This window comes from Hordeum vulgare, chromosome 5H, assembly GCF_904849725.1.
Source record: "Hordeum vulgare subsp. vulgare chromosome 5H, MorexV3_pseudomolecules_assembly, whole genome shotgun sequence".
NCBI lineage: Eukaryota > Viridiplantae > Streptophyta > Magnoliopsida > Poales > Poaceae > Hordeum > Hordeum vulgare.
Window position 1 is genome coordinate 7,531,736 of NC_058522.1, and position 72,089 is coordinate 7,603,824.

Below are 72,089 nucleotides of genomic sequence, written 5' to 3' on the forward strand. Positions count from 1 at the left end.
GCGTAGCCCCGCGACTGGGGAGCGCCTCGACGTCGAGGGGCGCATCCTAAAGCCATGCTGAATCGTCGGCGATGAAGGAGAGTGCGCCGAAGAGGATATCATGACCCACGCACAGATCTCCGCCGGACGACATGATGAAAAGATGAAATCGCAAACTCGCCGGAAGTTGCTTAGACGCCTGCCCCACGGTGGGCGCCAACTGTCGTGGGTATAAGTCTGACAGTAGATGTATGGGGTACGAAAGGATGGGCAGAGGCTTAGCTACGGCGAGGATGTATGAGTTCAGGCCCCTCTACGGTGGAGGTAAAAGCCCTACGTCTCAGTGCTCTTGGGATCTTAGTGTCGAGTGGATTATAGGATTACAGTAAATGCCAACCCCTGCACCAGTGGGCAAGGGCGGCTTATATAGAGTGCGTTGCCCTTCATAATGGCCCGGTGGACAGGGGTGGAATAGTGGCGAATAAATGCCTACGTTACAGGTAACGTAAGCCTTAAATGTGAATAATGGTGTATGAAAACGTATGACCATTGCCCTCCTGGGAGGTTACGATGTACAGAGTGGAATCCAGTCGGTACGTTAAATATGCTCCGAGTGCTCGTCGCCGACTGGATGATGGGAGAGTCCTTAGTTCAGTCGGAACTGTCTAAGGGCCTTGTCCTCTATGAAGGGTAGTCCTTGGGTAGGACCTATAGGGCAGGCCTATGACCCTACCCTGGGACTATAACCCCATCAGGTCTCATCACAACACACAGATGACGACCATAACTTAGGCGAGAGCAATTCTGATAGGCAGGATCACTATGCTGCTAAAACGCAGTTTTTTGCTTGCACGCTGGTGGGCAGCGGCAGTCAAAATCGATCTACCTCCATGTCCCAGGATTCGAGGGGTGACGGTACCTTGGTCTCACTGCAGCAGACAAGAGAGGACCCTACCTCAGGTCAGAACAGCAGCGACAGTCCGGTTCATCATGATGTTGAAACGATTGTGTGCGGGGAGAGGAATTTGCAGGCTCATTCGCAGTCCTAGGTTTCGGGTGACATTGCACGAGGCACCAGGCAGGAGGCCCGCGTGACATTTCCTATGAACATATTACCCAAGGCTCATAATGCAGTGCCGGAAAGTGATGTAGCTACGGCAGGGTGTGCGACAGACGGTCGTAAACATTCACAGGTATCTACGGAGGAGGTGATCTCATTTGGAGGGATCCCAGATCCTTCATCTGGAGATAGACGCTTCAGCCAACGTATCCAGGAACAGCGAGATGTTGATGACATGTCGATAGGGCGTGCCATGAGAGCCGCTAAAATCCGAGATGTTGAAAAGACTTCAGGTATGCGTGTCGTTCCTGATGCATCAATTCTTCAATTTTCAGATTCAGATATTATTAATAATGCTAGCGACATAGGTATTTCTCTTGGATCCTCAGGCAAACAATTAGCAAAATCTATCAATGATATTTTAGACTTAGAAGCAGACAGAACCATTGATTTTATTCAGCATTTAGCAGCGCTAAAACCAATGAAAGATTCACATATTAATGACTTAGGAGGTGCACAACTGCAGAATCTATGTGAGAATTTATTACATTTAGAGGACGATGAGGAAGAGCTGGATGACATGGGATCGGAGGGGTATATGGCTCCTTCGATTGATGGTTGTCATCCAAATGTCATATTAGTAAAAAATAACTTAGATGATATTAAAGACAAACCCAAGAGACCTTGGAAAAGAAAGGTATTTCCTGAATCTACGATCAGGAGAAGTGCGAGAGTAAAACAAAAGAAAAAAAATTCATGATGAGATATGAAAGGAATTTTTTGGAATAGCAGAGGTCTAGCGGACTTGGCTAAAAGAAGGTTCCTTAGAGAAGCATCACTCGAACATAAACTTGACTTTATAGCATTACAAGAAACTGGTAGGGATAACTTCACACCGCAATTTCTTAATATCCTCTCGGGGGGGGGGGGTTGATTTTGATTGGCATTGTTTACCGCCAAGGGGAAGATCTGGTGAGATCTTACTTGGGGTAAAATGTGAAACATTAGAGGTGACGAATGTGATATATGGCGAGTTCACGGTTAAATTTTGACTGCGGTCAAAGATTGATGGGTTCAGGTGGGCTCTGGTGGCCATATATGGGGCGGCGCAACCAGAACTCAAACCTGATTTTCTTGCAGATTTGGTACGGATTTGTGGAGAAGAAAGACGTCCACTTATGGTGGGGGGAGATTTTAACATCATTAGAAGACAAGATGAAAAAAATAATGATAATTTTGATACACGGTGGTCCACTATGTTCAACATGGTCATTGAGAGTCTCAATTTGAGGGAGATTGACCTCACTGGTAGACAATTTACTTGGGGAAATTCTTTACCGGTACCAACATATGAGAAATTGGACCGGGTACTGGCCAGTGTTGAGTGGGAACAGAAATACCCACTGGTTACAGTACAGGCTTTGCAAAGAGCTATATCTGACCACACACCTCTCCTAGTGGACTCGGGAGAGGCAAATCATGTGGGAAATAGAAATATCTTTTCTTTTGAATTAAGTTGGTTTGAAAGAGAAGGTTTCATGGATCTCATAGCCGAAGAATGGGCAAGGGATTCGGGTGGGATAACGAATATCGAAATATGGCAAAACAAAATTCAAAATTTACGTCAGTTTTTAAGAGGATGGGCAAAAAATCAGAGTGATAAATATAGACTTGAAAGAGAATTACTCATTCGTCTGATTGATGAACTAGACATTAAAGCGGAGTCTGATCATCTCAATTTGACGGATAGGAATAAAAAGATTGACGCTGAGAGGAAGTTGCAAAAACTCCTAAGAGAAGAGGAGATGAAATGGGCAACTAGAGCCAAGGTGGCAAAGGTGGTTCATGGGGATATAACACACAATTCTTTCACATGATTGCAAATGGCAAACACAGGAAGAAAAAAATTACTCAACTTGAGCAAGATGAAGGAACAATTATAGGACACGAGAATTTAAAATTATATATCTCTGAATATTACAAAAATATATTTGCTAAACCAGAAGAGACGGGGGTCTCTCTCGATGAAAGCATCAATCATGATATACCACAACTAAATGCAGATGAGAATGAGGTGCTATCAGCTCCATTCACAGAGAAGGAAGTATATGACTCAATAACACAAATGAAATTAAATAAAGCACCGGGACCAGATGGGTTCCCTGCAGGGTTTTATAAGAAATGTTGGCATATCATTAAGGGTGACTTGATGCCTATGTTTCATGATTTATTTAATGGTCAGTTGCCAAAAAAGGTCGAAGCTATTCGAATTGAACAGTTTAGACCGATATGTCTGCTGAATGTGAGTTTCAAGATTTTTACAAAAGTTGGTACAAACAGATTAACAAAGATATCTAATTCTGTAGTCCAACCGACAGAGACTGCGTTCATGCCTGGGAGGCACATCTTGGAGGGTGTTGTTGTCCTGCATGAAACGTTGCATGAAATCCATACAAAGAAACTTGATGGGGTTATATTTAAAGTGGCTTTCGAGAAAGCATATGATAAAGTCAAATGGTCTTTTCTCCAACAGGCCTTACGTATGAAAGGATTCAATGATAGATGGAGAAATCAGGTTGATAATCTCATCCAAAAAGGGAGTGTAAGTGTTAAAGTTAATGATGACATAGGTCATTTTTTTCAAACACATAAGGGACTGAAGCAAGGTGATTCATTATCCCCCGTGTTGTTTAACATAGTTGCAGACATGTTAGCAATACTAATAGAAAGAGCCAAAGAAAAAGGCCAAGTTGGAGGCCTCATACCACATCTCGTAGAAGGGGGGGTGTCTATTTTACAATATGCGGATGATACACTTATTTTCATGGAGCACGATATGGCCAAAGCAAGGAACATGAAACTATTATTGTGTCTTTCTGAACAATTATCAGGACTAAAAATAAATTTCGACAAAAGCGAAGTTTTCTGCTTTGGAAAGGCAAAAGATGAACAAGACGCTTATAGACAACTTTTTGGATGTGAAATGGGATCACTACCATTTAGCTATCTTGGGATTCCTATTCATCATAGGCGACTGACGAATAAGGAATGGAAATGTATTGAACATAGATTTGAAAAAAAATTAAGTTGTTTGAAGGGCAAGCTTATGTCATATGGAGGACGGCTAGTATTAATAAATTCGGTGTTAACTAGCCTACCCAGGTTTCTCTTGTCTTTTTTGAAATACCAGTAGGGGTTCGGAAAAGACTAGATTTTTATAGGTCTCATTTTTCTGGCAAAGTGATGAGGTCAAGAAGAAATACAGACTGACACGTTGGGATATTATATGTAGACCTAAAGAACGGGGGGGGGGGGTATGGGTATTGAAAACTTAGAAGTGAAGAACATATGCCTTCTCAGCAAATGGCTTTTTAGGTTATCTACGGGAAACCGAAGGAATGTGGTTTCAAATACTCAAGAATAAATACTTACATTCAAAAACTTTAGCATAGGTTAAACTTAGACCAGAGGATTCCCCTTTGTGGAAAGGGCTAATGAAGATAAAGGTGACCTTTTTCTAGTGGGTAAGGTTTGTAGTTGGGGATGGTGCATCAACAAGGTTTTTGGAGGACACTTGGTTGGGAGACACTCCTTTAGCCCTTCAGTACCCAAAATTATATAACATTGCCCAACGTAAAGATGAATATGTTGCCACGGTACTTCAATCCATACCACTTAACATGCAATCTAGGAGAACTCTAGTTGGACCACGATGGAACACATGGTTACATCTGGTCAGAAGGCTAATGCAGATTCAGTTATCTCACCAGACATATACTATTCGTTGGACTTTGGTTGCCAACGGAGTATTCTCAGTTAAATCCATGTACATTGATCTCATTAACACTCGACCAATATCTAGATCATTACATATCTGGAAAATCAAGGTGCCCCTAAGGATTAAAATTTTCATGTGGTTCATACACAAGGGTGTGGTATTAACCAAAGTTAATTTAACAAAACGAAGATGGAGAGGCAGGGTGATTTGTTGTTTTTGTGAGCAAAACGAAACAATTAAACATCTTTTCTTAGACTGTCCTCTTGCAAAACTTCTATGGCGCACCTTACATATAGCTTTTAATATATCTCCACCCACATGTATGAATTCGTTATTCACAACGTGGCTCAATGTAGTGGACGGCAGAATAAACTTATTAGAATTGGAGTCTGTGCGTTTTTTTGGGCTATATGGAATACTAGGACTGACATGATTTTTAATGGCAAGAATTTCAACAACTTTTTGCAGGTTATTTTCAGAGCAACATCCTGGATCCGTATGTGGTCGTTACTCAGTCATGTGGAATCCAGGGATCTTATGGATATTGGGTGCAACCGATGGGAGACGGCCTCTCGGATTATCTTCAACCGATTTGGATGGTGTGCTAATAATAGGCTAGGTGTATAGGCATCGTAGTCTGTTATCAGTTAAGCCGGATGTGGAATTTATTTTTTTAATTTTTGTATTGAGATTCAGAGATTTGTGGACATAGACACATTTTCCATTTATTATTAATAATACGGCTGCATGCATCGATTGATGCAGAGGCAGGGGCTCGTTTCCTCCTTTTCAAAAAAAAACATGGAGGCCACCATTGTTGTGTTTGATGGATGTGGCACTACTTAGTTAGTGCCCCTGCTTGCTGTGCCGGTCGAGCTATTTGTAGATGACCGGGAAGAAGAGAAAGTGAGAAACTAGAGAGAAAAGTGGAAAATTTGCTTTGGAAATTTGCCGGCACGCCGAGAGCGACGGTTCCCAGCTAGTGATCTCGGGCTGGAAAAACAATGCATTTGACAGGGACGACCGAGTGAGTATAGTCAGAGCATCTCCAACAGCCGCGTTATACTAGCGCCGCGCCGCAAAAAAGGCAATTATAGCGCGCGCGCAATGCGGCGAACAGCTCCAGCGGGCGCGCAAAAATCGCGCGTGCGCTAAAATGAGTTGGACGCGCTGGCCATAGCCTCATCCCGTGCTGTATATTTCGGGCGTCCACTTCTGCGCGCGGCAGACTCGAGCGCGCGCGCGAACTCGCCATTTTCTTCCTCCTTTGCACCCGCGCGCGCTGGCGCCAGCGCCCCTGCCACCATGGACGCGCACACCGGCACCCCGCTGACCCCGCTGTACAGCCGCGACCCCCCCGCCGCCGCCGCCACCGAAAACCCTAGCGCGGCGAGCGTTGGCGTTGGCGCCGCCGCCGCCGCCAAAGCTCCGCCGACCGTCGGCCTCGCGCGCAGCCTCTTCTTGCCGCCGCGGATGACCACGCCGACGGGTGGCGTCGCGCCGGCGCCGTCCCGTGCCGCCGCCGCACCGTGAAAGCTCCCCAATGCGTCGGATCCGAAGAAAGGAAAAACATCCGCGAAGAAGAAGGCGACGGACGGCTCCGGCAGCTCGAAGGCGAAGAAGAAGCTTGCAGGGCGACGGAAGGCGAAGAAGAAGCTTGCAGGCACCTCCGGCCATGGGTGGAATGTCTTTCGATGTGCCTCACGCACATACCCATGAAAATGCCGTTGAAGATCTTGCCAAGACCGTCGGAGCTACACGTGATGCGGTGTGTGATGAGGTTAGGGAGGAAGATTCATCTTCGAAGGCGGAAGAATCGTCTTCGGAAGAAGAGGAAGAAGACGAGGAAGATGGTTGATGTGTTTATATGTCTTCAACTATGTTGGATGAACTTGTATTTTGAACTTGGTTTGCATTTTAAACTTGGTTGGATGAACTTGTGGACATGACTTTTATTCATCAACTTGTTTGTGTTAAATTTCACATGTTCATTGCATTTTGATGAATGTTTTAAACTATTTTTTGTCCAAATGCCATATATTTGGGTGTTGCTGGAGCGGCGCGCGCTGCATTTTTGCGCGCTGCTGGAGCGGAGCGCGCGCGCTGCATTTTAAAGCTGCTGCTGGAGCCAGCGCTGTGCGACACGCCAAACCAGGCGCTGGCAAACATGTTTTTTAGGCGCGGCGCGAAGCGCGGCTGTTGGAGATGCTTTTAGGAGCGGCCCCACGTTAGCCCAGCAGGTAGCCCATAACACCGGGTAAAAAACTGACTTACCTTATACATATAAAGCTCAGGAGGACGTGGACACCCCTAAAATTCGTAATGGGCACCTGTACAGATCAAAAGGCCACAACTAGCTAACTAATCCCTGTAGTACATTAGAATCGATCTGTACGTACACCTGCGCATCGATCGCCGCTCCGCCAGACGCCCAGACTAAGGTAGTACTAGTACATGAGAATCGTGAATCGATCTGTGGCCTGTAGGATTCATCTATACATTCATCTGTAGGATTCATCTGTACGTACTGTCTGCCTGCCTGTTCGTCTCTCTAGGGGCTTGCGTGTCTCGCTGCTCGGCCGCTGCAGCGCTGCACTTTGGCCTGTCGCCTCGCCGCCCTAGCCTGATAATCTAGTTCGTCAGATCGCCCCAATTCATTCAATATCAGTAAAGGTATGTTGCATTAGACCCAATTCGCAGTATGTCTGTCCCTATTTCAATTCGTAAATTCTGTTGTAGTTCTTATTTTGTCTCTCTAACCCTAGGGAATTGGGGCTACTGGATAAGACAACAAATTTTAACTGTATTAGCTATTGGACTATTTGTCTTTTGTAATGGTTAGTGGAGAATAATACTACAATACTTACGAGATTACAAATTACTACGGCCGGAAGCAGCGGCAAGGCAGCAACATGTCAAGTACGTTGTATTTTACTTGCAATCCCCTGAATAATTATACACATGATTCCTAGTTTTTCCCTTTTGTGAAGAAATAGATGATTATCTAAATAATTACAAATTGCAGGAGAAGCTCAGTTTATGGATAGGTTTCTAAAAAAAGGAAAACCATAGTGCAAGATGAAGGTCCATCACACGAACATAATCAGAATGATGCCTCGATCCCGCCACAGATTGACGTCCCAGCCCCGCCATCACCACCTGGACAAAATGATGCCTCAACACCTGAATCTAGTTCTACCAATAATACAAGGAATTCAATTCAAGTTGAAGAAGATATCAATTGGGGAAATGGTATACCAATATGTGAATCCAAAGAGGCCACGGGCAAAATCAGGTACCACTAATAGGCATCATTATGAAGTGAATTGTTTTAATGATGTTATTGATTGGCTGCTTCAAGAACTTGGTAACCGTTTCAATGTGAAAAATTCTGAACTACTTGTCTGCTCAGCGGCTTTGAGCCCAAATGAATCATTTTGTGATTTCAACTTAGAGCATTTGATGAGTCTAGCCAAACTTTATCCAAAAGATTTTGATGATGGAGAACTGAGGGACCTTAGACATCACATTCATCCTTACATTGCTGATGTCCGAGCAGATGATCGTTTCTCTGGTTTAAGTAATATTTGTGAGCTCTCTCAAAAAATGGTGGATACAAAGAAACATATTGTATATCCCTTGGTTTATCGCCTTTTGAAGCTAGCACTAGTATTGCCAGTTGCCACGGCTACAGTTAAAAGATCTTTTTCAGCTATGAGAATTGTGAAGACATATTTGTGCAGTCGTCTTGGTGACGCCGCATTGAAGTACAACCTTATTTGTTATGTGGAGAAAAGAGAAATAAGGAAGGCTACTAATGATGCAATGATTGGTCGGTTTGAGGACATGAAAGAATGTAGGAAACCATTTTAGCAAGGTAATGGTTTTATCTTCTTTATTACACAGCTGTAATTAATATGTTGCTAAGTGGCTTTTTTTATTTGTAGGCAATCAGGATCTATGATGCATTTTCTCGTCATCGGTTATACTTAATGTTGGGTAATGTAGCATAAATTCAAAAATTTCCTACGCATATTCAGATCTTCCTATGGAAAGACCATCAACGAGAGAGGGGTAAGAGCATCTTCATACCTTTGAAGATCGCTAAGCGGAAGCGTTGCTAGAACACGGTTGATGGAGTCGTACTCGTAGCGATTCAGATCGCGGTGTGATTCTGATCTAGTGTCGAACTACGGCACCTCCGCATTCAACACACGCGCAGCCCGGTGACGTCTCCCGCACCTTGATCCAGCAAGGAGGAGGGAGAGGTTGGGAAAGAACTCCAGCAGCACGACGGCGTGGTGTCGATGGAGAGACGAGGTCTCCCGGCAGGGCTTCGCCAAGCACCGGCAGAGAGGAGGAGAAAGAAGGGCAGGGCTGCGCCGAGGGAGAGCGTGAAGTCTGTCTCCCAAGGGCCAAAACCCCTCTCTATTTATAGGAGGAGGGGGAAGGGCTGCGCCACCCCTAGGGTTCCCTCCCTAGGGGTCGGCGGCCACAAGATGGGAGAGGGGGGCGGCGGCTAGGGTGGGAGGGGGTGGCGCACCACCTGGTGGGCGTAAGGCCCACCTACGCCTAGGGTTGCCCCCTCTGCCCACCACTTGCGCATTGGGCTGGGTGTGGGAGGTGCACCAGCCCACCTAGGGGCTGGTTCTCTCCCACACTTGGTCCATCTAGCTGTTGGGGAACGTCGCATGGGAAACAAAAAAATTTCCTACGCGCGCGAAGACCTATCATGGTGATGTCCATCTACGAGAGGGGATTTCCGATCTACGTACCCTTGTAGATCACACAGCAGAAGCGTTAGTGAACGCGGTTGATGTAGTGGAACGTCCTCACGTCCCTCGATCCGCCCCGCGAACTGTCCCACGAACCATCCCGCGATCCGTACCACGATCCGCTCCGATCTAGTGCCGAACGGACGGCACCTCCGCGTTCAGCACACGTACAGCTCGACGATGATCTCGGCCTTCTTGATCCAGCAAGAGAGATGGAGAGGTAGATGAGTTCTCCTGCAGCGTGACGGCGCTCCGGAGGTTGGTGGTGATCTAATCTCGGCAGGGCTCCGCCCGAGCTCCGCAGAAACGCGATCTAGAGGAAAAACCGTGGAGGTATGTGGTCGGGCTGCTGTGGCAAAAGTTGTCTCAAATCAGCCCTAATACCTCAGTATATATAGGAGGGAGGGGGAGGGAAGAGGCAGCCTCAAACCTATATATCAATCTTTACTAGGGGCTGGTTTATCTCTTCCCATAGCCCATGATACCCCCTTGGGGCGTGACACCCCTCCCGATGGTCCCCGACACCCCTCCCGGCACTCCCGGTACACTACCGATGAGCCCGAAACTTTTCCGACGACCAAAACAGGACTTCCTATATATCAATCTTTACCTCCGGACCATTCCGGAGCTCCTCGTGACGTCCTTGATCTCATCCGGGACTCCGAACAATATTCGGTAACCAACCATATAACTCAAATACGCATAAAACAACGTAGAACCTTAAGTGTGCAGACCCTGCGGGTTCGAGAACTATGTAGACATGACCCAAGAGACTCCTCGGTCAATATCCAATAGCGGGACCTGGATGCCCATATTGGATCCTACATATTCTACGAAGATCTTATCATTTGAACCTCAGTGCCAAGGATTCATATAATCCCGTATGTCATTCTCTTTGTCCTTCGGTATGTTACTTGCCCGAGATTCGATCGTCAGTATCCGCATACCTATTTCAATCTCGTTTATCGGCAAGTCTCTTTACTCGTTCCGTAATACAAGATCCCGCAACTTACACTAAGTCACATTGCTTGCAAGGCTTGTGTGTGCTGTTGTATTACCGAGTGGGCCCCGAGATACCTCTCCGTCACACGGAGTGACAAATCCCAGTCTCGATCCATACTAACTCAACTAACACCTTCGGAGATACCTGTAGAGCATCTTTATAGTCACCCAGTTACGTTGCGACGTTTGATACACACAAAGCATTCCTCCGGTGTCAGTGAGTTATATGATCTCATGGTCATAGGAACAAATACTTGACACGCAGAAAACAGTAGCAATAAAATGACACGATCAACATGCTACGTCTATTAGTTTGGGTCTAGTCCATCACATGATTCTCCTCATGATGTGATCTCGTTATCAAGTGACAACACTTGCCTATGGTCAGGAAACCTTGACCATCTTTGATCAACGAGCTAGTGAACTAGAGGCTTACTAGGGACAGTGTTTTGTCTATGTATCCACACATGCACTGTGTTTCCAATCAATACAATTATAGCATGGATAATAAACGATTATCATGAACAAAGAAATATAATAATAACTAATTTATTATTGCCTCTAGGGCATATTTCCAACAGTCTCCCACTTGCACTAGAGTCAATAATCTAGTTCACATCACCATGTGATTCCAACGAATCCAATACCCATATAGTTATGGGGTCTGATCACGTCTTGCTCGTGAGAGAGGTTTTAGTCAACGGTTCTCAAACTTTCAGATCCGTGTGTTCTTTACAAATCTTTATGTCATCTTATAGATGCTGCTACTATGTGCTATTCGGAAATACTCCAAATATCTACTCTACTATACGAATCCGTTTCACTACTCATAGTTATTCGGATTAGTGTCAAAGCTTGCATCGACGTAACCCTTTACGACGAACTCTTTAACCACCTCCATAATCGAGAAAAATTCCTTAGTCCATCAGTTACTAAGGATAAATTTTGACTGCTGCTAGTGATTCAATCATGGATCACTCTCTGTACCTCTCAATAGACTTTGAGTCAAGGCACTCATCAGGTGCGGTACCCAGCATGGCATACTTCATATTCTACGGCCAAGGCATAGAAGACGACCTTCGTCTATTCTCTTTATTCTACCGGGGTCGGGTTTTGAGTCTTACTCAAATTCACACCTCACAACGCAACCAAGAACTCCTTCTTTGCTGATCTATTTTGAACTCCTTCAAAAAATTGTCAAGGCATGCATCTTGTTGAAACTTCCATTAAGCGCTTTCGATCTATCTCCATAGATCTTTGATGCCCAACGTTCAAGTAGCTCAATCCAGGTATTCCTTTGAAAACTCCTTTCAAACAACCTTGTATGCTTTATAGAAATTCTACATTACTTCTGATCCACAATATGTCAACCACATATACTTATCAGAAATTCTATAGTGCTCCCACTCACTTCTTTGGAAATACAAGTTTCTCATAAACCTTGTACAAACCCAAAGTCCTTGATCATCTCATCAAAGTGTATATTCCAACTCCGAGATGCTTGCACTAGTCCATTTAAGGATCGCTGGAGCTTGCATACTTGCTAGTATCTTTAGGATCGACAAAACCTCATGGTTGTATCTCATACAATGTTTTCTCAAGGAAACCGTCGAGGAAACAATGTTTTGACATCCTACATGCAATACTTCATAAATAATGCAGCAACTACTAACATAATTCTAACAGACTATCAGCATCGCTACGAGTGAGAAAGTCTCATCATAGTCAACTGTTTGATCTTGTCGGAAACATCTTTGAGACAAGTCGAGCTTTTCTTAATAGTGACTTATCACCATCATCGTCTGTCTTCCTATTAAGGATCCATCTTTACTCAATAGTCTTACTACCATCAAGTAGTTCTTCCAAAGTCTACACTTTGTTTTCATACATGGATCCTCTCTCGGATTTCATGGCTTCCAGCCATTTGTCGGAATCCGGGCCCACCATTGCTTTCTTCATAACTCGTAGTTTCACTGTTGCTCAACAACATGACCTCCAAGACAGGGTTACCGTACCACTCTGCAGTAGTGTGCGACCTTGTCAACCTACGAGGTTTGTAGTAACTTGATCTGATGCTCGATGATCACCATCATTAGCTTTCACTTCAATTGGTGTAGGCGCCACAGGAACAACTTCCTGCGCCCTGCTACACACTGGTTGAAGTGATGGTTCAATAACCTCATCAAGTTCTACCACCCTCCCACTCAATTCTTTCGAGAGAAACCTTTCCTCGAGAAAGGATCCGTTTCTAGAAACAAACACTTTGCTTTCGGATCTGAGATAGGAGATGTACCCAACTGTTTTGGATATCCTATGAAGATGCTTTTATCCGCTTTGGGTTCGAGCTTATCAGATTGAAACCTTTTTCACATAAGTGTCGAAGCCCCAAACATTCAAGAAACGACAGTTTAGATTTCCCTAAACCTCAGTCTATACTGTGTCATCTCAATGGAAATACGCGGTGCCCTATTTAAAGTGAATGCGGTTGTCTCTAATGCATAACCCATAAACGATAGTGGTAATTCGATAAGAGACATCATAGCATGCACCATACCAAATAGTGCGTGGCTATGACGTTCAGACACATCATCACACTATGATGTTCCAGGTGGCATGAACTGCGAAACAATTTCCACATTGTCTTAACTGCGTACCAAAACTCGTAACTCAGATATTCATTTCTATGATCATATCGTAGACAGTTTATCCTCTTGTTACGACGAACTTCACTCTGAAACAGAATTGAACTTTTCAATATTTCAGACTTGTGATTCATTAAGTAAATACTCTTGTATCTACTTAAATCGTCATTGAAGTAAGAACATAATGATATCCATTGCGTGCCTCAGCACCCATTGGACTGCATACATCAAAATGTATCACTTCCAACAAGTTACTATTTTGTTTCATCTCAATGAAAACAAGGCCTTTCTCATGTGGTATGATTAGCATGTCACTAGTGATTCAAAATCAAGTGAATATAAAGATCCATCAATATGGAGCCTCTTCATGCAATTTATACTAACATGACTCAAGCGGCAGTGCCACAAGTAAGTGGTACTATCATCATTACCTCGTATCTTTTGGCACCAATATTGTGAACATGTGTAACACTACGATCGAGATTCAATAAACCATTGAAGGTGATTATTCAAGCAAATAGAGTAACCATTATTCTCTTTAAATGAATAATCGTATTGCAATAAACACGATTCAATCATGTTCATGCTTAACGCAAGCACCAAATAACAATTATTTCGGTTTAACACCAATCCCGATGGTAGAGGGAGCGTGTGACGTTTTGATCATATCAATCTTGGAAACACTTCCAACACGTATCGTCACCTCGCCTTTAGCTAGTCTCCATTTATGCCGTAGCTATCATTTCGTGTTACTAATCACTTAGCAACCGAACCGGTATCCAATACCCTCATGCTACTAGGAGTACTAGTAAAGTACACATCAACATCATGTATATCAAATATACTTCTTTCGACTTTTGCCAGCCTTCTTATCTACCAAGTATCTAGAGTTGCTCCGCCTCAGTGACTGTTCCCCTCATTACAGAAGCACTTAGTCTCAGGTTTGGTTTAATCTTGGATCTCTTCATTAGGGCTGCAACTGTTTTTCCGTTTCACGAAGTATCCCTTCTAGCCCTTGCCTTTCTTGAAACTTAGTGGTTTTACTAACCATCAACTATTGATGCTCCTTCTTGATTTCTACTTTCGCAGTGTCAAACATCACGAATCGCTCAAGGATCATTGTATCTATCCTTGACATGTTATAGTTCATCACGAAGCTCTCACAGCTTGGTGGCAGTGACTTTGGAGAACCATCACTATCTCATCTGGAAGATTAACTCCCACTTGATTCAAGCGATTGTCGTAGTCAGACAATCTGAGCACACGCTCAACGATTGAGCTTTTCTCCTTTACTTTGTGGACAAAGAATCTTGTTGGAGGTCTCGTACCTCTTAACAAGGGCACAAGCATGAAATCACAATTTCATCTCTTTAGAACATCACTTATGTTCCGTGACGTTTCAAAATGTTTTCGGCGCCTTGCTTCTAAGCCATTAAGTATTTTGCACTGAACTATCGTGTAGTCATCAGAAACGTGTATGTCGGATGTTCACAGCATCCACAGACGACGCTCGAGGTGCAGCACACCGAGTGGTGCATTAAGGACATAAGCCTTCTGCGCAGCAACGAGGACAATCCTCGGTTTTACAGACTTAGTCTGCAAAGTTTGCTACTATCAACTTTCAACTAAATTTTCTCTAGGAACATATAAAAAACAGTAGAGCTATAGCGCAAGCTACATCGTAATCCGTAAAGACCATTAGACTATGTTCATGACAATTAGTTCAATTAATCATATTACTTAAGAAATCCCACTCAAAAAGTACATCTCTCTAGTCATTTGAGTGGTACATGATCCAAATCCACTATCTCAAGTCCGATCATCATGTGAGTCGAGAATAGTTTCAGGGGTAAGCATCTCTATGCTAATCATATCAACTATACGATTCATGCTCGACCTTTCGGTCTCATGTGTTCCGAGGCCATGTCTGCACATGCTAGGCTCGTCAAGCTTAACCCGAGTGTTCCGCGTGTGCAACTGTTTTGCACCCGTTGTATGTGAACGTTGAGTCTATCACACCCGATCATCACGTGGTGTCTCGAAACGAAGAACTGTCGCAACGGTGCACAGTCGGGGAGAACACAATTTCGTCTTGAAATTTTAGTGAGAGATCACCTCATAATGCTACCGTCGTTCTAAGCAAGATAAGGTGCATAAAGGATTGACATCACATGCAATTCATAAGTGACATGATATGGCCATCATCATGTGCTTCTTGATCTCCATCACCAAAGCACCGGCGTCACACCATGATCTCCATCATCATGATCTCCATCAAAGCGTCGCCATCGGGGTTGTCGTGCTACTCATGCTATTACTACTAAAGCTACGTCCTAGCAATATAGTAAACGCATCTGCAAGCACAAACGTTAGTTTAAAGACAACCCTATGGCTCCTGCCGGTTGCCGTACCATCGACGTGCAAGTCGATATTAACTATTACAACATGATCATCTCATACATCCAATATATCACATCACATCGTTGGCCATATCACATCACAAGCATACCCTGCAAAAACCAGTTAGACGTCCTCTAATTGTTGTTGCATGTTTTACGTGGTGACCATGGGTATCTAGTAGGATCGCATCTTACTTACGCAAATACCACAACGGAGATATATGAATTGCTATTTAACCTCATCCAAGGACCTCCTCGGTCAATTCCGATTCAACTAAAGTTGGAGAAACCGACACCCGCCAGTCATCTTTGAGCAACGGAGTTACTCGTAGCGACGAAACCAGTCTCTCGTAAGCGTACGAGTAATGTCGGTCCGAGCCGCTTCGATCCAACAATACCGCAGAATCAAGAAAAGACTAAGGAGGGCAGCAAGACGCACATCACCGCCCACAAAAACTTTTGTGTTCTACTCGAGAAGACATCTACGCATGAACCTAGCTCATGATGCCACTTGGGGAACGTCGCATGGGAAACAAAAAAAATTCCTACGCGCACGAAGACCTATCATGGTGATGTCCATCTACGAGAGGGGATTTCCGATCTATGTACCCTTGTAGATCACACAGCAGAAGCGTTAGTGAACGCGGTTGATGTAGTGGAACGTCCTCACGTCCCTCGATCCGCCCCGCGAACTGTCCCACGAACCATCCCGCGATCCGTACCACGATCCGCTCCGATCTAGTGCCGAACGGACGGCACCTCCGCGTTCAGCACACGTACAGCTCGACGATGATCTCGGCCTTCTTGATCCAGCAAGAGAGATGGAGAGGTAGATGAATTCTCCTGCAGCGTGACGGTGCTCCGGAGGTTGGTGGTGATCTAATCTCGGCAGGGCTCTGCCCGAGCTCCGCAGAAACGCGATCTAGAGGAAAAACCGTGGAGGTATGTGGTCGGGCTGCTGTGGCAAAAGTTGTCTCAAATCAGCCCTAATACCTCAGTATATATAGGAGGGAGGGGGAGGGAAGAGGCAGCCTCAAACCCTCAAGGTTTGGCCGAAATTGGAGGTGGAGGAGTCCTACTCCAATCCTACTTGGAGTAGGATTCCACCTTCCCACTTGGAAACTCTTTCCACCTTGTGTTTTTTCCTTCTCAAACCTTATGGCCCTTAGTGGGAACTTATTCCAGTCCACTAGGGGCTGGTTTATCTCTTCCCATAGCCCATGATATCCCCTTGGGGCGTGACACCCCTCCCGATGGTCCCCGGCACCCCTCCCGGCACTCCCGGTACACTACCGATGAGCCCGAAACTTTTCCGATGACCAAAACAGGACTTCCTATATATCAATCTTTACCTCCGGACGATTCCGGAGCTCCTCGTGATGTCCTGGATCTCATCCGGGACTCCGAACAATATTCGGTAACCAACCATATAACTCAAATACGCATAAAACAACGTAGAACCTTAAGTGTGCAGACCCTGCGGGTTCGAGAACTATGTAGACATGACCCAAGAGACTCCTCGGTCAATATCCAATAGCGGGACCTGGATGCCCATATTGGATCCTACATATTCTACGAATATCTTATCGTTTGAACCTCAGTGCCAAGGATTCATATAATGCCGTATGTCATTCCCTTTGTCCTTCGGTATGTTACTTGCCCGAGATTCGATCGTCAGTATCCGCATACCTATTTCAATCTCGTTTATCGGCAAGTCTCTTTACTCGTTCCGTAATACAAGATCCCGCAACTTACACTAAGTCACATTGCTTGCAAGGCTTGTGTGTGATGTTGTATTACCGAGTGGGCCCCGAGATACCTCTCCGTCACACGGAGTGACAAATCCCAGTCTCGATCCATACTAACTCAACTAACACCTTCGGAGATACCTGTAGAGCATCTTTATAGTCACCCAGTTACGTTGCGACGTTTGATACACACAAAGCATTCATCCGGTGTCAGTGACTTATATGATCTCATGGTCATAGGAACAAATACTTGACACGCAGAAAACAGTAGCAACAAAATGACACGATCAACATTCTACGTCTATTAGTTTGGGTCTAGTCCATCAAATGATTCTCCTAATGATGTGATCTCGTTATCAAGTGACAACACTTGCCTATGGTCAGGAAACCTTGAGCATCTTTGATCAACGAGCTAGTCAACTAGAGGCTTACTAGGGACAGTGTTTTGTCTATGTATCCACACATGCACTGTGTTTCTAATCAATACAATTATAGCATGGATAATAAACGATTATCATGAACAAAGAAATATAATAATAACTAATTTATTATTGCCTCTAGGGCATATTTCCAACACTAGCCTCTTGGGATCGTTGCCCCCTTCGGTGGACCCCCGGGGCCACCTCCGGTGGTCCCGGTGGTCCCGGTAATTTACCGGTGACGCGCGAAACACTTCCGGCGTCCAAACCCATCCATCCTATATATAAATATTTACCTCCGGACCATTTCAGAGCTCCTCGTGACGTTCGGGATCTCATCCGGGACTCCAAACAACTTTCGGTAACCTGGTATATCAATTCCCTATAACCCTAGCGTCACCGAACCTTAAGTGTGTAGACCCTACGGGTTCGGGAGACAGACAGACATGACCGAGACACCTCTCCGGCCAATAACCATCAGCGGGGTCTGGATACCCATGGTGTCTCCCACTTGCTCCACAATGATCTCATTGGATGAACCACGATGTCAAGGATTCAATTAATCCCCTATACAATTCCCTTTGTCTGTCGGTATAGAACTTGCCCGAGATTCGATCGTCGGTATACCAATACCTTGTTCAATCTCGTTACCGGTAAGTCTCTTTACTCGTTCCGTAGCACGTCATTGTGTGACTAACTCCTTAGTCACATTGAGCTCATGATGATGTTCTACCGAGTGGGCCCAGAGATACCTCTCCGTCACACGGAGTGACAAATCCGGTCTCGATTCGTACCAACCCAACAGACACTTTCAGAGATGCCCGTAGTGCACCTTTATAGTCACCCAGTTACGTTGTGACGTTTGATACACCCAAAGCACTCCTGCGGTATCCGGGAGTTGCACAATCTCACGGTCAAAGGAAAAGACACTTGACATTAGAAAAGCTTTAGCATACGAACAATACGATCTAGTGCTATGCTTAGGATTGGGTCTTGTCCATCACATCATTCTCCCAATGATGTGATCCTATTATCAATGACATCCAATGCCCATGATCAGGAAACCATGATCATCTATTGACTAATGAGCTAGCCAACTAGAGGCTTGCTAGGGACATATTCTGATCTATTTATTCACACATGTATTACTGTTTCCTATTAATACAATTATAGCATGAAAAATAGACGATTATCATGAACAAGGAAATATGATAATAACCATTTTATTATTGCCTCTAGGGTATATTTCCAACAGTCTCCCACTTGCACTAGAGTCAATAATCTAGTTACATTGTGATGTATCGAACACCCATAGCATTATGGTGTTGATCATGTTTTGCTCGTGGAAGAGGTTTAGTCAACGAGTCTGCAATATTCAGATCCGTGTGTACTTTACAAATATCTATTATTCCACTCTGGACATGGTCCTGGATGGAGTTGTAGCGCCGTTTGATGTGCTTCGTCTTTCGGTGAAACCTGGGCTCCTTGGCTATGGCAATGGCCCCAGTGTTATCACAGAAGAGTGTCATTGGACCCGACGCTCTTGGAACCACTCCAAGGTCGGTGATGAGCTCCTTCATCAAAATTCCTTCATGAGCCGCTTCTGAAGCAGCTATGTACTCCGCTTCACATGTAGATGCTGCCACGACTTCTTGCTTGCTGCTCCACCAGCTCACCGCCCCACCATTCAACACATATACGTATCCGGTCTGTGACTTAGAGTCATCCGGATCTGTGTCGAAGCTAGCATCGACGTAACCCTTTACGACGAGCTCTTCATCACCTCCATAAACAAGAAACATTTTCTTAGTCCTTTTCAGGTACTTAAGGATATTCTTGACCGTTGTCCAGTGTTCCATACCTGGATCACTTTGGTACCTCCCTACCAAACTTATGGCAAGGTTTATATCAGGTCTGGTACACAGCATGACATACATTAGAGAGCCCACGGCTGAAGCGTGGGGGACAGAACTCATCTTCTCTCTATCTGCTGCCGTGGTCGGCGACTGAGTCTTACTCAATCTCATACCTTGCAAAACTGGCAAGAACCCTTTCTTTCAGTTTTCCATATTGAACTTCTTCAATATCAGTTTTCCATATTGAACGTCTTGATCTATCTCTATAGATCTTGATGCCTAATATGTATGCAACTTCTCCAAGGTCCTTCATTGAAAAACTCTTGTTCAAATAGGCCTTTATGCTCTCCAACATCTCTATATTATTCCCATCAATAATATGGCATCCACATACAGTATGAGGAAAGCTACAGAGCTCCCACTCACTTTCTTGTACAGACAGGCTTCTTCGTAAACCTGTATGAACCCAAACGCTTTAATCACCTCATTAAAGCGAATGTTCCAAGTCCGAGATGCTTGCACCAGCCCATAGATGGAGCGCTGGAGCTTGCACACTTTGTTAGCACCCTTAGGGTCGACAAAACCTTCTGGTTGCATCATATACAACTCTTCCTTAAGGTTCCCGTTAAGGAACGTTGTTTTGGCGTCCATTTGCCAAATTTCATAATCATAAAAGGCAGCAATTGCTAACATGATTCGGACTGATTTCAGCTTCGCTACGGGATAGAAAGTCTCTTCGTAGTCAACTCCTTGAATTTGTCGAAAACCCTTTGCGACAAGTCGAGCTTTGTAAACGGTTACATTACCGTTTGGATCAGTCTTCTTCTTGAAGATCCATTTATTTTCTATGGCTCACCGGTCATCGGGCAAGTCCATCAAAGTCCATACTTTGTTCTCATACATGGATCCTATCTCGGATTTCATAGCCTCAAGCCATTTGTTGGAATCCGGGGCCGCCATCGCTTCTTCATAGTTCGAAGGTTCACCGTTGTCTGACAACATGATTTCCATCAAAGGGTTGTCGTACCACTCTGGTGCGGAGCGTGCCCTCGTGAACCTTCGCGGTTCAGTAGTAACTTGATCCGAAGCTTCATGATCATCATCATTAACTTCCTCTATAGTTGGTGTAGGCGCCACAGGAACAACTTCCCGCGTTGCGCTACTATCCTGTTCGAGAGGGGGTGTAATTACCTCATCAAGTTCTACCTTCCTCCCACTTACTTCTTTCGAGAGAAACTCTTTCTCTAGAAAGGATCCGTTCTTGGCAACAAAGGTTTTACCTTCGGATCTAAGATAGAAGGTATACCCAATAGTTTCCTTAGGGTATCCTATGAATACGTATTTCTTCGCTTTGGGTTCGAGCTTTTCTGGTTGAAGCTTCTTTACATAAGCATCGCAGCCCCAAACTTTACGAAACAACAACTTAGGTTTCTTGCCAAATCATAGTTCATACGGTGTCGTCTCAACGGATTTAGACGGTGCCCTATTTAGAGTGAATGCTGCAGTTTCTAGTGCATATCCCCAAAATGATAGCAGTACGTCGGTAAGAGACATCATAGATTGTACCATATCTAATAAAGTGCGATTACGACGTTCATACACTCCGTTGCGTTGCGGTGTGCCACGCGGCGTCAGTTGTGAAACGATTCCACACTTCCTTAGGTGTGTGCCAAACTCGTGACTCAAATATTCTCCTCCATGATCAGATCGTAGACATTTAATTTTTCTGTCACGTTGATTCTCAACCTCACTCTGAAATTCCTTGAACTTTTCAAATGTCTCAGATTTGTGCTTCATCAAGTAGATATACCCATACCTACTCAAATCATCGGTGAGAGTGAGAACATAACGTTAGCCACCGCGAGCTTGAACGTTCATTGGACCACACACATCAGTATGTATTATTTCCAATAAGTCGGTTGCTCTCTCCATTATTCCTGAGAATGGAGTCTTAGTCATCTTGCCCATGAGGCACGGTTCGCATGTGTCAAATGATTCAAAATCAAGAGACTCTAATAGTCCATCCGTATGGAGCTTCTTCATGCCCTTAACGCTGATATAACCAAGACGGCAGTGCCACAAGTATGTGGGACTATCATTATCAACTTTACATCTTTTGGTACTCACACTATGAATATGCGTAACATCACAATCGAGAGTCATCAAGAATAAACCATTCACCAGCGGAGCATGACCATAAAACATATCACTCATATAAATAGAACAACCATTATTCTCTGACTTAAATGAGTAGCCGTCTCGCATTAAGAAAGACCCTGATACAATGTTCATGCTTAAAGCTGGTACTAAATAACAATTATTAAGGTTTAAAACTAATCCCGACGGTAGATGTAGAGGTAACGTGCCGACGGCGATCACATCGACCTTGGAACCATTCCCTGTTGGAAATATGCCCTAGAGACAATAATAAAATGGTTATTATCATATTTCCTTGTTCATGATAATCGTCTATTGTTCATGCTATAATTGTATTAACAGGAAACAGTAATACATGTGTGAATAAATAGATCACAAAGTGTCCCTAGCAAGCCTCTAGTTGGCTAGCTCGTTAGTCAATAGATGATCATGGTTTCCTGATCATGGGCATTAGATGTCATTGATAACGAGATCACATCATTAGGAGAATGATGTGATGGACAAGACCCAATCCTAAGCATAGCACTAGATCGTATTGTTCGTATGCTAAAGCTTTTCTAATGTCAAGTATCTTTTCCTTCGACCGCGAGATCGTGCAACTCCCGGATACCGTAGGAGTGCTTTGGGTGTATCAAACGTCACAACCTAACTGGGTGACTATAAAGGTGCACTACGGGTACCTCCGAAAGTGTCTGTTGGGTTGGTACGAATCGAGATCGGGATTTGTCACTCCGTGTGACGGAGAGTTATCTCTGGGCCCACTCGGTAGAACATCATCATGAGCTCAATGTGACTAAGGAGTTAGTCACACGATGACGTGCTACGGAACGAGTAAAGAGACTTACCGATAACGAGATTGAACAAGGTATTAGTATACCGGCGATCGAATCTCGGGCAAGTTCTATACCGACAGACAAAGGGAATTGTATACGGGATTGATTGAATCCTTGACATCGTGGTTCATCTGAAGAGATCATCGTGGAGCAAGTGGGAGCCACCATGGGTATCCAGACCCCGCTGATGGTTATTGGCCAGAGAGGTGTCTCGGTCATGTCTACCTGTCTCCCGAACCCGTAGGGTCTACACACTTAAGGTTCGGTGACGCTAGGGTTATAGGGAATTGTTATACGAGGTTACCAAAAGTTGTTCGGAGTCCCGGATGAGATACCGGACATCGTGAGGAGCTCTGGAATGGTCCGGAGGTAAAGATTGATATATAGGACGGATGGTTTCGGACACCGGAAGTGTTTCGGGCATCACTGGTAACGTACCGGGACCACCGGGACTACCGGAGGTGGCCCTGGGGGTCCACCTAAGGGGGCAACGACCCCGGGAGGTAAGATGGGCCAAGTGGGGGAGGGAACCAGCCCCTAGGTGGGCTGGTGCGCCTCCCCACTCAGCCCAACGCGCAGGGGAGAGAAAAGGGGGGCAAACCCTAAGCCAGGTGGGCCTAAGGCTCACTAGTGGTGCGCCACACCCCTCCTCCCCCCTTGGCCACCGCACCAGCCCCCATCTAGGGCTGCCGCACCCCCCCCCCCAGGAGGGGGAAACCCTGAAGGGGGCGCAGCCCTGTCATGCCCAAGATGCGGCCCTATCCTCAATTTGGCACGAAGGCCTCGTTAGGGATAGAAGCGCATCTCGTCGTGTCGCAAGAATGGATATCGTTACAAGTACATGTACTGAAAAGAAGATATATATATATATATATATATATATATATATATATATATAGATTTTTCTTACACTCGCCACAAGCTACATCAGAGTCACATCAGTACATTACATAATCATCAAGAGTAAGAGCAGGGTCCGACTACGGATGAAAATAAACGACAAAAGAAGAACGACGTCCATCCTTGCTATCCCAGGCTGCCGGCCTGGAACCTATCCTAGATCGATGAATAATAAGAAGAAGAAGCAACTCCAAATGAACAATCAACGCGCTCGCGTCAAGTAACCTGTACCTGTACCTGCAACTGGTGTTGTAGTAATCTGTGAGCCACAGGGGACTCAGCAATCTCATTTCCAAAGGTATCAAGACTAGCAAAGCTTAATGGGTGAGGTATGGTTAAGTGGTGAGGTTGCAGCAGCAGCTAAGCATATATTTGGTGGCTAACTTATGAGTACAAAAAATAAGAGAGGGAAGATCTACGCATAACGGACGTGAACTACTGATGATCAAATGAATGATCCTGAACACCTACCTACGTCAGACATAACCCCACCGTGTCCTCGATCGGAGAAGGAACTCACGAAAGAGACAGTCACGGTTACGCACATAGTTGGCAAGTTTTAATTAAGTTAACTTCAAGTTATCTAGAACCAGTGTTAAACAAAGTTTCCACGTTGCCACATAACCGCGGGCACGGCTTTCCGAAAAGATTTAACCCTGCAGGGGTGCTCCAACTAGTCCATCACAAATTACCACAAGCCGCATAGAAATCCTCAATCATGAAGCTCGCGATCTCGTCGGATTCCCTAGTGGAAAACTTCAACTCTCAGATTACCCAAAGCATCACCGGAATTCCGATGCACAAGATATCTCGTCAAAGGTAAAACTAATCCAGCAAGGCCGCCCGGCGTGTCAACGATCCCGATAGGAGCCGTGTATCTCGTTCTCAGGACACGACGGATAAGTGACGCGTACGAGTGCCAAACCTCGAGTTTCCTCACGGTGGACCCGCACAGTGCTCTATTTTGGACCAGCACCATCAACACTGGCCCTACCTGTATTATGTAGAATTACTCCTCGGGTAGCGCTAACTCCCTATGCATTTCAATTTAACAGAATTATTATGTTGGGCAAATGTAGTACCAATGTTGGGCCTTGCCAGACCAGCTTTAATCTAAAACGAATTATCAAGGGGGTCCCCATAACAACCCCGATCGTGTTAGGAGCGCTCAATTATGGAACATAACACCGGTAGCCGAAACTAAGGGGGCAAAGGTGGAACAAAACACCAGGCTAGAAAGGCCGAGCCTTCCACCTTTTACCAAGTATATAGGTGCATTAAATTAAATAGCATTTAATATGGTGATATAACAAGGAACCTATGTTATCACATGGAAGCAACTGCACCTGCAACTAGCAACGCTGACACAAGGTTAAGCAAGTAGTAACTTAGCCAATCAGTGGTTTGCTAGGTTGAACAGGTTGAAGGTTTTCATGGCATTGTTGAGAGGCTGATATTTAACATGTGTGTGACAGCCCGAGACCGACGTTCCAGAAGATTCCCCTTTCTTTCCGTTTTCGTCGTGTGCCTATTTTATTTTTTCGCGTCATCATCGCATCATGCGCATCATCTGCATTGCATCGACATCTCCGTTGCCGCCAGTTTTCAAACTTCCATCCGTTGTTAGTTCCCGGTTCACGTCGTTGTTCGTTCCGAGCCTGACTGCACACGCACGCGCCCGCGGCATCGTTGTAACTTTGTTTTTAAAGCTTGTATAAAACTTTCTCCGGTTGAGCTGGAATTTGTCGTGCGGCATTATTTATATATAGGTAGGCCGCCTGTCAAATTTGGTCGCGATCGGAGTCCGTCTGGTACCCAAACGGTCGACCATAGCGGCACCGTATTCGGTCTATCGTCGGGCGTCTTTCGGTGTTTGAAACCCCAATGCCGGGCTGCCCGTTTTCCCTCTCTTCTCTGGCTAGCCTCTCTACACAGTGCACCGACCTGCGCGCAATCCAGTCTGAAAACCTCCAGGAACCCGAGCCCGGCGGTCGTGACCGTTGGATCCGGATCAACACCGTTTTACCGCAAAACATCTTTGGTCTGTCTATTGGACTCCCTAACCTAATTATCTGGACCATCCGATCTAAATCGGAGGGTCTAGATGAACCTGTCCCTAACCTATTTTGGACAAACCCTAACTTCTAGGAGGTTTGTCCCGTCCATCCCATCTCCCCGCCGCCACTTCTCTTCCTTCCTCGGATCTGTAGTCAGCCCCGCTCCCACCTTCTCCTGCGCGAACGCGCCCCTGTCATAACGAGCCACAGCAGCAGGGACCTAGGAGCCTCGCGCCCGCCGCCAGGTGCCCGCACCTCGATCTCCTGAGCGTGTTGCCCGACGCGACCGCTGCCTCGACCTCCCAGCGCCGCAAGGCCCATATCCTTCTTCTCTTCCCTGTCTCACTTGTTCTCTCTCTCTCACATTTCTTTCTCTCTGTTGGATGTGCGCAGGAGCTGCCCTGCCATGGCCGTGCCCAACGCGAGATTTAGTCGCCGCCGAAGCTCCTGGGAGGCGTGTGATGACGGGAATCGGTCCCTGCAGACCGGACCCAGCCCGATCCGGTGATCCCTGGCCCGATCCGACGATCTCCGTCGGCGTGCCCCCGTCTTCCTCCTGCTGTGCGTTGACCTGTAGGAGCTCCCCATCTCGCGCGCCTGCTGGCGTTGGATGTGTCCAACACACGCAGAGGAGCCGCACGAGCAGCTTCTGCGCCTCACCCGTGCCCGATCCATGGAGAGCAGCTCCCATGCGTCTCCGCGTCGACCTTGCCGCCAAGCCTAGTGCGCCCCTGCTTCCTTCCCCTCGTTGTGCTCTCCCTCTCTCCCTGTCCCTCACCTCTCTTCCTCTTCTCTTTTCTTCTTCAGGTACAACAATGTCACCATCGGCCAGGATCTCCGAGTACATGCCGCCCCAAGCCACCTCGTTGCCGGGAATGGAACCCCCGGTACCGAAGCTTTTGAACCCCACCATTTTTCGTGCCGCCGGACCTCATCCCCAGGCCGATTCCGCCATGGCATCCCCTGCATCCCGACCTGCAACAAAGGTGTCCATGTTCAGTTTCGTTAGGTTCGCGACATGGTATGGTCTTGTAGCAAACCACCCATATTTCAGCATAGTTCCTTCACAGTCCAACTGGTTAGAGTGGCAATCTGCTTCCCAGAGATCTGTGGTTCGAATCCCAGTTTTGGCAATTTATTTTTGCCCTATTTTCGTTGATGTGCCTGTAGAGGGGCTACTTCTTCTGGCGAGTATCCTGTGAAATATCAAAACGGGGTGCTAGCCGAGTTGGTTAGCGCAGTAGTGCTACCTCCTCCTGGAGGTCCATGGATCAAATCACCATGACTGCATTCTTTTAGCTTCTGCATTTATTTTCGTTTTCATAGTTTTAAGTAGTGCATTTGTTTTATGTCCAGCCATGCCCCTTTGAAATCACTAGCATCTGCATGTCATCTTGGTTCCCCTGTCAATCCACATGCAGGAGGTCCTGGGGTCAAATCCCATAGAGGCCGAATTATTATGTTTCTGTTTTTTTTTCTTTTGCTTTTCTTCTTGTAGTTTTTTTTGCTAGTTGCAGATACCCTATAATCTGCCTCCGGCACATGGGGAACCCGGTAATCGGGATCACCCCATCATTTTGTTCGAAATGATATGCACACACCTCCAATTCGTTGCACTGGTATCTCGTCGAGCTATCAGTACCGGAACGTGTTGTGACTGTCATTGCATGTGTGATGCATCCTTGGCATGCAATCTTGTGTTGCTCGTATCTTTTAGTTCGTAACTCTGTTGGAATTGGTCCATATATGTAAATGGACTAGTATGACGTGTAGTTTCACGTGCTCCACTTTGTTTCGCTGTTTAACAAACTTAAAATGTGATTAGGACAAATCTGGACAGAATTAGAATTTAACGCGTGGGGTCATTTCGGAGATGCTATATGTCGTTTCCGGCCTCATTTAAAATGCCTAGATAGGTAGTTTAATTTGTGCTTCACCCCGTGCCATGCTAACAACATTTTAATATTGTCGTGTAAATAAACGGGAGTGAACTAATAATTAAATGTGGAGTTTCGTCGATATGCAACTCGTTGCATATCGAGCTTCACTTAATGTGTAGTGTTTGATTGTTGTGATTGTCATGGCTTGCATTAGACCGTTCATGCATCATATGTGTCTTGCATCGTGTGGTGATTCTCGTGTGTTGATGCTTGTTTCCGGTTTCCTCCGTCTCGATAGAGTTCCGCAAGCGTGTCGGATGTGAGGACCGTTCGACTACGTCGGTTCGTCTGCTTCACGGAGGCATTCTTCTTCCAAGCGGGATCTCAGGCAAGATGACCATTTCCCCAGATACCAATACTATCATTGCCATGCTAGTTTTACCGCTTCTACCGTTTATGTCTCGTTGCCTACCACATGTTAAATATCGGCCTCTCAACAATGCCATGAAAACCTTCAACATGTTCAACCTAGCAAACCATTGATTGGCTATGTTATCGCTTGCTTAACCCTGTATTAGTGTTGCTAGTTGCAGGTGCAGATGCTTCCATGCGATAACATGGGTTCCTTGTTATATCACCATATTTAAATGCTATTTAATTTAATGCACCTATACACTTGGTAAAAGGTGGAAGGCTCGGCCTTTCTAGCCTGGTGTTTTGTTCCACCTTTGCCCCCTTAGTTACCGGCTACCGGTGTTATGTTCCATAATTGAGCGCTCCTAACACGATCGGGGTTGTTATGGGGACCCCCTTGATAATTCGTTTTAGATTAAGACTGGTCTGGCAAGGCCCAACTTTGGTACTACATTTGCCTAAACACCTAACAAAATTGCATAGGGACTTTTCGGACCCCGAGGATAATTTAATCAACCCCCGGGCCAGTGCTCCTCATGAGTGTTGGTCCAAATTGGCAGACTACGGGGCCACCGCGGGGCAACCCGAGGTTTGGTTCTCCTAGTGTGACCCATCTTCCGTGTCCTGAGAACGAGGTACGCGACTCCTATCGGGATCGTCGACACGTCGGGCGGCCTTGCTGGATTAGTTTTACCTTTGACGAGATATCTTGTGCTTCGGGATTCCGATGATGCTTTGGGTAATCTCAGAGTTGAGGTTTTCCACTAGGGAATCCGACGAGATCGCGAGCTTCGTGATTGAGGATTTCTATGCGGCTTGTGGTAATTTGTGATGGACTAGTTGGAGCACCCCTGCAGGGTTAAATCTTTCGGAAAGCCGTGCCCGCGGTTATGTGGCAACGTGGAAACTTTGTTTACCACTGGTTCTAGATAACTTGAAGTTAATTTAATTAAAATATGCCAACTGTGTGCGTAACCGTGACTGTCTCTTTCGTGAGTTCTTCTCCGATCGAGGACACGGTGGGGTTATGTCTGACGTAGGTAGGTGTTCAGGATCATCCATTTGATCATCAGTAGTTCACGTCCGTTATGCGTAGATTTTCCCCCTCTTATCACTTGTACTCGTAAGTTAGCCACCATATATATGCTTAGCCGCTGCTGCAACCTCACCACTTAACCATGCCTCACCCATTAAGCTTTGCTAGTCTTGATACCTTTGGAAAAGAGATTGCTGAGTCCCCTGTGGCTCACAGATTACTACAACACCAGTTGCAGGTACAGATAAAGGTTACCTGACGCGAGCGCGTTGATTGTTCATTTGGAGTTGCTTCTTCTTCTTCTTCATTGATCTAGGATGGGTTCCAGGCCGGCAGCCTGGGATAGCAAGGATGGACGTCGTTCTTCTTTTGTCGTTTGTTTTCGTCCGTAGCCGGACCCTGCTCTTACTCTTGATGATTATGTAATGTACTGATGTGACTCTGATGTAGCATGTGGCGAGTGTAAGCCAATTCTTCATATGTATCTCTTCTTTTCAGTACATGTACTTGTAACGATATCCGTTCTTGCGACACGACGAGATGCGCTTCTATCCCTGACGAGGCCCTCGTGCCAAATTGAGGATAGGGTCGCATCTTGGGCGTGACAATGTGGTAGGCAACGAGACATAATCGATAGAAGCGATGAAACTAGCATGGCAATGATAGTAATGGTATCTGGGGAAATGATCATCTTGCCTGAGATCCCGCTTGGAAGAAGGATGCCTCCGTGAAGCAGACGAACCGACGTAGTCGAACGGGTCCTCACAATCCGGCACGTTGCGGAACTCTATCGAGACGAAGCAAACCGGAAACACAAATCAATACACGGAATTCACCACACGATGCACGACACATATGATGCATGAGCAGCTGAACACATGCAAGTCACGGCATGTCAAACCACACAATCAAACACTACACGTTAAGTGAAGTTCAATATTCAATGGGTTGCATATTGACGAAACTCCACGTTAATTATTTAGTTCACACCCGGTTATTTACACGGCAATATTAATGTTGTCAAGCATGCACGAGGTGAAGCGGAAATTATACTACCTATCTAGACATTTTAAATGAGGTCGGAAATGACATATAGCATCTCCGAAACGACCTCACATGTTAATTTACAATTCGGTCCAGATCTGAACTAACACATTTAATTAGTTGTTAAACAGCAAAACAAATAGTTTCACGTGATTCTACACGTCAAGACAAGCAATTTACACATAGAGGTCATCTCCAATGGAGCTACGGGTCAAAAGTTACAAGCACCGCAAGATATGATGGCATGAATGCAATATGTGTGCAACGGCGGTCACGAGCACTTCAGAACATACAACCAACAAGAGGAAATGAAACTACACGAGATTCTAAGCAAGTTTCATGTAGGATACGATCAAATCGGAGCTACGGTTCAACAACTACGAGCAAAACAAGAAATCACTACAATCTGCCAAAATCAGCCACATAGCATTTTCTACGCCCCACAACTACGGCTACACAACTCCGATATGCTCAAGCAAGGCATGGCACGGAAGAGGGCAAGAAGCACTACTACAAACAACTAACAACAACTAGCATGGCATCATGGATCACTAGGGAAGGAAGACACAAAATGGCATCCCACTCACTATTTCAGACTTGGTGAAAATTACTCCTCATGAAAATGCAGTTTTCGATCTGAAGCTATATTGACAGCAGCAAAACCTATAGCTACAGGACTCCAAATGGCATGAAAATTCACAGCATGCTAGACAAACACAAGGGGTACAACTAACTCCATTGGACAAACCTCAAAAGAGCTACAGACCACAAGATACAAGCAAGACAAGACAACAACAAAATATAACAGAATCCAGACTTGGGAATATTTCAGCACGTCCAAATCAGCACTATTTCTAGCAACTTGAGAGAAAGCAAACCACACCTAAACATGCATTTCTATTGCAACTAAAAATACCAGGGGTAAGAGTAAACACCCAAGGACAACTCCCTACTTGACAACTCCGTCAAACGAAGCACGGAATAAATCCTACGAATTAAACAAAAGGGCAACACGGCAAAATATCGCGCGAACTAACTTGCTCAAAAGTTAAAACTAATTCCCATGGATTTTTCTACCCCGAAAACATATAAAATATGTGGGGTTGCGCAACAAAATTATTGCCACACGTAAATGCGAGATAATCACCTATATACGGGAAAATAAACTACCGGCAAACCCTACACACAAAAATACCAATGACCGCTCTAGGAATCATGGAAAAATGGTCCCTAAAACATGAACATTAAATCTACGGTATACGGGCAGTCCGAACACGCACGAGAAATAACTACGGAACGGATCCTATTGAAACAGCACGCAAAATGATGCATTAGGCACTTCAAACTGCCTCAAATAATTATGCAAGTTAGAAATTCGAAATCTACGCGGAAATCTAGCCAAGATACATATGCTACACGTCGCGAACCGATTTACGGTTTAAAAGTTACTGGGGTTTACTAACGTCTATTTTCTGGAATTTAAATAAACCTGAAAATTCCTAATTCACTAACGGGCCTAACAGACAGGGCGCGACCACTATCTGACGCCTAGTGCGCGAAATATGCAGGCAAGGGGGGATTCACCTGAGTGGGCCTCGGGCCCATGACGGCGGGGAGGCAGGCCTGGGGCGGACGTGCGACTGGGCCGAGGGGAGCTCTGCGGGAGGAGGCCGGCTGCGGGGCTAGTGGGCCGAGGGTCCAGGGGCGCAGTCAACGGCCCGGAGGAGGGTTGATCGTCTCCTCCCGTGCTCCCCAGGAGCACGAGGGCACGGGAATGGCGGCGGCGCCCCCACTGCCGGTGGCGTGCGGCGTAGGGCCACGGAGGAGAGGCAGATCCGGTAGACCAGGGGCGGATCCGACCTCGGGGACCCGTTCCCAACGACGGAATGGCCGGCGACGAGCCCGACGACGACGCGGAAGGTGCGGGGCGGCGGCGGCTGCTGGTGGCCTTGGGGAAGCCAGGGAGGCAAACCATGCGCGGGCGGCGGCCGGCTAGACCTGGCGGTGGTTGCCGACGATGGCGAAGCTGCTGCAGCTGCTCGGGGTGAGGGCTGCGCTCGAACGGCGGCGGCAGGAGGTGGGAGGCACAGGGCAGCGGGGTCGCGCGGAGGCACAGCGCGCAGATGGGCTGCTCAGGGCCCAGATGGGCTCGGGCAGGCCCCGATCTGGGCTGGGAGGGCCGCGCGAGGAAGGAGACAGGGAAGGAGGCGGCGGGGAGCTGGTTGGCTGGGCGCGGATCCCAAGGAGGCTAGGGTTAGGCCAGATTAGAAAGGGCTAGCCTTCCTTTTACAACAAGAGGGGCTAGGTTTAGGGATAGAGACCGTTTTCGGGCCGTTCGATCGAGATCGGACGGTCCCCGAAGTGTCCTAGGTTTAGGTTTGGCTTGATGGGTCGTGCAGCATGGCTTAGGCAGAGATGAGAGGGAAGTAGTGCGGCGCGACAACGAATTTTCAAACACCGACAGACGTCCAACGGTAGACCGAATACGGTGCCGCTACGGTCGACCGTTTCGGTACCAGACGATCTCCGATCGCGACGAAATTCGACAGGCGGACTAGCTATATTAAAATAAGACCGCACGTCAAATCTCAACCCGATGAGAAAAAGTTTTACGCACACTTTTAAAACAGGTTTTCGACGATGCCGCGGGCGCGCGCGAGTGCGGTCGGGCTCAGAACGGACAACGACGAGAACCGGCAACTAACAACGGATGCAAGTTTGAAAACTGGCGGCAACGGAGATGCCGATGCAATGCAGATGATGCGCATGATGCGATGATGACGCGACAAAAGAAAATAGACACACGACGAAAACGGAATAAAGGGGGAATCTTCTGGAACGTCGGCATCGGGCTGTCACAAGCCCCTCCCTTCCCCTATATATACCGGGCACTTTTGGCCATTGGGAGATAGACTTTTCCCTCTCTCTCGGCGCAGCCCTTCCCTTCTTCCCCTCCTCTCTGCCGGTGCTTGGCGAAGCCCTGCCAGGAGACCTCATCTCTCCATCGACACCACGCCGTCGTGTTGCTGGAGTTCGTCCCCAACCTCTCCCTCCTCCTTGCTGGATCAAGGTGCGGGAGACGTCACCGGGTTGCACGTGTGTTGAACGCGGAGGTGCCGTAGTTCGGCACTAGATCGGAATCACTGCGAGTACGACTCCATCAACCGCGTTCTAGCAACGCTTCCGCTTAGCGATCTTCAAAGGTACGAAGATGCTCTTATCCCTCTCTCGTTGCTGGTCTCTCCATAGGAAGATCTGAATATGCGTAGGAAAATTTTGAATTTATGCTACGTAACCCATCATTCCCGACGTGCATCGTCACCTCGTCCTTGGCCAGTCTCCGCTTATTCCGCAGTTCCTGCTTTGAGTTGCAAATGTGAGCAACAACACCGGTATCAAATACCCAGGAGCTACTACGAGCGCTGGTAAGGTACATATCAATAACATGTATATCACATATACCTTTAACGTTGCCGGCCTTCTTGTCCGCTAAGTATTTGGGGCAGTTCCGCTTCCAGTGACCTTTTCCCTTGCAATAGAAGCACTCAGTCTCAGGCTTGGGTCCATTCTTTTTCTTCTTCCCGGCATCTGGCTTACCGGGCGCGGCAACAACTTTGCCGTCTTTCTTGAAGTTCTTCTTACCCTTGCCTTTCTTGAAACTAGTGGTTTTGTTGACCATCAACACTTGACGCTCTTTCTTGATTTCTACTTCTTCAGACTTGAGCATCGAGTACAACTCGGGAATGGTCTTCTCCATCCCTTGCATGTTGTAGTTAAGCACAAAGCCTTTGTAGCTTGGTGGGAGAGACTGGAAGATTATGTCGATTATAGCATCATCCGGAAGTTCGACTCCAAGTGAAGTCAGACGATCGTGTAACCCAGACATTTTGAGTATGTGCTGACTGACATAACTGTTCTCCTCCATCTTACAGCTAAAGAACTTGTCGGAGACTTCATATCTCTCGACACGGGCATGAGCTTGAAAAACTAGCTTCAGCTCCTGGAACATTTCATATGCTCCGTGTTGCTCAAAACGCCTTTGGAGCCCCGTTTCTAAACTGTATAACATGCCACACCTAACCAGAGAGTGGTCACACTCCGTGTTTGCCAGACGTTCAGGGTGTCCTGGGCTGCTGCGGGAGCGGGAGGGTCACCTAGCGGCGCATCAAGGACATAAGCCTTTTTAGCTGCTTCAAGGATGAGCTTCAAGTTGCGAACCCAGTCCGCATAGTTGCTACCATCATCTTTCAGCTTGTTTTTCTCTAGGAATGCGTTGAAATTGAGGTTGACGTTGGCCATCTACAATATTTATAAAGACAACTTTTAGACTAAGTTCATGACAATTACGTTCATTTAATCAAATTAAGTATGAACTCCCACTTAAATCGACATCCCTCTAGTCATCTAAGTGATACATGATCCATGTTGACTAACCCGTTTCCGATCATCACGTGAGACGGACTAGTCACCATGGTGAGCAACTTCATGCTGATCGTATTCAATCATACGACTCATATTCGACCTTTCGGTCTCTTGTATTCGAGGTCATGTATGTACATGCTAAGCTCTTCGAGTCAACCTAGGTGTTTCGCGTGTGTAAATCTGGCTTACACCCGTTGTATGCGAATGTTAGAATCTATCACACCCGATCATCACGTGGTGCTTCGAGACAACGATCCTTCGCAACAGTGCACACTTAGGGAAATACGTTCTCGAAATTTTAAGAGGGGTCATCTTATTATGCTACCGTCGTTCTAAGCAATAAGATGTAAAACATGATAAAAATCACAATGCAATCATATAGTGACATGATATGGCCATTATCATCTTTGCTCTTTCGATCTCCATCTTCAGGCATCGCATGATCATCATCGTCACCGGCGTGACACCATGATCTCCATCATCATGATCTCCATCATCGTGTCTCCGTGAAGTCGTCACGCCAACTACTACTATCACTACTACTATAGCTAACCGTTAGCAATGAAGTAAAAGTAGTAAGCACATGGTGTTGCATCTCATACAATAAATTAAGACAACTCCTATGGCTCCTGCCGGTTGTCATACTCATCGACATGTAAGTCGTGAAACCTATTACAATAACATGATCATCTCATACATCATACATGCAACATCACAACTTTGGCCATATCACATCACATGTCAAACCGTGCAAAAACAAGTTAGACATCCTCTAATTGTTGTTGCAAGTTTTACGTGGTTGATTTGGGTTTCTAGCAAAAACGCCTTCTTACCTACGTGACAGCCACAACGATGATATGCCAAAGCTATTTACCCTTCATAAGGACCCTTTTCATCATATCCAATCCGACTAGAGTAGGAGAGACAGACACCCGCTAGCCACCTTTATGCACGGTGTGCATGTCTGTCGGTGGAACAAGTCTCACGTAAGCGTACGTGTACAGTCGGTCCAGGCCGCTCCATCCCACAATACCGCCGGAAAAGAATAAGACTAGTAGCGGCAAGCAAATTGACAAATCATCGCCCACAACTTTTGTGTTCTACTCGTGCATAGAATCTACGCATAAAAAACATGGCTCTGATACCACTGTTGGGTAACGTAGCATAAATTCAAAATTTTCCTACGCATATTCAGATCTTCCTATGGAGAGACCAACAACGAGAGAGGGGTAAGAGCATATTCATACCTTTGAAGATCGCTAAGCGGAAGCGTTGCTAGAACACGGTTGACGGAGTCGTACTCGCAGCGATTCAGATCGCGGTGTGATTCCGATCTAGTGCCGAACTATGGCACCTGTGCGTTCAACACACGTGCAGCCCGGTGAGGTCTCCCACACCTTGATCCAGCAAGGAGGAGGGATAGGTTGGGGAAGAACTCCAGCAGCACGACGGCGTGGTGTCGATGGAGAGATGAGGTCTCCCGGCAGGGCTTCGCCAAGCACCGGCAGAGAGGAGGAGAAAGAAGGGCAGGGCTGCGTCGAGGGAGAGGGAGAAGTCTATCTCCCAAGGGCCAAAACCCCTCTCTATTTATAGGAGGAGGGGGAGGGCTGCGCCACCCCTAGGGTTCCCTCCCTAGGGGCCGGCGGCCACTAGATGGGAGAGCGGGGGGGGGGGGCTAGGGTGGGAGGGGGTGGCGCACCACCTAGTGGGCCTAAGGCCCACCTGCGCCTAGGGTTGCCCCCTCTCCCCACCACTTGCACATTGGGCTGGTTGTGGGAGGCGCACCAGCCCACCTAGGGGCTGGTTCCCTCCCGCACTTGGCCCATCTAGCCTCTTGTGGTCGTTGCCCCCCTTTGGTAGACCCCCGGGGCCACCTCCGGTGGTCCCGGTACGTTACCGGTGACGCCCGAAACACTTCCGGCGTCCAAACCCATCCATCCTATATATCAATCTTTACCTCCGGACCATTCCGGAGCTCCTCGTGACGTCCGGGATCTCATCCGGGACTCCGAAAAACTTTCGGTAACCTTGTATAACAATTCCCTATAACCCTAGCATCACCGAACCTTAAGTGTGTAGACCCTACGAGTTCGGGAGACAGGCAGACATGACCGAGACACCTCTCCGGCCAATGACCATCAGCGGGGTCTGAATACCCATGGTGGCTCCCACTTGCTCCACGATGATCTCATCGGATGAACCACGATGTCAAGGATTCAATTAATCCCGTGTACAATTCCCTTTGTCTGTCGGTATAGAACTTGCCTGAGATTCGATCGTCGGTATACCAATACCTTGTTCAATCTCGTTACCGGTAAGTCTCTTTACTCGTTCCGTAGCACGTCATCGTGTGACTAACTCCTTAGTCACATTGAGCTCATGATGATGTTCTACCGAGTAGGCCCAGAGATACCTCTCCGTCACACGGAGTGACAAATCCCGATCTCGATTTGTACCAACCCAACAGACACTTTCAGAGATGCCCGTAGTGCACTTTTATAGTCACCTAGTTACGTTGTGACGTTTGATACACCCAAAGCACTCCTACGGTATCCGGGAGTTGCACAATGTCACGGTCGAAGGAAAAGACACTTGACATTAGAAAAGCTTTAGCATACGAACAATATAATCTAGTGTTATGCTTAGGATTGGGTCTTGTCCATCACATCATTCTCCCAATGATGTGATCCCGTTATCAATGACATCCAATGCCCATGATCAGGAAACCATGATAATCAATTGACTAACGAGCTAGCCAACTAGAGGCTTGCTAGGGACATATTGTGATCTATTTATTCGCACATGTATTACTGTTTCCTGTTAATACAATTATAGCATGAACAATAGACGATTATCATGAACAAGGAAATATGATAATTCTAGGGCATATTTCCAACACTTTATTCATAATTTGGACACTTTAATTCCCCTTCATTGTTTAATTCCCAGCAATCAACTAATATTTTGAGTGAACTGTTTATTTTAGACCTTTGACGATCATATCCATGGTCATATCATATTCTATATATATTACACCGTTAAATGTATTACTTTTATCTATATTATGACTTGTTATCCACATATATGTGATAGACATGGGACCCGGGTCATTTTTGTCCTGGGTCCGCCCCTGAGTACTACTCCCTCCGTCCTAAAATAAATGTCTTAACCTTATTATAACTTTGTACTAGCTCTAGTATAAAGTTTTGAGACAGTTATTTTAGGACGGAGGGAGTACTTGTTTGTCAATGTATGCATGTGTTGGAGTGCCTGCTTTAGTAACATATAGATAAAACGTATCTAGAGCACCAGAGATATTATACGTACAATATGATGGGTTTGGTCTGAGCCCGCTAGCCAAGCTTATGCCACTAAACATATGGCAGCTCAAGAATGTCTGATGGTCACGCCTAGATAGGTGCAGTACATGCATGCAAAAAATCCAGTGTCCCGTTTTATTTTACTAGCAAAAGGGCCCGTGCGTTGCAACGGAAGAAAAAATACCACACGCTTTTAATTTTTTTATAATCATTTTGATTTATTAAAATAATAAGCTAACTAACTAATGTACTCAGTCCTATCCTATTATGTTGAGAAATCAACCCGTCCATTGTTAATTCCACCACGATGAGAAATTGAGCGGGACAAGCAAAGCAAAACAAACAGGCTACGTGAATTGATCGATGGACTGTTATCTTATTTCACTCATGGGGTAGAGAATGTGGGATCAGATGACAAACTAAAGGTGGTGTTCCATTCTCTCTCTACAACAATGCAATCTTACATTCAATACATTCGTTCATCAGCAAACAAATTTCCACAAAACAAAATTTCTTGCCGGTGCTTGGCACACGGTTGTAGGCATGGGGAGGGGATCTCACTAGATGATGAGTTCCTGCCGGAGGAGGGGATACGATGAGGGTTAGGCGCCTCTATCTGGCCATAAGGAGTCGTAGTTGCCGCGCCATAACCTCAGAGTTCTCCGTGTGAGGCATCGAGGCCTGCCTCCAACTGCAAGTACTTCGCTCCGCCGTGCCTTATCCGCGCGCCGCCGCCGTTCTGCATCGAGCAGACGCATCATCCCAAGTCGTTGTAGCTGTCGCGTTGATTTGATCCAGAAGCTGTGCTCGAGCGCCGAAACGGGGGCAGCAAGCGGGCAGAGATACGACCGCGGAGGCAGGTGGGTTGAGATCAACAACAGTGGTGGTTGAGGTCGGCCGCGGCGGGCGAGTGGTGTGGTAGCGGCCTGGGCACAGGCCAGGGTGGACCAGGGTCGACGCGATGCGCTCGAGCGCCGCAACAGGGGCAGTGAGAGGGGAGAGGTACATCCGCGGAGGCGGGTGGGTTGAGATCGGCAGCGATGGCGGTTGAGGTCGGACGCTATGGCGAGTGGTGTGGCGGCGGCCTGGGCACAGGCCAGGGTGGCCCAGGGTCGACGGGAGGAGGCGATGCGTACGGGTATAATTTTTGCAGCGAATCGTTTTTTCTTTTTGCGTTGCAGATAAATGATGGAGCGCGGGTTGAATAACAAAAATTACAGGGGCTTTTTTATAAAAATACCGTGGTGGGTTTTCCGACGGAAGCAATAACCGCTTTATTATTAGGTATAGATTTGCCTTGATATGGATGTGTGGCCATACTAGAAAGGACCGAGTTTGCGTTGATGATATACGAGGTAGAGTTGGGATAACAACAATTGGAAAAAGCTTGTTCAACATCGTCTAAGATGGTTTGGACATATTCAACGCAGGACTCTAGAAACTTTAGTGGATAACGGATGGCTAAAGCAGGTTGATAATATCAAAAGAGACAGGAATAGACTGAACTTGACATGGAAGGAGTCTGTAAAGAAAGATCTGAAAGGCTGAAGTATCATCGAAAAACTAGCCATGGACAAGAATGCGTAGAAGTTTGCAAGCCATGGCCAAGGTGAGGTGGGCACCATCCGGTTTAAATAAACAACCTTCTATTTTTCTAGAACACTAATCAATGCAAGCAATGATGTTATGGCCGATGGGCCAAGCACACACTCGTGAGGCTTAAAATTTTTGTTTCTGAATTTTATATATTCAAACTCCTCGCGCCCAAACCTTGAAAATTACATCAATCTTGGATACATTTCAAACACATTACAATTTCAATGATTCAACCCACTTTTCACTTAATCAATTTCAGTGTGTAAAATTATATTTTTATCTGACTGAAATAAGTTTATTGAACTAAGTGAAATTATATTGATCAAAATTAGTGAAATTTATTTTTGGAAAATAGTCCAAACAACTTTCAAATTGAGTGGAATCTATTTTTCAAGATAGCCGAAATCTAATTTATTTCTGATGAGTTAAATTAGTTTTCTGAAATGAATGAAATAATAATATAGTCAAAAAACGACTTATATTAAGTTATAGAGGAGTATGCTTTTGAAATAAGTGAAATTACTAACTTTGAATTTATTTAAAAAAATGAAAATTAGAGAAATTTGTTTTCTATCCAAGTACAATTACTATTTTTTATATGAGTGAAATTATTTTCTTGAATTGAGTGAAATCATTTTCTGAAATATGTGAAATGTTATGTTTGAATTGAGTGAAATCACTGTTCGAAAGGACTGAAGTTAGTTTTTTGAATTAGAGAACATTTTTCTGTAAATGAGTGATTTTTTTCTTTTATTGTGTGAAATATGTATTTATTTGAAATAAGTGGAATCAACTTTTTAAAATGAGTGAAATCCTCATTCGGTATTAGTGAAATATGTTTTTGTCAATTAGAAATATCATTTCTTAAAGTGAGTGAACTTATATTGAATTAACTGAAATCAGTCTTTTGAAATGAGTTATATTATTATTTTTGGAACTAAGTGAAGTATGAGTTTTGAATTCTGTGAAATATGTCATTTGAAATGAATGATATTAACTTTTTGAAATGAAATTGATGTTTTGAAAAAAGAGAAATCAGTCTTATGAAATTTTAAATGGAATAAAATCTACTCAACACTTATATTGTTTGAAAGATCTTGTCATCAATAGTTCAAATGTATAAAAAGGTTCAAAGTTGGAAGAATTGATCTCTCACAAGTAAATAAAATACTAGCATTTCTTAGTGGGGTGAGGGGCCGGGGTGGGGGAAGCTATGATGGGTGTGGGGAGGGGGGAAGCTATGAGTATGCATGCGTATATTTCCGTGAGTGGATCTAAGTTGGTGGAAATATGTTCATGTATCATAAGACAGTGTTGGTCTTGTAGAGCGATGTATTGCACATGAAAATGTTTCATTACTTTATACACAGAAGGGAAACATGCATTTGAACACAACAATCAGCGCTAGATTCTTCATGGGCACCTACCGGAACTGTTAGAATTTTTTTTAGCAATATATAAGTGGCCTAAAAATCTGCTTTGTATTACCCGATTTTTCTGACCATTTCTGCTTTAAGATACGTACACCTTTTATTTCTTGTACTTTCTATGAGTTGTTTTGGGCTGATTGTTTTTTACTAGCCACATATTCGCGCTAGTCAACTTATTAACGGGCTGAAGCCCATTACCTGTGTGATCTTTGGTCCCACCTCCCCTTTATTTATTTTTGTTCTGTTTTTTGCCTTTATATGCTTTTCCATGTACGTATTATTTTTTCTTTATCAGACAGGTTTGTAATTTTCTCTATTTTGAGTGCATTTTCGGTATGTTTTGTGAGTGTAAATGTAGACTAAAAAATAATATAAAATGTACGGGGAATGCATTATTATATGATTATTCGTTGCATGCCACAAAAAAGCGTTGTTCCATTACAAAGATGTGTGCAAGGTTTTTTCATATACTTTGTTCTTAAAGGGTAACACTAATACCACTAATTCATTGGTCCTTATAAAAAATCCTTATTTTGATCTATTTTGGTTAGTATTATTTTTTCTATCTTTTTATGGGTGATACCATATGGCTGTAGTTCATTCCTTCTTAGTATTATCTGCTTATTATGGCAAATTATAAAAAGAAATTTTGTGTGGATTTTTCTACTATTTTTAATGTTTTTATTTTACTTATTCTTAAATATTCTTCCTAAATGGCAATACCAATACCACTAAATAATTTCTTCTTTGATTGTTTTTCAAAAATTACATTATTATATGCTTATGCTTGCATATTATGAAATTAGCTATTTGTGTATTCTAGTGGTTCAACATCAAACATGTCCGACGTATACGTCACACTCAATATATTCTAGATTTTCATAAGATTTAATATGATTTGAATACGGGTATGGCAAGGCAAAGAAAGTTTGTATTTTGGCAACAATCATGTCCCTCAATCATGTCGGACTTAATGTGTTGTCGTGGAAAGTACCAATTTCGTTTTGACTATTCAAAGTTACTCATTTATGGTTGTTTTTTTATTTTTACGAAATTTGTTAAGATTACCACAAAAAAAAGTAACCAAAGTGGAAGGTGAGGTGTGTGTTGAAAATACGTCCGTTGGATCCATCGCAAAAAAAAAAACACGTTCGTTGGATGTTAATGGTGTAGGAAAATGTGTCTGGAATTGAAATAAATTTCAGGCACCTGGACACCTGGTGCATAGGCGCTCTCTTACTTTATATTTGTCTACCCGCAAAGAAAAAAACTTATGGAGTATATATCCACATATCTGCAGTCGTGCTGTGATGTGTTTGCTCGGTTTGTCCTGTGTGAAGAAAAAAAAAACGTCCCTCCTGGTAGCTTGTCGATCGTGAGGAGCTGGCTTGAGAATGGAATGCTATTTTGTCCGCTATACAAAATAATTCGATCGATCCGTGCAAGTCCCTCTCAAGTGCCCCGAATTTTCCAGCACAAGACGAATATCCATGAAGCGTTGCAGTTTTTTCCAACCTACTTCCTCCGTTCCTAAATATAAGTCTTTTAAAAAATTTCACTAGAAGTCTACATACAAAGCAAAATGAATGAATCTACACTCTAAAATATGTCTAAATACATCTGTATGTAGTTTACTAATGAAATCTCTAAAAGAACTTATATTTAGGAACGGAGGGAGTATATGACACGGCGAGAACGTTCAACAGATACCAGCTACCTAAGCCACGCCTGGCGTCACTCTCAGTGGAGAAGTTGCAAAGACCAATATTGGCTAGCATGCGATGTGGCAGATTTTTCCCAGCCAGCATTGGCCGGCTTGTAAATTGTCGTCCCTACCAATCTTGAAATATATTCCTTCTAGCGATCCTTCACCCAAGCTACAAAGTACTATAAATGAGCACGTCCTAGCCAATCCCTTGAACCAACAATACCACAGCAATCAAGCAAGCCAAGAAACAACAATGGCCGCCTCCTCGTCGGCGCTCATCATTCTCCTTGCCGCAGCCCTGACCGCGGGGGCTAGCGCCAGGAGCTTCTCCATCACGAACCGCTGCAGCTTCACTGTGTGGCCGGCGGCCACCCCGGTGGGCGGCGGGCGGCAGCTCAACGGCGGCGAGACATGGAACCTCGACATCCCCGACGGCACCAGCTCCGCCAGGATCTGGGGCCGCACGGACTGCAGCTTCAACGGAAACAGCGGGAGATGCGGCACCGGCGACTGCGGTGGCGCTCTGTCCTGCACGCTGTCCGGCCAGCCCCCGCTGACGCTGGCGGAGTTCACCCTCGGTGGCGGCACAGACTTCTACGACATCTCCGTCATCGACGGGTACAACCTCCCCATGGACTTCTCCTGCAGCACCGGCGTCAACATTCAGTGCCGCGACCGTAACTGCCCCGACGCGTATCACACGCCACCGGAGCCCAAGACCAAAGCTTGCAGCGGCAACAGGAGGTTCAATATCGTCTTCTGCCCATGATGGCCTAGCTCTACCATACGCATGCATGCTTGTCATGCGCCATGGCATGCCACAATGATATTTGTTGTACCGCTTCCATTTTCCATGTAATAATGGCCGTGCGAATGTGTACGAGTGTCCAATAAAGTCGATACATAATAAAGGTAAATAATATTATCATTTCCAGTTTAGAATATTTAAGTTGCCTTATAATATGCGGTGTCAAGAACGAACCTAGAAATTGAAATTTCTAATATTGTTCAGTTCTCCCCGTTTTGCTCAAAAACACCCCTCCCCGGCCATGTTTTCCAGACCTTTCAATGATGGTTTGTTCAGGTTTTCATGTATTTTGAAATGGTTCAAGTGGAGGCTTGACATGCATACACCCAAGTAGAACTGAAACTAGTGTGAAAATACAAACAAAATTCACTGAAATTTGTACCAAACATTATGAACCCATGGAACCACATCGAAACTCCTGTACTACATGCATATCGCCACGGTCGCACCCGACTCGCCCTGGCGCGCGCACGCACACGCACCTGATCCGGTCTTGCTGTGGCTTACAGAATTATTCCAACGGGAAAAAGTGGCTGAAATTAAAATAAATTTTGGGTATCCGATGCATAGGCGCTAGCATGAGAAGGGAATGCTAATTTGTCCACTATACAAGATAATTCGATCGATACGTGCAAGTCCCTCTCAAGTGCCCCGAATTTTCCAGCACAAGACGAATATCCATGAAGCGTTGCAATCTTTTTCCAACGGCGAAAACGTTCAACAGATACTCCTACGCCGGTTATCCTAGGCTCGTCGACCGGGTGAGGCTCGCAGATTTTTCTCGGCCAGCGTTGGCCGGTGCATACGCATCGATGTAAATTGTCGTCCCTACCAATCTTGAATTTTCCTTCTATCTATCCTTCACCCCAGCCTTCTACTACTATAAATAAGGACGTGCCTTACACCAGCCAACAGCACCACAGCAAGCAAGAAACAATAATGGCCGCCTCGTCGTCGATGCTCATCCTCCTCCTGGCCGCGGCGCTCGACGCCGATGCCAGGGCCACCAGCTTCTCCATCACCAACCGCTGCTCCTTCATGGTGTGGCCCGCGGCCACCCCGGTGGGCGGCGGCCGGGAGCTCAACAGCGGCGAGACGTGGAACCTCGACATCCCCGGCGGCACAGAATCTGCCAGGATCTGGGGCCGCACGGGCCGCAGCTTCAACGGCAACAGCGGCAGATGCAGCACCGGCGACTGTGGCGGCGCGCTGTCCTGCACACTGTCCGGCCAACGCCCCATGACGCTGGCAGAGTTCACCCTCGGCGGCGCTATGGATTCCTACGATATCTCGGTGATCGACGGGTACAACCTCCCCATGGACTTCTCCTGCAGCACCGGCGTTGCGCTACGGTGCCGCGACCCCAGCTGCCCGGACGCATACCACCAGCCCAACGACGTCAGGACCAAACCTTGCAGCGGCAACAGAAGCTTTCAAGTCGTCTTCTGCCCATGATGACCTAGATCTTGTTAGATTGATCTCTCGTTCAATGGGCCCAACGATCCATTGGAACCTTGACACACGCCCTGATCGGGGGCGTCCAGCCCAAGCAAGGCTGGTGGGCCCCTGTCGCGCAGTACTATAAAGAGGAGGTGGGGACCATGGCACAAGATACGAGGTTCGCCGCGCCACTGGTTCCCCACTCTCAACCCTAATCCGATCCAAAGGGTAGCACTAAAGCGATGGGAAGTCCATCACCGCCCCTACCGCATCTCTCTCTCCTTCGCCACCGTCGTCACCACCTCACGACGGTTGCTGGAGGGAGCTCATCGAGTTCACCATGAGGTAATAAATCACTATCTAATCCTGAACACATCTAGCCTAAGATCCATAGGATCTATCAATGGTATCAGAGCAAGGTTGGTATTAGATGTGTTTTCGGATGAAGAATGTACAAGTAAAGTATTCCCCTCTCCGATATGATCCCTACAAGAGGACAAAGAACAAGTAAGAATTCACCGGAGTTATCTCCGGCAAAGAAGCGCCGCCGCAAGGCTGCGCCTGTTCCTCTCGATCCCCACACACATCGGCAAGCCGAGGTGTGGGGAAGAAGAACCTACCTCCTCGGAGGTAAAGTATGGATCTGATTAGATTCAAAAGGAAAACAAACAAAGGAATCGGATTGGATCCGAAAAAAGCAAAAAAAAAATGCAAAGGAGAAGGGGAACATGCAAAGCAACGAAGTAAACACCCCAAACGGGGCAAAGGGCACCACCACCGTGCCCTTTACGGTGGCGCGTTCACCTTGAAGGTGCTCGCGCGCGCCGGCAAAAGAACGGAGTGTTGGGGAACGTCGCATGGGAAACAAAAACTTTCCTACGCGCACGAAGATCTATCATGGTGATGTCCATCTACGAGAGGGGATATTCGATCTACGCACCCTTGTAGGTCGTACAGCAGAAGCGTTAGTGAACGCGGTTGATGTAGTGGAACGTCCTCACGTCCCTCGATCCGTCCCGCGATCAGTCCCACGATCTAGTGCCGAACGGACGGCACCTCCGCGTTTAGCACACGTACAACTCGACGATGATCTCGGCCTTCTAGATCCAGCAAGAGAGACGGAGAGGTAGATGAGTTCTTCGGCAGCGTGACGGCGCTCCGGAGGTTGGTGGTGATCTTATCTCAGCAGGGCTCCGCCCGAGCTCCGCAGAAACGCGATCTAGAGGTAAAACCGTGGAGATATGTGGTCGGGCTGCCGTGGCAAAGTTATGTCAAATCAGCCGTAAAACCTTCGTATATATAGGGGGAAGAGGAGGAGCCTTGCCTTGGGGTCCAAGGACCCCCAAGGACTTCGGCCGAGCCAAGGGGGGTAACCCTCCCCTTCCAAACCGAGTCCAACTAGGTTTGGAAGGAGGAGTCCTTCCCCCTTTTCCTACCTCCTCTTTTTTTTCTCTTTGATTTTCTTCCTATGGCGCATAGGGCCTTCTTGGGATGTCCCACCAGCCCACTAAGGGCTGGTGCGCCACCCCCAAGGCCTATGGGCTTCCACGGGGTGGGTTGCCCCCCCCCCCCCCGGTGAACACCCGGAACCCATTCGTCATTCCCGGTACATTCCCGGTAACTCCGAAAACCTTCCGGTAATCAAATGAGGTCATCCTATATATCAATATTTGTTTCCGTACCATTCCAGAAACCCTCGTGACGTCCGTGATCTCATCCGGGACTCCGAACAACATTCGGTAACCAACCATATAACTCAAATACGCATAAAACAACGTCGAACCTTAAGTGTGCAGACCCTGCGGGTTCGAGAACTATGTAGACATGACCCGAGTGACTCCTCGGTCCATATCCAATAGCGGGACCTGGATGCCTATATTGGAACCTAAATATTCTACGAAGATCTTATCGTTTGAACCTCGGTGCCAAGGATTCATATAATCCCGTATGTCATTCCCTTTGTCCTTCGGTATGTTACTTGCCCGAGATTCGATCGTCAGTATCCGCATACCTATTTCAATCTCGTTTACCGGCAAGTCTCTTTACTCGTTCCGTAATACAAAATCCCGCAACTTACACTAAGTCACATTGCTTGCAAGGCTTGTGTGTGATGTTGTATTACCGAGTGGGCCCAGTGACAAATCCCAGTCTCGATCCATACTAACTCAACGAACACCTTCGGAGATACCTGTAGAGCATCTTTATAGTCACCCAGTTACGTTGCGACGTTTGATACACACAAAGTATTCCTCCGGTGTCAGTGAGTTATATGATCTCATGGTCATAGGAACAAATACTTGACACGCAGAAAACAGTAGCAACAAAATGACACGATCAACATGCTACGTCTATTAGTTTGGGTCTAGTCCATCACGTGATTCTCCTAATGACGTGATCCAGTTATCAAGCAACAACACCTTGTTTATAATCAGAAGACACTGACTATCTTTGATCAATTGGCTAACCAACTAGAGGCTTGCTAGGGACAGTGTTTTGTCTATGTATCCACACATGTATATAAGTCTTCATTCAATAAAATTATAGCATGGATAATAAACGATTATCTTGATACATGAATTATAATAATAACTATATTTATTATTGCCTCTAGGGCATAATTCCAACAGTCTCCCACTTGCACTAGAGTCAATAATCTAGCCCTCACATCATCATGCGAATTACATTGTAATAAATCTAACACCCATACAGTTCTGGTGTTGATCATGCTTTGCCCGTGGAAGAGGTTTAGTCAGCGGGTCTGCTACATTCAGATCCGTGTGCACTTTGCATATATTTATGTCCTCCCCTTCGACGTAGTCGCGAATGAGGTTGAAGCGTCGTTTGATGTGTCTGGTCTTCTTGTGAAACCGCGGTTCCTTCGCTAAGGCAATGGCACCCGTGTTGTCACAGAACAAGGTTATTGGATTCAATGCACTTGGCACCACTCCAAGATCCGTCATGAACTGCTTCATCCAGACACCCTCCTTAGCCGCCTCCGAGGCAGCCATGTACTCCGCCTCACATGTAGAATCTGCTACGACGCTTTGCTTGGAACTGCACCAGCTTACCGCACCCCCATTAAGAATAAATACGTATCCGGTCTGTGACTTATAGTCGTCCGGATCCGTGTCAAAGCTTGCATCGACGTAACCCTTTACGGCGAGCTCTTCGTCACCTCCATACACGAGAAACATCTCCTTAGTCCTTTTTAGGTACTTCAGGATATTCTTGACCGCCGTCCTGTGATCCACTCCTGAATTACTCTGGAACCTACCTGCCATACTTATGGCCAGGCTAACGTCCGGTCTAGTGCACAGCATTGCATACATGATAGAACCTATGGCTGAAGCATAGGGGACGGTGCTCATATGCTCTCTATCGTTATCAGTTGCTGGGCACTGAGTCTTACTCAATCTTGTACCTTGTAAAACTAGCAAGAACCCTTTCTTGGACTGTTCCATTTTGAACCTCTTCAAAACTTTATCAAGGTATGTGCTTTGTGAAAGTCCTATCAGGCGTTTTGATCTATCCCTGTAGATCTTAATGCCTAGAATGTAAGCAGCTTCTTCTAGGTCCTTCATAGAGAAACTTTTATTCAAGTAATCCTTTATGCTCTCCAAAAACTCTACGTTGTTTCCAATCAGCAATATGTCATCCACATATAATATTAGAAACGCCACAGAGCTCCCACTCACTTTCTTGTAAATACAAGATTCTCCAACCACTTGTATAAACCCAAATGCTTTGATCACCTCATCAAAACGTTTGTTCCAACTCCGAGATGCTTGCACCAGTCCATAAATGGACCACTGGAGCTTGCATACCTTGTTAGCATTCTTAGGATCGACAAAACCTTCGGGTTGCATCATATACAACTCTTCCTTAAGGAAACCGTTAAGGAACGCCGTTTTGACATCCATCTGCCAGATTTCATAATCGAAAAATGCAGCTATTGCTAACATGATTCTGACGGACTTAAGCATCGCTACAGGTGAGAATGTCTCATCGTAGTCAACTCCTTGAACTTGTGAAAAACACATTGCCACAAGTCGAGCTTTATAAACGGTCACATTGCCGTCAGCGTCCGTCTTCTTCTTAAAGATCCATTTGTTCTGAATAGCCTTGCGGCCCTCAGGTAGTACTTCCAAAGTCCACACTTTGTTTTCATACATGGATTCTATCTCGGACTTCATGGCCTCTAGCCATTTGTTGGAATCTGGGCCCACCATTGCTTCTTCATAATTTGCAGGTTCATTGTTGTCTAACAACATGATTGACATGACGGGAGTACCGTACCACTCTGGAGCAGCACGTGGTCTCGTCGACCTGCGTGGTTCGACAGGAACTTGAACCGGAGTTTCATGATCATCATCATTAACTTCCTCCTCAACCGGCGTCGCAAGGACAAAGGTTTCCCCTTGCCCCACGCCACCATCTAGAGGGATGAGAGATTCGACAACCTCATCAAGTTCTGTCTTCCTCCCACTCAATTCTCTCGAGAGAAACTCCTTCTCGAGAAAAGCTCCGTTTTTAGCAACAAACACTTTGCCCTCGGATTTGAGATAGAAGGTGTACCCAACTGTCTCTTTTGGGTAACCTATGAATATGCACTTTTCCGCTTTGGGTTCGAGCTTTTCAGGCTCAAGCTTTTTGACATAAGCATCACATCCCCAAACTTTAAGAAACGACAACTTTGGCCTTTTGCCATACCACAGTTCGTATGGTCTCATCTCAACGGATTTTGATGGTGCCCTATTTAAAGTGAATGCAGCTGTTTCTAATGCATAACCCCAAAATGATAACGGCAAATCGGTAAGAGACATCATAGATCACACCATTTCAAATAAAGTACGATTATGACGTTCGGACACACCATTACGCTGTGGTGTTCCAGGCGGTGTCAACTGTGAAACAATTCCACATTGTCTTAAGTGAGCACCAAACTCGAAACTCAGATATTCACCCCCACGATCAGACCGTAGGAACTTGATCTTCTTGTTACGATGATTTTCAACTTCACTCTGAAATTGCTTGAACTTTTCAAATGTTTCAGACTTGTGCTTCATTAAGTAGACATAACCATATCTACTCAAATTGTCAGTGAAGGTGAGAAAATAACGATATCCGCCGCGTGCCTCCACGCTCATCGGACCGCACACATCGGTATGTATGATTTCCAACAAGTCACTTGCACGCTCCATTGTTCCGGAGAACGGAGTTTTAGTCATCTTGCCCATGAGGCATGGTTCGCACGTGTCAAGTGAATCAAAGTCAAGTGACTCCAAAAGTCCATCGGCATGGAGTTTCTTCATGCGCTTTACACCAATATGACCTAAGCGGCAGTGCCACAAAAATATGGCGCTATCATTGTTAACTCTAACTCTTTTGGTCTCAATGTTATGTATGTGTGTATCACTATCAAGATTCAATATGAACAATCCTCTTACATTGGGTGCATGACCATAAAAGATGTTACTCATAGAAATAGAACAACCATTATTCTCTGACTTAAAACAGTAACCGTCTCGCAATAAACAAGATCCAGATATAATGTTCATGCTCAACGCATGCACTAACTAACAATGATTCAAGTTCATAACTAATCCTGATGGTAACTGAAGTGAAACTGTGCCGACGGCGATTGCATCAACCTTGGAACCATTTCCTACGCGCATCGTCACTTCATGTTTCGCCAGCCTTCGTCTATTCCGAAGTTCCTGTTTCGAGTTGCAAATATGAGCAACAGAACCGGTATCGAATACCTAGGCACTACTACGAGAGCCGGTTAAGTACACATCAATAACATGTATATCAAACATACCTGATTTTTCTTTGGCCGCCTTCTTATCAGCCAGATATTTGGGGCAATTGCGCTTCCAGTGACCCATACCCTTGCAATAGTAACACTATGTTTCAGGCTTAGGTCCAGCTTTGGGTTTCTTCGTCGGATTGGCAACAGGCTTGCCGCTCTTCTTTGAATTACCCTTCTTGCCTTTGCCGTTTCTCTTGAAACTAGTGGTCTTATTCACCATCAACACTTGATGCTCTTTACGGAGTTCAGACTCTGCGACTTTTAGCATCGCAAACAACTCGCCGGGTGACTTGTTCATCCCTTGCATGTTGTAGTTCAACACAAAGCCTTTATAGCTTGGCGGCAGTGATTGAAGGATTCTGTTAGTGATAGCCTCTTGCGGGAGTTCAATCCCCAGCTCAGCTAGACGGTTTGAGTACCCAGACATTTTGAGCACATGTTCACTGACAGACGAATTCTCCTCCATCTTGCAAGCATAGAATTTATCGGAGGTCTCATACCTCTCGATCTGGGTGTTCTTCTGAAAGATGAACTTCAACTCCTGGAACATCTCATATGCTCCATGACGCTCAAAGCGGCGTTGAAGTCCCGGTTCTAAGCCATACAAGACTGCACATTGAACTACTGAGTAGTCCTCCTCACGTGTTAACCAAGCGTTCTTAACATCCTGGTCAGCCGTAGCTGGTGGTTCATCTCCTAGCGCAGCATTAAGGACATAATCCTTCTTCCTAGCTTGTAAGATTAGCTTAAGATTACGAGCCCAGTCTACAAAGTTGCTTCCATCATCTTTCAACTTAGCTTTCTCTAGGAACGTATTAAAATTCAGGGTGACTGTCGCGTGAGCCATGATCTACAACACAAATATATATTCAAAGTGGACTTAGACTATGTTCAAGATAATTAGAGTTTAACTTAATCAAATTACTCGCTAAACTCCCACTCAAAAAGTACATCTCTCTAGTCATTTGAGTGGTTCATGATCCACTTACACTAGCTCAAGTCCGATCATCACGTGAGTTGAGTATAGTTTCAGTGGTAAGCATCCCTATGCTAATCATATCATCTATATGATTCATGATCGACCTTTCGGTCTCATGTGTTCCGAGGCCATGTCTGCACATGCTAGGCTCGTCAAGCCTAACCCGAGTGTTCCGCGTGCGCAACTGTTTTACACCCGTTGTATGTGAACGTTGAGTCTATCACACCCGATCATCACGTGGTGTCTCGAAACGACGAACTGTAGCAAAATAAGGTGCATAAAAGTATTAACGTCACATGCAATTCATAAGTGACATGATATGTCCATCATCATGTGCTCCTTGATCTCCATCACCAAAGCACCGGCACGATCTTCTTGTCACCGGCGCCACACCATGATCTCCATCAACGTGTCGCCATCGGGGTTGTCGTGCTACTCATGCTATTACTACTAAAGCTACATCCTAGCAAAATAGTAAACGCTTCTGCAAGCACAAACGTTCGTATAAAGACAACCATATGGCTCCTGCTGGTTGCCGTACCATCGACGTGCAAGTCGATATTATCTATTACAACATGATCATCTCATACATCCAATATATCACATCACATCGTTGGCCATATCGCATCACAAGCATACCCTGCAAAAACAAGTTAGACGTCCTCTAATTTTGTTGTTGCATGTTTTACGTGGTGACCATGGGTATCTAGTAGGATCGCATCTTACTTACGCAAACATCACAACGAAGATATATGAGTTGCTATTTAACCTCATCCAAGGACCTCCTCGGTCAAATCCGATTCAACTAAAGTTGGAGAAACTGACACTTGCCAGTCATCTTTGAGCAACGGGGTTACTCGTAGCGATGAAACCAGTCTCTCGTAAGCGTACGAGTAATGTCGGTCCAAGCCGCTTCAATCCAACAATACCGCGGAATCAAGAAAAGACTAAGGAGGACAGCAAAACGCACATCACCGCCCACAAAAACTTTTGTGTTCTACTCGAGAAGACATCTACGCATGAACCTAGCTCAATATGCCACTGTTGGGGAACATCGCATGGGAAAAAAAATTCCTACGCGCACGAAGACCTATCATGGTGATGTCCATCTACGAGAGGGGATATTCGATCTACGTACCCTTGTAGACCGTACAGCAGAAGCGTTAGTGAACGCGGTTGATGTAATGGAACGCCCTCACGTCCCTCGATCCGCCCCGCGAACCGTCCCGCGATCAGTCCCACGATCTAGTGCCGAACGGACGGCACCTCCGCGTTCAGCACACGTACAGCTCGACGATGATCTCGGCCTTCTTGATCCAGCAAGAGAGACAGAGAGGTAGATGAGTTCTCCGGCAGCGTGACGGCGCTCCGGAGGTTGGTGGTGATCTTATCTCAGCAGGGCTCCGCCCGAGCTCCGCAGAAACGCGATCTAGAGGTAAAACCATGGAGATATGTGGTCGGGCTGCCGTGGCAAAGTTATGTCAAATCAGCCCTAAAACCTCCGTATATATAGGGGGAAGAGGGGGAGCCTTGCCTTGGGGTCCAAGGACCCCCAAGGACTTCGGCCGAGCCAAGGGGGGAAACCCTCCCCTTCCAAACCGAGTCCAACTAGGTTTGGAAGGAGGAGTCCTTCCCCTTTTCCACCTCCTCTTTTTTTTTTCTTTGATTTTCTTCCTATGGCGCATAGGGCCTTCTTGGGCTGTCCCACCAGCCCACTAAGGGCTGCTGCGCCACCCCCAAGGCCTATGGGCTTCCGCGGGGTGGGTTGCCCCCCCCCCCCCCCGGTGAACACCCGGAACCCCATTCGTCATTCCCGGTACATTCCTGGTAACTCCGAAAACCTTCCGGTAATCAAATGAGGTCATCCTATATATCAATCTTCGTTTCCGGACCATTCCGGAAACCCTCGTGACGTCCGTGATCTCATCCGGGACTCCGAACAACATTCGGTAACCAACCATATAACTCAAATACGCATAAAACAACGTCGAACCTTAAGTGTGCAGACCCTGCGGGTTCGAGAACTATGTAGACATGACCCGAGTGACTCCTCGGTCAATATCCAATAGCGGGACCTGGATGCCCATATTGGATCCTACATATTCTACGAAGATCTTATCGTTTGAACCTCAGTGCCAAGGATTCATATAATCCCGTATGTCATTCCCTTTGTCCTTCGGTATGTTACTTGCCCGAGATTCGATCGTCAGTATCCGCATACCTATTTCAATCTCGTTTACCGGCAAGTCTATTTACTCGTTCCGTAATACAAGATCCCGCAACTTACACTAAGTCACATTGCTTGCAAGGCTTGTGTGTGATGTTGTATTACCGAGTGGGCCCCGAGATACCTCTCCGTCACACGGAGTGAAAAATCCCAGTCTCGATCCATACTAACTCAACGAAAACCTTCGGAGATACCTGTAGAGCATCTTTATAGTCACCTAGTTACGTTGCGACGTTTGATACACACAAAGTATTCCTCCGGTGTCAGTGAGTTATATGATCTCATGGTCATAGGAACAAATACTTGACACGTAGAAAACAGTAGTAACAGAATGACATGATCAACATGCTACATTTATTAGTTTGGGTCTAGTCCATCACGTGATTCTCGTAATGACGTGATCCAGTTATCAAGCAACAACACCTTGTTTATAATCAGAAGACACTGACTATCTTTGATCAACTGGCTAACCAACTAGAGGCTTGCTAGGGACAATGTTTTGTCTATGTATCCACACATGTATATAAGTCTTCATTCAATACAATTATAGCATGGATAATAAACGATTATCTTGATACAGGAATTATAATAATAACTATATTTATTATTGCCTCTAGGGCATAATTCCAACACGGAGGTGGGGCCACCATGTCGTGCTGCTGCGTGACGGAAATAAAAAGAGGCTCCGCGGCCAACACACTCGATGGCCGCGCATTCACCGCAAGGGAGCGCGCCACCGGCGAAAGAAGAGGCAACGACGCCGTGCACATCGGCCACATCTAAGCTCTCCTCAGCGGGGCAAGGAAGCCACCGCGCGAGGGAGAGCCAGTAGGCACAAAGCGGGGCGGCGTGGGGGCTCCCAGGGACTCTCCTCGGTGGGGCAATGAAGCCGCCGCGCGAGGGAGAGCACAAGAGGCCGCCGCCGCGGAGCTCCTCGGCGGGGCAGGAGAGCCGCCGCGCAAGAATAGGATTGGCCTCCCCACGGCAAGGGACGAGAGGCTCCTCGTCGGGGCATGCGAGCCGCTCGCGGCGAGGCTGCAGCCGCCGGCGCGATGCCCTGTGCCGCGGTGCGCTCGAGGAGAGGGGAAAGAGACACAGAAGAGAGCGGCGCTGGGAGGGAGGAAATGACGACGCTAGGGTTCACTCCCCCCTGCCGGCTTGGTTTTATGTGACCTATAGATGCGCCTGGCCGTCGGATTAGATCCGACGGTCCAGGGCAATAACCTAAGGTGGGGCGGGCCTCCTCGGCCGATGGAGGCCAAAAGGGGGCGCTGGCGCTAGGATGGCTGCCCAGGCCCTCTCTCTTTCTCTGTTGGGCCGAGGCAACCCCTCAGGCCGGCGAGAGGAACCCAGGCCGGCTGGCCGGCCCCTTTTTTTTATGGGCCTTTTATTTTCTGCCTAGAGTTTTAGGCAGATTTAAAAGTTTTTTCTAGGCATTTTTTCCTACGAAAATATGTTTAGAAAATACCAAAGAAAAATGTTCGAAGTTTTTGTAAAAGCAATGTTGATTTTTCTGCAAAGAAAAATAGATGGTTCTGAAAATAAAAGAAGATTTTCAGAAAAAGAAAAGTTCTTGAATTTTATAAAATAGATTATATCTAAAGTTCGTGAATTTTTTAATTATGACATAATATTTTTCTGTAATAGTAACATGTTTTTTCTGAAAAGAAAAATAAAAGGTTCTGACAATAAAAGAAAGATTTTCAGAAAAGAAAATTTCATGGATTTTATAAAAGAGATTATAAAGTTCATGAATTTTTAATTTTAACAGAATATTTTTCTGTAAAGGTGTATGAATTTTCATATTCACGTTTTTCCGCTGCAATGTAAAAAGGTTTAATCCTCCAATTAAATTGGAACCAACGGGAAAATTTAATTGGAAAAACTGTTCTTAGTAACGTTTTTTTTCCCTGTGGCTGAAGTAAAATTCAAACAGTTTCCGCTATGACAATAGAATGATGTTTGTTTTAAAGTTCAAATATGGTATGCTTATGTTTTGACCAACGTTGATGATAACAATACTGTGATTGTATGAGTCATCTTATGTTCAAAGCTTAAATCTCTGATAAATTTTGTATCAAAGTGATGAATTTTCAGAGCACAAATAGAGAAATGTATATTTCTTTTTCTGATCCAATATGGTTGATGATGATGATTATTTCTTAGTAAAGTTGTTCAATAGAAATTCTATCATCACATAGTTTATGAGTCATATGCATTATTTCCATTTCTGCCCAACGGTGATATGGAATTAATGCAGAAGAATGATGTTTTATTTTAATTCTACCATAACGGTGATTTAGAATATACAAAAGGGTTTTAAAAGGTTAAATGTGCATAATTTTAACTAGACCAACGTAGGGTTATTTTTATGCTCATTATTGTCTGTTTATTTGCTAAGCTCTCCCAGACTAAAAGTTTTGTTTTCATGCTTTCATTCCTGAAAGCGAATGATTGGGTACTAGTGACCCGAAAGATGGAAAAGAAAGGTCATAACTTGAGGGAATATATTCTCTCTAAAGAATGGCCTAAAAAGAAAAGAACTCTTGGATATTAATTCAAGAAAAGAAAAGAGATAGATCATTGAGAGTCTTGGTTGACGAATGTCTTTCATGCACTCTCTATGAAGAAGTCTCGTTTTTCAGTCAACATGATTGAAATGAAACAAGCAACATGCATGTTTAATTTGACCAACGTCGGATCAAACATGTGTGTCAAATATAATTCAGATTTATTTCTGAATATGCAGTCAAAAGAGCCAATTATGATATTTATGTCCCTTACAGGGAATTACCCGCATGGCGGGAAGAAGTCTGGGAAAAATGTTTGCGTAACCGGGTAAAGTTGACATTGTATTATGTCAATAATCCGTGTATGGCGGGAGAAATTTTGGCAAAGGCCTTATCCTATATGACAGGAGAAAGTTATGATGACTCATGTGCGGTTAATGTGTCCCACTATGGGAGAAAAGTATGGAGTAGCTATTAAGCTTTCCTAGTATCGACCGTACACCTTATGTGTAACGATCATTAAGCAATCACTAAATCCAGAAAGGATAAAAGTAGTAGACGAACCTAAAGACAAGAATGATATGCAAGTGTGACTTGCAGAAGTGAAAATTATAAAGAACTTTGTTGAGTTTCTGAAATGAAATGAGGAAAAAGTACTCCCATACTAGTTAACATATAACTTCATTTGGCATGAAGTGATAAGATGAATGAGCAAGATAATCGAAGTTTCCTCATTTCACAAGAGCTATGAATGGGTTTCGAGATTATGGCAGAAAAGTTCTGGCCACATTTCGAGGGGGAGAAAGAGACATGAAATACACTGTAGTATATTTCATGACTCCTCTATACTTTAGATGATGTGATGCACATTACTCCTCTGTACTTTAGATGATGTGATGCACATTATGCATCTAAAGTGATCCATTAATGAAGAATGTGATTATCAAGGGGAGTACGACAGTCATTAGAATACCGTCATTATGATACGCCTAAAGAAAAGAAACAGTTGTATTTCCGGATCTTTTATAGTTCCGAAAGCAGACTAAGGAATACAACAATGGTGCTTAAAGTGCCATAAAGAAGAAAGTTTGAAGATACGCCATTTCTTCAGTGAAGATGGAGTAATCTGGGGGAGCATGTTGTATGATCTATACAACACCTGTTGTTAGCTCTACAAGGGATCTTGTGATACAGGTCCCTGTAATACCTATTGCCTTTTGGAAATGGGTGACTATAGAATTAATTTGCCTTTTGGCAATGACAGAGCAACGACAACCCCATATGAAAGAAGTGTTGGGGAACGTCGCATGGGAAACAAAAATTTTCCTACGCGCACGAAGACCTATCATGGTGATGTCCATCTACGAGAGGGGATGAGTGATCTACGTACCCTTGTAGATCGTACAGCAGAAGCGTTAGTGAACGCGGTTGATGTAGTGGAACGTCCTCACGTCCCTCGATCCGCCCCGCGAACAATCCCGCGATCAGTCCCACGATCTAGTACCGAACGGACGGCACCTCCGCGTTCAGCACACGTACAACTCGACGATGATCTCGGCCTTCTTGATCCAGCAAGAGAGACGGAGAGGTAGAAGAGTTCTCCGGCAGCGTGACGGCGCTCCGGAGGTTGGTGATGATCTTGTCTCAGCAGGGCTCCGCCCGAGCTCCGCAGAAACGCGATCTAGAGGAAAAACTATGGAGGTATGTGGTCGGGCAGCCGTGAGAAAGTCGTCTCAAATCAGCCCTAAAACCTCCGTATATATAGGTGGGAGGGAGGGGAGGAGGCAGCCTCAAAACCTAAAGGTTTGGCCGAAATTGGAGGTGGAGGAGTCCTACTCCAATCCTACTTGGAGTAGGATTCCACCTTCCCACTTGGAAACTCTTTCCACCTTGTGTTTTTTCCTTCTCAAACCTTATGGGCCTTAGTGGGAACTTATTCCAGCCCACTAGGGGCTGGTTTATCTCTTCCCATAGCCCATGAGACCCCTTGGGGCGTGACACCCCTCCCGATGGTCCCCGGCACCCCTCCCGGCACTCCCGGTACACTACCGATGAGCCCGAAACTTTTCCGGTAATGCACGAAAACCTTCCGGTAACCAAATGAGGTCATCCTATATATCAATCTTCGTTTCCGGACCATTCCGGAAACCCTCGTGACGTCCGTGATCTCATCCGGGACTCCGAACAACATTCGGTAACCAACCATATAACTCAAATACGCATAAAACAACGTCGAACCTTAAGTGTGCAGACCCTGCGGGTTCGAGAACTATGTAGACATGACCCGAGAGACTCCTCGGTCAATATCCAATAGCAGGACCTGGATGCCCATATTGGATCCTACATATTCTACGAAGATCTTATCGTTTGAACCTCAGTGCCAAGGATTCATATAATCCCGTATGTCATTCCCTTTGTCCTTCGGTATGTTACTTGCCCGAGATTCGATCGTTAGTATCCGCATACCTATTTCAATCTCGTTTACCGGCAAGTCTCTTTACTCGTTCCGTAATACAAGATCCCGCAACTTACATTAAGTTACATTGCTTGCAAGGCTTGTGTGTGATGGTGTATTACCGAGTGGGCCCCGAGATACCTCTCCGTCACACGGAGTGACAAATCCCAGTCTCGATCTATACTAACTCAACGAACACCTTCGGAGATACCTGTAGAGCATCTTTATAGTCACCCAGTTACGTTGCGACGTTTGATACACACAAAGCATTCCTCCGGTGTTCGTGAGTTATATGATCTCATGGTCATAGGAACAAATACTTGACACGCAGAAAACAGTAGCAACAAAATGACACGATCAACATGCTACGTCTATTAGTTTGGGTCTAGTCCATCACATGATTCTCCTAATGATGTGATCCCGTTATCAAGTGACAACACTTGCCTATGGCCAGGAAACCTTGACCATCTTTGATCAACGAGCTAGTCAACTAGAGGCTTACTAGGGACAGTGTTTTGTCTATGTATCCACACAAGTATTGTGTTTCCAATCAATACAATTATAGCATGGATAATAAACGATTATCATGAACTAAGAAATATAATAATAACTAATTTATTATTGCCTCTAGGGCATATTTCCAACAGTCTCCCACTTGCACTAGAGTCAATAATCTAGTTCACATCACCATGTGATTCCAACGAATCCAACACCCATATAGTTATGGGGTCTGATCACGTCTTGCTCGTGAGAGAGGTTTTAGTCAACGGTTCTGAAACTTTCAGATTCGTGCGTTCTTTACAAATCTTTATGTCATCTTATAGATGCTGCTACTACGTGCTATTCGGAAATGCTCCAAATATCTACTCTACTATACGAATCCGTTTCACTACTCATAGTTATCCGGATTAGTGTCAAAGCTTGCATTGACGTAACCCTTTACGACAAACTCTTTAACCACCTCCATAATCGAGAAAAATTCCTTAGTCCATTAGTTACTAAGGATAAATTTCGACCGCTGCTAGTGATTCAATCATGGATCACTCTCTGTACCTCTCAACATACTTTGAGTCAAGGCACACTTCAGGTGCGGTACACAGCATGGCATACTTTAGATTCTACGGCTAAGGCATAGAAGACGACCTTCGTCTATTCTCTTTATTCTGCCGTGGTCGGGTTTTGAGTCTTACTCAAATTCACACCTCACAACGCAACCAAGAACTCCTTCTTTGCTGGTCTATTTTGAACTCTTTCAAAAACTTGTCAATGCATGCATCTTGTTGAAACTTCTACTAAGCGCTTTCGATCTATCTCCATAGATCTTTGATGCTCAACGTTCAAGTAGCGTAATCCAGGTACTCCTTTGAAAACTTCTTTCAAACAACCTTGTATGCTTTACAGAAATTCTACATTACTTCTGATCCACAATATGTCAACCACATATACCTATCAGAAATTCTATAGTGCTCCCACTCACTTCTTTGGAAATACAAGTTTCTCATAAACCTTGTACAAACCCAAAATCTTTGATCATCTCATCAAAGTGTATATTCGAACTCCGAGATGCTTGCACCAGTCCATTGAAGGATCACTGGAGCTTGCATACTTGCTAGTATCTTTAGGATCGACAAAACCTTCTGGTTGTATCACATACAATGTTTGCTCAAGGAAACCGTCGAGAAAACAATGTTTTGACATCCTACGTGCAATATTTCATAAATAATGCATCAACAACTAACATAATTCTAACAGACTTTTAGCACCGCTACGAGTGAGAAAGTCTCATCATAGTCAACTGTTTGATCTTATCGAAAACATCTTTGCGACAAGTCGAGCTTTTCTTAATAGTGACTTATCACCATCATCATCTGTCTTCTTTTAAAGATCCATTTTTACTCAATAGTCCTATGACCATCAAGTAGTTCTACCAAAGTCTACACTTTGTTTTCACACATGGATCCTCTCTCGGATTTCATGGCTTCCAGCCATTTGTCGGAATCTGGGTCCACCATCGCTTTCTCCATAACTCGTAGGTTCACTGTTGCTCAACAACATGACCTCCAAGACAGGGTTACCGTACTTACTCTGCAGCAGTACGCGACCTTGTCGACCTACGAGGTTTGTAGTAACTTGATTCGAAGCTCAATGATCATCATTATCAGCTTCCACTTCAATTGGTGTAGGCGCTACATGAACAACTTCCTGCGCCCTGCTACACACTGGTTGAAGTGATGGTTCAATAACCTCATCAAGTTCTACTACCCTCCCACTCAATTCTTTCGAGAGAAACCTTTCCTCGAGAAAGGATCCGTTTCTAGAAACAAACACTTTGCTTTCGGATCTGAGATAGGAGATGTACCCAACTGTTTTGGATATCCTATGAAGATGCATTTATCCGCTTTGGGTTCGAGCTTATCAGACTGAAACTTTTTCACATAAGTGTCGAAACCCCAAACTTTCAAGAAACGACAGTTTAGATTTCTCTAAACCTCAGTCTATACTGTGTCATCTCAACGGAAATACGCGGTGCCCTATTTAAAGTGAGTGCGGTTGTCTCTAATGCATAACCCATAAACGATAGTGGTAATTCGATAAGAGACATCATAGTATGCACCATACAAAATAGTGCGTGGCTATGACGTTCAGACACATCATCGCACTATGATGTTCCAGGTGGCATGAACTGCGAAACAATTTCCACATTGCCTTAACTGTGTACCAAAACTCGTAACTCAGATATTCATTTCCATGATCATATCGTAGACAGTTTATCCTCTTGTTACGACGAACTTCACTCTGAAACGGAATTGAACTTTTCAACATTTTAGACTTGTGATTCATTAAGTAAATACTCATGTATCTACTCAAATCGTCAGTGAAGTAAGAACATAATGATATCCACTGCGTGCCTCAGCACCCATTGGACTGCATACATCAAAATGTATCACTTCCAACAAGTTACTATCTTATTTCATCTCAATGAAAACAAGGCCTTGCTCATGTGGTATGATTCGCATGTCACTAGTGATTCGAAATCAGGTGAGTACAAAGATCCATCAGCATGGAGCCTCTTTATGCAATTTATACTAACATGACTCAAGCGGCAGTGCCACAAGTAAGTGGTACTATCATCATCAACTCGTATCTTTTGGCACCAATATCATGAACATGTGTAACACTACGATCGAGATTCAATAAACCATTGAAGGTGATTATTCAAGAAAATAGAGTAACCATTATTCTCTTTAAATGAATAATCGTATTGCAATAAACACGATCCAATCATGTTCATGCTTAACGCAAGCACCAAATAACAATTATTTAGGTTTAACACCAATCCCGATGGTAGAGGGACCGTGCGACGTTTGATCATATCAATCTTGGAAACACTTCCAACACGTACCGTCACCTCGCCTTTAGCTAGTCTCCGTTTATGCCGTAGCTTTCATTTCGCGTCACTAATCACTTAGCAACCGAACCGGTATCCAATACCCTCGTGCTACTAGGAGTACTAGTAAAGTACACATCAACATCATGTATATCAAATACACTTCTTTCGACTTCTGCCAGCCTTCTTATCTACCAAGTATCTTGAGTTGCTCCGCCTCAGTGATTGTTCCCCTCATTACAGAAGCACTTAGTCTTGGGTTTGGGTTTAATCTTGGGTCTCTTCATTAGTGCAGCAACTGTTTTGCCGTTTCACGAAGTATCCCTTCTAGCCCTTGCCTTTCTTGAAACTTAGTGGTTTTACAAACCATCAACTATTGATGCTCCTTCTTGATTTCTACTTTCGCAGTGTCAAACATCGCGAATCGCTCAAGGATCATTGTATGTATCCTTGATATGTTATAGTTCATCACGAAGCTCTCACAGCTTGGTGGCAGTGACTTTGGAGAACTATCACTATCTCATCTGGAAGATTAACTCCCACTTGATTCAAGCGATTGTCGTACTCAGACAATCTGAGCACATGCTCAACGATTGAGCCTTTTCTCCTGTGCTTTGTGGACAAAGAATCTTGTCGGAGGTCTCGTACCTCTTAACAAGGGCACAAGCATGAAATCACAATTTCATCTCTTTAGAACATCACTTATGTTCCGTGACGTTTTACAACGTTTTAGGCGCCTTGCTTCTAAGCCATTAAGTATTTTTGTACTGAACTATCGTGTAGTCATCAGAAACGTGTATGTCGGATGTTCACAGCATCCACAGACGACGCTCGAGGTGCAGCACACCGAGTGGTGCATTAAGGACATAAGCCTTCTGTGCAGCAACGAGGACAATCCTCGGTTTTACAGACTCAGTCTGCAAAGTTTGCTACTATCAACTTTCAACTAAATTGTCTCTAGGAACATATAAAACAGTAGAGCTACGGCGCAAGCTACATCGTAATTCGCAAAGACCATTAGACTATGTTCATGACAATTAGTTCAACTAATCATATTACTTAAGAACTCCCACTCAAAAAGTACATCTCTCTAGTCATTTGAGTGGTACATGATCCAAATCCACTATCTCAAGTCCGATCATCACGTGAGTCGAGAATAGTTTCAGTGGTAAGCATCTCTATGCTAATCATATCAACTATGCGATTCATGCTCGACCTTTCGGTCTCCTGTGTTCCGAGGCCATGTCTGCACATGCTAGGCTCGTCAAGCTTAACCCGAGTGTTCCGCGTGCGCAACTGTTTTGCACCCGTTGTATGTGAACGTTGAGTCTATCACACCCGATCATCACGTGGTGTCTCGAAACGACGAACTGTAGCAACGGTGCACAGTCGGGGAGAACACAATTTCGTCTTGAAATTTTAGTGAGAGATCACCTCATAATGCTACCGTCGTTCTAAGCAAAATAAGGTGCATAAAAGGATTAACATCACATGCAATTTATAAGTGACATGATATGGCCATCATCACATGCTTCTTGATCTCCATCACCAAAGCACCGGCACGATCTTCTTGTCACCGGTGTCACACCATGATCTCCATCAACGTGTCGCCATCGGGGTTGTCGTGTTACTCATGCTATTACTACTAAAGCTACGTCCTAGCAAAAAAGTAAACGCATCTGCAAGCACATATGTTAGTATAAAGACAACCCTATGGCTCCTGCCGGTTGCCGTATCATCGACGTGCAAGTCGATATCATCTATTACAACATGATCATCTCATACATCCAATATATCACATCACATCGTTGGCCATATCACATCACAAGCATACCCTGCAAAAACAAGTTAGACGTCCTCTAATTTTGTTGTTGCATGTTTTACGTGGTGACCAAGGGTATCTAGTAGGATCGCATCTTACTTACGCAAACACCACAACGGAGATATATGAGTTGCTATTTAACCTCATCCAAGGACCTCCTCGGTCAAATCCGATTCAACTAAAGTTGGAGAAACCGACACTTGCCAGTCATCTTTGAGCAAAGGGGGTTACTCGTAACGATGAAACCAGTCTCTCGTAAGCGTACGAGTAATGTCGGTCCAAGCCGCTTCAATCCAACAATACCGCGGAATCAAGAAAAGACTAAGGAGGGCAGCAAAACGCACATCACCGCCCACAAAACCTTTTGTGTTCTACTCGAGAAGACATCTACGCATGAACCTAGCTCATGATGCCACTGTTGGGGAACGTCGCATGGGAAACAAAAATTTTCCTACGCGCACGAAGACCTATCATGGTGATGTCCATCTACGAGAGGGGATGAGTGATCTACGTACCCTTGTAGTTCGTACAGCAGAAGCGTTAGTGAACGCGGTTGATGTAGTGGAACGTCCTCACGTCCCTCGATCCGCCCCGCGAACAATCCCGCGATCAGTCCCACGATCTAGTACCGAACGGACGGCACCTCCGCGTTCAGCACACGTACAACTCGACGATGATCTCGGCCTTCTTGATCCAGCAAGAGAGACGGAGAGGTAGAAGAGTTCTCCGGCAGCGTGACGGCGCTCCGAAGGTTGGTGATGATCTTGTCTCAGCAGGGCTCCGCCCGAGCTCCGCAGAAACGCGATCTAGAGGAAAAACTATGGAGGTATGTGGTCGGGCAGCCGTGAGAAAGTCGTCTCAAATCAGCCCTAAAACCTCCGTATATATAGGTGGGAGGGAGGGGAGGAGGCAGCCTCAAAACCTAAAGGTTTGGCCGAAATTGGAGGTGGAGGAGTCCTACTCCAATCCTACTTGGAGTAGGATTCCACCTTCCCACTTGGAAACTCTTTCCACCTTGTGTTTTTTCCTTCTCAAACCTTATGGGCCTTAGTGGGAACTTATTCCAGCCCACTAGGGGCTGGTTTATCTCTTCCCATAGCCCATGAGACCCCTTGGGGCGTGACACCCCTCCCGATGGTCCCCGGCACCCCTCCCGGCACTCCCGGTACACTACCGATGAGCCCGAAACTTTTCCGGTAATGCACGAAAACCTTCCGGTAACCAAATGAGGTCATCCTATATATCAATCTTCGTTTCCGGACCATTCCGGAAACCCTCGTGACGTCCGTGATCTCATCCGGGACTCCGAACAACATTCGGTAACCAACCATATAACTCAAATACGCATAAAACAACGTCGAACCTTAAGTGTGCAGACCCTGCGGGTTCGAGAACTATGTAGACATGACCCGAGAGACTCCTCGGTCAATATCCAATAGCGGGACCTGGATGCCCATATTGGATCCTACATATTCTACGAAGATCTTATCGTTTGAACCTCAGTGCCAAGGATTCATATAATCCCGTATGTCATTCCCTTTGTCCTTCGGTATGTTACTTGCCCGAGATTCGATCGTTAGTATCCGCATACCTATTTCAATCTCGTTTACCGGCAAGTCTCTTTACTCGTTCCGTAATACAAGATCCCGCAACTTACATTAAGTTACATTGCTTGCAAGGCTTGTGTGTGATGGTGTATTACCGAGTGGGCCCCGAGATACCTCTCCGTCACACGGAGTGACAAATCCCAGTCTCGATCTATACTAACTCAACGAACACCTTCGGAGATACCTGTAGAGCATCTTTATAGTCACCCAGTTACGTTGCGACGTTTGATACACACAAAGCATTCCTCCGGTGTTCGTGAGTTATATGATCTCATGGTCATAGGAACAAATACTTGACACGCAGAAAACAGTAGCAACAAAATGACACGATCAACATGCTACGTCTATTAGTTTGGGTCTAGTCCATCACATGATTCTCCTAATGATGTGATCCCGTTATCAAGTGACAACACTTGCCTATGGCCAGGAAACCTTGACCATCTTTGATCAACGAGCTAGTCAACTAGAGGCTTACTAGGGACAGTGTTTTGTCTATGTATCCACACAAGTATTGTGTTTCCAATCAATACAATTATAGCATGGATAATAAACGATTATCATGAACTAAGAAATATAATAATAACTAATTTATTATTGCCTCTAGGGCATATTTCCAACAGTCTCCCACTTGCACTAGAGTCAATAATCTAGTTCACATCACCATGTGATTCCAACGAATCCAACACCCATATAGTTATGGGGTCTGATCACGTCTTGCTCGTGAGAGAGGTTTTAGTCAACGGTTCTGAAACTTTCAGATTCGTGCGTTCTTTACAAATCTTTATGTCATCTTATAGATGCTGCTACTACGTGCTATTCGGAAATGCTCCAAATATCTACTCTACTATACGAATCCGTTTCACTACTCATAGTTATCCGGATTAGTGTCAAAGCTTGCATTGACGTAACCCTTTACGACAAACTCTTTAACCACCTCCATAATCGAGAAAAATTCCTTAGTCCATTAGTTACTAAGGATAAATTTCGACCGCTGCTAGTGATTCAATCATGGATCACTCTCTGTACCTCTCAACATACTTTGAGTCAAGGCACACTTCAGGTGCGGTACACAGCATGGCATACTTTAGATTCTACGGCTAAGGCATAGAAGACGACCTTCGTCTATTCTCTTTATTCTGCCGTGGTCGGGTTTTGAGTCTTACTCAAATTCACACCTCACAACGCAACCAAGAACTCCTTCTTTGCTGGTCTATTTTGAACTCTTTCAAAAACTTGTCAATGCATGCATCTTGTTGAAACTTCTACTAAGCGCTTTCGATCTATCTCCATAGATCTTTGATGCTCAACGTTCAAGTAGCGTAATCCAGGTACTCCTTTGAAAACTTCTTTCAAACAACCTTGTATGCTTTACAGAAATTCTACATTACTTCTGATCCACAATATGTCAACCACATATACCTATCAGAAATTCTATAGTGCTCCCACTCACTTCTTTGGAAATACAAGTTTCTCATAAACCTTGTACAAACCCAAAATCTTTGATCATCTCATCAAAGTGTATATTCGAACTCCGAGATGCTTGCACCAGTCCATTGAAGGATCACTGGAGCTTGCATACTTGCTAGTATCTTTAGGATCGACAAAACCTTCTGGTTGTATCACATACAATGTTTGCTCAAGGAAACCGTCGAGAAAACAATGTTTTGACATCCTACGTGCAATATTTCATAAATAATGCATCAACAACTAACATAATTCTAACAGACTTTTAGCACCGCTACGAGTGAGAAAGTCTCATCATAGTCAACTGTTTGATCTTATCGAAAACATCTTTGCGACAAGTCGAGCTTTTCTTAATAGTGACTTATCACCATCATCATCTGTCTTCTTTTAAAGATCCATTTTTACTCAATAGTCCTATGACCATCAAGTAGTTCTACCAAAGTCTACACTTTGTTTTCACACATGGATCCTCTCTCGGATTTCATGGCTTCCAGCCATTTGTCGGAATCTGGGTCCACCATCGCTTTCTCCATAACTCGTAGGTTCACTGTTGCTCAACAACATGACCTCCAAGACAGGGTTACCGTACTTACTCTGCAGCAGTACGCGACCTTGTCGACCTACGAGGTTTGTAGTAACTTGATTCGAAGCTCAATGATCATCATTATCAGCTTCCACTTCAATTGGTGTAGGCGCTACATGAACAACTTCCTGCGCCCTGCTACACACTGGTTGAAGTGATGGTTCAATAACCTCATCAAGTTCTACTACCCTCCCACTCAATTCTTTCGAGAGAAACCTTTCCTCGAGAAAGGATCCGTTTCTAGAAACAAACACTTTGCTTTCGGATCTGAGATAGGAGATGTACCCAACTGTTTTGGATATCCTATGAAGATGCATTTATCCGCTTTGGGTTCGAGCTTATCAGACTGAAACTTTTTCACATAAGTGTCGAAACCCCAAACTTTCAAGAAACGACAGTTTAGATTTCTCTAAACCTCAGTCTATACTGTGTCATCTCAACGGAAATACGCGGTGCCCTATTTAAAGTGAGTGCGGTTGTCTCTAATGCATAACCCATAAACGATAGTGGTAATTCGATAAGAGACATCATAGTATGCACCATACAAAATAGTGCGTGGCTATGACGTTCAGACACATCATCGCACTATGATGTTCCAGGTGGCATGAACTGCGAAACAATTTCCACATTGCCTTAACTGTGTACCAAAACTCGTAACTCAGATATTCATTTCCATGATCATATCGTAGACAGTTTATCCTCTTGTTACGACGAACTTCACTCTGAAACGGAATTGAACTTTTCAACATTTTAGACTTGTGATTCATTAAGTAAATACTCATGTATCTACTCAAATCGTCAGTGAAGTAAGAACATAATGATATCCACTGCGTGCCTCAGCACCCATTGGACTGCATACATCAAAATGTATCACTTCCAACAAGTTACTATCTTATTTCATCTCAATGAAAACAAGGCCTTGCTCATGTGGTATGATTCGCATGTCACTAGTGATTCGAAATCAGGTGAGTACAAAGATCCATCAGCATGGAGCCTCTTTATGCAATTTATACTAACATGACTCAAGCGGCAGTGCCACAAGTAAGTGGTACTATCATCATCAACTCGTATCTTTTGGCACCAATATCATGAACATGTGTAACACTACGATCGAGATTCAATAAACCATTGAAGGTGATTATTCAAGAAAATAGAGTAACCATTATTCTCTTTAAATGAATAATCGTATTGCAATAAACACGATCCAATCATGTTCATGCTTAACGCAAGCACCAAATAACAATTATTTAGGTTTAACACCAATCCCGATGGTAGAGGGACCGTGCGACGTTTGATCATATCAATCTTGGAAACACTTCCAACACGTACCGTCACCTCGCCTTTAGCTAGTCTCCGTTTATGCCGTAGCTTTCATTTCGCGTCACTAATCACTTAGCAACCGAACCGGTATCCAATACCCTCGTGCTACTAGGAGTACTAGTAAAGTACACATCAACATCATGTATATCAAATACACTTCTTTCGACTTCTGCCAGCCTTCTTATCTACCAAGTATCTTGAGTTGCTCCGCCTCAGTGATTGTTCCCCTCATTACAGAAGCACTTAGTCTTGGGTTTGGGTTTAATCTTGGGTCTCTTCATTAGTGCAGCAACTGTTTTGCCGTTTCACGAAGTATCCCTTCTAGCCCTTGCCTTTCTTGAAACTTAGTGGTTTTACAAACCATCAACTATTGATGCTCCTTCTTGATTTCTACTTTCGCAGTGTCAAACATCGCGAATCGCTCAAGGATCATTGTATGTATCCTTGATATGTTATAGTTCATCACGAAGCTCTCACAGCTTGGTGGCAGTGACTTTGGAGAACTATCACTATCTCATCTGGAAGATTAACTCCCACTTGATTCAAGCGATTGTCGTACTCAGACAATCTGAGCACATGCTCAACGATTGAGCCTTTTCTCCTGTGCTTTGTGGACAAAGAATCTTGTCGGAGGTCTCGTACCTCTTAACAAGGGCACAAGCATGAAATCACAATTTTATCTCTTTAGAACATCACTTATGTTCCGTGACGTTTTACAACGTTTTAGGCGCCTTGCTTCTAAGCCATTAAGTATTTTTGTACTGAACTATCGTGTAGTCATCAGAAACGTGTATGTCGGATGTTCACAGCATCCACAGACGACGCTCGAGGTGCAGCACACCGAGTGGTGCATTAAGGACATAAGCCTTCTGTGCAGCAACGAGGACAATCCTCGGTTTTACAGACTCAGTCTGCAAAGTTTGCTACTATCAACTTTCAACTAAATTGTCTCTAGGAACATATAAAACAGTAGAGCTACGGCGCAAGCTACATCGTAATTCGCAAAGACCATTAGACTATGTTCATGACAATTAGTTCAACTAATCATATTACTTAAGAACTCCCACTCAAAAAGTACATCTCTCTAGTCATTTGAGTGGTACATGATCCAAATCCACTATCTCAAGTCCGATCATCACGTGAGTCGAGAATAGTTTCAGTGGTAAGCATCTCTATGCTAATCATATCAACTATACGATTCATGCTCGACCTTTCGGTCTCCTGTGTTCCGAGGCCATGTCTGCACATGCTAGGCTCGTCAAGCTTAACCCGAGTGTTCCGCGTGCGCAACTGTTTTGCACCCGTTGTATGTGAACGTTGAGTCTATCACACCCGATCATCACGTGGTGTCTCGAAACGACGAACTGTAGCAACGGTGCACAGTCGGGGAGAACACAATTTCGTCTTGAAATTTTAGTGAGAGATCACCTCATAATGCTACCGTCGTTCTAAGCAAAATAAGGTGCATAAAAGGATTAACATCACATGCAATTTATAAGTGACATGATATGGCCATCATCACATGCTTCTTGATCTCCATCACCAAAGCACCGGCACGATCTTCTTGTCACCGGTGTCACACCATGATCTCCATCAACGTGTCGCCATCGGGGTTGTCGTGTTACTCATGCTATTACTACTAAAGCTACGTCCTAGCAAAAAAGTAAACGCATCTGCAAGCACATATGTTAGTATAAAGACAACCCTATGGCTCCTGCCGGTTGCCGTATCATCGACGTGCAAGTCGATATCATCTATTACAACATGATCATCTCATACATCCAATATATCACATCACATCGTTGGCCATATCACATCACAAGCATACCCTGCAAAAACAAGTTAGACGTCCTCTAATTTTGTTGTTGCATGTTTTACGTGGTGACCAAGGGTATCTAGTAGGATCGCATCTTACTTACGCAAACACCACAACGGAGATATATGAGTTGCTATTTAACCTCATCCAAGGACCTCCTCGGTCAAATCCGATTCAACTAAAGTTGGAGAAACCGACACTTGCCAGTCATCTTTGAGCAAAGGGGGTTACTCGTAACGATGAAACCAGTCTCTCGTAAGCGTACGAGTAATGTCGGTCCAAGCCGCTTCAATCCAACAATACCGCGGAATCAAGAAAAGACTAAGGAGGGAAGCAAAACGCACATCACCGCCCACAAAACCTTTTGTGTTCTACTCGAGAAGACATCTACGCATGAACCTAGCTCATGATGCCACTGTTGGGGAACGTCGCATGGGAAACAAAAATTTTCCTACGCGCACGAAGACCTATCATGGTGATGTCCATCTACGAGAGGGGATGAGTGATCTACGTACCCTTGTAGATCGTACAGCAGAAGCGTTAGTGAACGCGGTTGATGTAGTGGAACGTCCTCACGTCCCTCGATCCGCCCCGCGAACAATCCCGCGATCAGTCCCACGATCTAGTACCGAACGGACGGCACCTCCGCGTTCAGCACACGTACAACTCGACGATGATCTCGGCCTTCTTGATCCAGCAAGAGAGACGGAGAGGTAGAAGAGTTCTCCGGCAGCGTGACGGCGCTCCGGAGGTTGGTGATGATCTTGTCTCAGCAGGGCTCCGCCCGAGCTCCGCAGAAACGCGATCTAGAGGAAAAACTATGGAGGTATGTGGTCGGGCAGCCGTGAGAAAGTCGTCTCAAATCAGCCCTAAAACCTCCGTATATATAGGTGGGAGGGAGGGGAGGAGGCAGCCTCAAAACCTAAAGGTTTGGCCGAAATTGGAGGTGGAGGAGTCCTACTCCAATCCTACTTGGAGTAGGATTCCACCTTCCCACTTGGAAACTCTTTCCACCTTGTGTTTTTTCCTTCTCAAACCTTATGGGCCTTAGTGGGAACTTATTCCAGCCCACTAGGGGCTGGTTTATCTCTTCCCATAGCCCATGAGACCCCTTGGGGCGTGACACCCCTCCCGATGGTCCCCGGCACCCCTCCCGGCACTCCCGGTACACTACCGATGAGCCCGAAACTTTTCCGGTAATGCACGAAAACCTTCCGGTAACCAAATGAGGTCATCCTATATATCAATCTTCGTTTCCGGACCATTCCGGAAACCCTCGTGACGTCCGTGATCTCATCCGGGACTCCGAACAACATTCGGTAACCAACCATATAACTCAAATACGCATAAAACAACGTCGAACCTTAAGTGTGCAGACCCTGCGGGTTCGAGAACTATGTAGA

General features: G+C 45.2%; 2 protein-coding genes across 2 annotated transcripts; both read left to right on the forward strand.

Annotated features, from left to right (window-relative positions):
- The first annotated feature begins 42,512 nt into the window (after positions 1–42,512).
- On the forward strand, positions 42,513–43,383 carry LOC123395588 (thaumatin-like pathogenesis-related protein 4). Its single transcript, XM_045090608.1, has one exon. It carries the CDS (start codon positions 42,529–42,531, stop codon positions 43,222–43,224), a length of 696 nt encoding a protein of 231 aa, XP_044946543.1. The 5' UTR covers positions 42,513–42,528; the 3' UTR covers positions 43,225–43,383.
- Positions 43,384–44,182: 799 nt separating this feature from the next.
- LOC123398981 (thaumatin-like pathogenesis-related protein 4) lies at positions 44,183–44,785 on the forward strand. The gene has a single exon (XM_045093420.1). It carries the CDS (start codon positions 44,203–44,205, stop codon positions 44,716–44,718), a length of 516 nt encoding a protein of 171 aa, XP_044949355.1. The 5' UTR covers positions 44,183–44,202; the 3' UTR covers positions 44,719–44,785.
- The last annotated feature ends 27,304 nt before the right edge of the window (positions 44,786–72,089 follow it).

What these genes read in the sequence shown, in the direction of transcription:
- LOC123395588 (XM_045090608.1), top strand. Translation starts at nt 42,529, where the DNA reads ATGTGGCAGATTTTTCCCAGCCAGCATTGGCCGGCTTGTAAATTGTCG.
- LOC123398981 (XM_045093420.1), top strand. Translation starts at nt 44,203, where the DNA reads ATGGCCGCCTCGTCGTCGATGCTCATCCTCCTCCTGGCCGCGGCGCTC.